Source organism: Anser anser (genome assembly GCF_964211835.1).
Source record: "Anser anser genome assembly, chromosome: 28".
Classification (NCBI taxonomy): domain Eukaryota; kingdom Metazoa; phylum Chordata; class Aves; order Anseriformes; family Anatidae; genus Anser; species Anser anser.
In genome coordinates this window covers 2,820,572-2,887,745 of record NC_139749.1, presented here as the reverse complement: position 1 = coordinate 2,887,745, position 67,174 = coordinate 2,820,572, and the positions used below count along the sequence as shown (strand labels likewise).

Here is a 67,174-nt window from a genome sequence, read left to right as displayed (position 1 = left end):
TGGGGGTCCCACGCTGCCACGAGGAAGGGGCGCGCGTTTGGGCACCCATCCCAGCTCCAAGGCTTCTCCACCTGGGCACCCACAGGTGGTCCCCAAAAGAGGCTGGTGGCCCGGCCACCCGGCCCACGGTCACGTCTGCCTGGGAGTAGCATCCCCCGGTGTGGCAGCCTGAGCCTTCAATCCCCGCTCTCCCGAGCCCTTGCTTATCTTCAAAGCTCTCCAGCAGGCGAGCAGGTCTGCGGCGGAGCAGATAAGCGCGTGGCTGGGAGGTGATGCTCTGCTCCAGCCTCTGCTCGCGGGGAGAGGGCTGGGGGGAGGCACAGGGCTGGGGGCTCGGCTCCTTGGGGTGCCGCACTGTCCCTCCAGGGAGGGCTTGCGCTCATCTGTCCCCTTGCAAGGAGCAAACTGGGGCTCGGTTTCAGCCACTGGGTGGCTGAATCGGGGGTCCCTGCGGCCAGGGACGTGGCTGGGTCCCAAAAGACGGGGGCGAAGGACGAGAGGGAGCACCCGAGCAGGGGCAGGGCAGGGCGAGAGATGCAACACGGCCGTTCAGAGAGCAAAATTAATTCCTCGGGCAGAAGGAGCTGGGGGGCAGCGCCGCTGGGCCGGGCACCCTGCGAGCCCTCGGCAAGCCCTTCGGGAACGGGGCGCTGGGATCCCTGGCGAGAGCGAGCAGGGAAAGGGAGCAGGAAGGGACGCAGCACCAGGGCAGGATGAGGGCTCCTGTGCGGGGTACCCCGGGACCGTGGCCTCGAGGATCTCCCCGGCATCCTGTGGCCGTGAGCGGCTTGGCGCCCCGTTGCATAACTGGGAGAAGCGCCGGGTGGCCGCCAGCCAGCCCTCGGCATTAGCGCGGAGCCCAGGGCACCGGGAGGCGAGTGCGGATTACGCGGGGAGGAGGCGATGGGATCAAGTGAGCAGCGGCGAGGGCAGCCGGGCTGGGGGGGGCTCGTGCTGATTCTGGCCTCTTGCCCCCCCTCCGTTTGTGTGAAATGGGGGCAAAGCGGGGCGGTGCAGGGCCCCCGGGTCCCTCTGTGCCCCCCAGTGCGGCGCAGGAGCGGGGCCGGGAGGCTGCTTCGAGCTGAGGCTGATAAGGACCTCGCCCAGGAGAGCTCGCGCAGGTTGGACTGGCTGGGTGATGGGAAGGAGCCGGGCCCTGTCATTAGGGCCGGGCGTGCAGGCAGGAATTGCAGGCTCCGGGGAGGGTCTGGGTCTCGTTGTAGGGGGTGTGGAGACCGCCGCGTGCGGCGACGGTGTCCTGGGTGCGGAAAGCCAGAGGCCCGACTCTGAGCCCGGCTTTCTGCAGGCTGCAGAGCTGCTCTGCGTCTCCAACTCTGATTCAGCAAGACATTAACGCATGCAACTTTGGGGAGTTCCTTGAAATTGGGCTGCTCCCGATCAGCAGCTACTCCCACACACCAAGGCTGCGCGCTCGCTCGGGGAGCCTGCTGGGGCCGTACGCTGCCGGCTGCTTCCCTCGCTCCGTGCGCCAGAAAAGGGAGAGCAGAGCTGCGATTTCGTGCCTGGGAAGGGAAAGGAGAGATCCAGCTAACGTGAATTTGCAAAGACGCCCCGTGGTTTTGGTTCCGAGATAGCCGTTTTCACAGCCGTGTTCAGCCGATAAGCTGCGTGCTGGGCTTAACCCTCGGGGGTGCTAAAAGAGGCCTCTTGCCAAGAAATCCCGCAGCAGCGGGCACTGGATCTCGCTGCGCCTGCAGGATCTGCCCCCGGCACCGCTCTCGTCCTGGGTGGAAACCTCTGGAGCAGCCCCGCCGGGGCTGAGCTCGCCCCAGGGGGAGTTTGGTGCCTGCAGCAGCCCTTGGGTGCCACGAACGGGGGGCTGGCGTGGGGAGCACCCCACGTGTACCCTCTGCGTGCCCTGGAAGGGGGCCTGGGGACGTGGCTGGGGCCAGCCCTGGGACGGGGGTGGCCTCGCTTCTGTCCCCTCTGGAGGTGTCCCCTGGGGGCCACTTGTGGGCAGAGCGCTGGGGGCCCTGACTCAGCTCCTCTGCCGGCCGCAGACGGTCTGCGGGAGCGGGCAGGACGCTGAGGGTGGCTGCCTTCAGCAGCCCGCTGGTTTTGTCGCTTTTTCTCTGCTGGTGGCTCCCGTTTGAGGGCTCGCCGCGGTGGTTCCCGCTCCCCCATCCGTCTGCGCATGAAACCAAAGCACTGGGCAGCTCCGGCTGCAAGCTGGGGCTCGGGTCCTCGCGGGGGGCGATGCATTGGGGGTGAGTTTGTGCCCTGGGAAAGTGCCTGGGGAGCCAAAAGCAGCCGGAGCTGCGGGGAGGGCAGCGCACGGGGGCAGCTTTGCACCAAAAGCTGGGGCTGAGCCAAGGATCTCTGTCCCAACGCCGGTGGCACGCGGCCGCCGTGCCGGGAGAGGGCAGCTGGGCACGCAGCGCCCGCTCCAGCTCCCGTGGGCTGAGGAGCCGGGCGAATCCCGTTTGAAGGCAAAAGGTTACGGCTGGGAAGGAAGCAATCATAAAGCAAACACCGCGGCGTTCTCCAACCGCACGCGGATTTGGTGCAATAAATAGAAGGGAAGAGCCAAAAATAGACGCGGGGTTGTAGGGCTGACACGGAGAGGAAGCGGAGCTGGGACGGGCTGGGGGGCTGCTCTCCCACCCACCCCGAAGCCCTGAGTCACGGGTGAGCCGACGTCCTTCGGCGTAAGACAATATCCCAGGGCAGAAACGGTGAGTGGGCCTTGGGGCGAGCACACGAGACCTTGCAAAGCTTCTTGCAACCCGTGGCCGAGTCCCCGCACGGCACCCCGCGTCCCAGCCCTTGCAAAGCTCCCCGCTCGTGACCCCCCCCCCCCGCCCCAGTCCCCAGGGGTGCGCAACCCTTGGGACCCAGCCGAGCCGCACCTTGGGTTCAGCACATGCGAAGCGCAGATGTAAAGGCAAAAGGACTGGCCGGGGGCCAAGTGGGGAGGGAAAAAAAAAAAAAAGAAAAAAAAAAAAAAAAAAAAAAAAAACACCATGAATCTGGCTCTGGGTTTTGGAGCCAGGGCTGTGAGCTTGCACTTCGAGCGCAAACCGGCCTCCTGCGCTCCTGGCCCCCGCTTGGGGCTCGGTTTGGAGAGCGGCGGGGAGGAGAGAGGATGCGGGCGCAGACCTGGAAGCAAAATGTTTACACGCTCCCATGCAAGCCTTGCTACGGGGGAGAGCAGCCTCCTCGCGCCCCGTCCCGTGCGCTTTGCCCTGGGGAACCCCCTCCCAGCAGGGCTGCGGGGTACTGGGAGGGGAGGGGGGAGATGTGGGGCGCAGAGGGGTTTTGGGGGGGTGACCCCCCCTGCGGGGCACCCCGCTGCCGGGGCGCGCAGCTGGAGCCGTGGCGTGGCCCTGCCGCTTTAAACCTGCCTCTCCCACGTGCTGTCTGGTTGTGCTGGAGACGGTGACGCAGGCAGGACGTCAATGGAGGCTGTGGGAGAATTTAGCCTGGGAGAGGAAAGGGGGGGGGGGGCAGGGAGGGAGGGAGCGGGGCGGGCTGGGGGCCTGGGCAGGAGGCCCCTGGCACCAGCCAAGCGGGGCCCCCCAGCTCCCCCGAGCATCCCTTTGTGCGCCATCCCCCCCTCCCCGGACCCCCCTCTCCGGCAAACGCGGCCGCCCTCGGCTGCGGGGGGCAAATAATCCGCTCGGGCGCACCCCTGCTGTGGGGGGGGCCACGTGAAGGTGAAGGTGACGCTTCCTCCCTGCCCGCACGTCCCCGACCCGTTGTCACCGCACGTGTGCCACCCTCACCCTGCCGATCTGCGGGGCGGGCGCTGGCCGGGCACCGGGAGAGAGGGCGCTGCAAGGAGCGGGGCTGGATGTGCCCCCCGGGGATGGCGTTTGTGCCCCCCGGGGATGGCGTTTGTGTCCCCCAGGGATGGTGTTTGTGTCTCCAAAATGGGCTGCGCCACCTGCGCCTCTCTGTCCTGAGCTGTGGGGCTGGTGGGATGCCAGCGTCCCCTTCCCTTCTTTTAGGGTCTGTAGCATCCCGAGGGCTCCGGTGTTAATGGGGTCGAGCTGGCGGTGGCACGTCTGCGCAGCCGCAGATTTGGGTTTCCCACCGCGTCCACCCGCTCTTTGTAATCGCCAAAGCAGTGTCCCCAAAACCGGCATGGGAGCTCTGCTCCTGCTTGGTCTAGAGGAGGCTGAAATGGAGGCAAGGAGATATCGAGAGCTGCAGCCAGGGGAGCAGAGATCCCACAGCTCCTCCAAGCACGGGACCGGTGGCGTTGGCCTCTTGGCCCACTGGGTGGGTGCTGGATTTGCCCCGGGCTGGTGCGGTCCTGGTGCAAGTGAACGTCCCCCATGCGCTGTGTCCCGGTGCCAGCGGGGTTTTTCCGGCCCCAAAACAGCACCGGTCCCACGGGGGACAAGAAGGATCCTGGTTTCCTCGTCTCCATCCCAGCAGCAACCCCTGGAGCGATACCGGGGCGAGCGAGCGGGGTGCTGGGGGCAAGCGCACGGGGACGGGTCCCCTGTGCAGCCCTGGCGGAGCCACCCGCGGGTGCCAGCGCTGGGAAGCCGTGTGTCCGCTGGTCCCGCTGGCTTTCCGTGCCATGCAGCCACCAGCAGAAGCTGCTTGTGGTGCGTGAAAGGAGCAAATGTTTTTCACGCTTCAGGATTTTGGGGTGTTTTTTCCTTTTTTTTTTTTTTAATAGCCTGACTTGCAGAGGGTGTAGGTGGCTGCGTATCTTTGCAGACCCAGGAGTCCTCCTCCCTCCTACCCGCTGGCATAGGGCAAGGGAAAGCAATTTCCACTGTCAAGAGGCTGCGTACCAGCTGTACGAAACGATCAGCCTGGTGTGGGAAGGGAGTTACTCAGCATTCGGTTCCCAAGAGAAAAAAAAACGCAGCCCGAACCGACTTTCCAAAATACTTTGAGGTTCATAGTACTGTTCTCGTCTTCGCCTCATAAATATCCTGGGCTGGATGCTTCCCGCATTTCCACCAGCATCTCATGGAGTGGCACTGGAGCTCGGCTGGTGCACATTATTATGACTATTTTTATTTTTTATTCCTTTGGATACGCGATCTCAGTTGATTGGAAAACAAACCCCAGAGAATCCTTGAGGAAAGGCTGCAAACAGCTCTTGGTGGGATGACTAATCCCATCTCTATCTAATCCAACAGGGCGCTAAAAATAGCGCTATTTCTAACAATAAATATAATAAAATAACTCACTGACAACAAACAGCCCCAAAAAGCCAAACACAGAGAAAAGTCCACTGGAAATGTGTATGGCGATGTGGGAAGGAGCCAGCAGGGAACTGTGTCACTGAGCCGGATGGGTGGGGACGGCACGGGTGCTCGTACCCGTCACCTTGATGGAGATTTCTGAGTCTTTGATTAGTTTGTCCCAAATTAAGGCAGCGTAAAGCTTCTTGTTGGCCATGGGGATGGCACGGAGCAGGGCCCCGATGTGCTGCTCGGTGCCTGAGCAAAGATTAGAGGTCGGCAGCTTCCTCGGGCTATTAACTCGCTAATTAATGGCTGGGTTTGCCCGGTGTAGGGCCACGCGCTGGCACAGGGGGCACGCACTGGTGCCGGTCCCGTCCCGCTGCAGCCCTGCCACCAGCCTGGTGTGCCCGATATCCCCAAGGGCCCCCCAGCCTGAGCCCCTTTTCCTGGCCGCGTTCACCCCTCGGTTCCTCGTCAGCCTCTCTCCCTGCCCGCCAGCCTCCCCGAGCAGCTCTCGCCACGTGCGTTGTATAATTCAACGCCTACTTTCCATGTCACCGGGAGCCTCCTCCCGTGCCCAGCGCGTTGCAAAACGTCCCCGCACCGCACGCTCGTCCCCCTTGTCTGAGTCACCGGGGGCCTTTCCCTGCCTGGAACGGGATGGGGTGCGAGGAAGAGCCGGCTGGCAGGTGCTGGTCAATGGGTACAGGTGGGAGGCCAAGCGCACTCGTTTTTTGTGGTGTTCCAGCTGGGTGCAACCCGATGGGGCTGGGACGTCCCCGTCACTGGTCCCTCGTGCAGGGAGAGCAGCCTCGCGGACCCTTCACGGTGTGGGTGACGGAGACGCAGCCACCACTGCTTCTGCATCCCCGTCCTCGGGGGCTTTGGGCTCCCATGGGACCCGTGCCAGCTCCATGCCTCCCGTTACAGGCGGGTGGGCTGCGAGCCTGCTGGTCGGGGGGCCATAAAACATTTCCCGTGGCGCTGCCGACCCCCAGCGCAAGCCTGCTTCCTCTGGGCACTCGATGAGCGGAGAGAAGTCCCATGCCAGCTCGATTTATATTTTCACAGAATCCTAGAGTCATTAGGGTTGGAAAAGACCTCCAACCACCCCCCCTACCACCAATGTCACCCACTAAACCATGTCCCCAAGCACCACGTCCAACCTTTCCTCGAACACCCCCAGGGACGGTGACTCCACCACCTCCCTGGGCAATGCCTGACCGCTCTTTCTGAGAAATGTCTCCTCATTTCCAACCCGAACCTCCCCTGGATTTTTGCGCGATCTCCATTCAAATCCTTCCGCTTCCAACAGGCGTTTCATTTTTGGACCAATTCTGACGACATAACGCTTCAGCAATTTAAAAACGTGTTCAGAAATGTTCCTTGTCCTTTAGGGCAGGGATATTACGATGGGGCTGGGCGCTGAACCGAGGCCTTCTGAGTGCCCACCCCAGCACGCACGGTGCCGTGGGTCGTGCTACGAGGGGTCTGGGCACTGAACCGAGCCCCTCCGAGCGACCACCCCAGTACATACGGGGCTGCGGGTCATGCCTACGAGGGGTCTGGGCACCGAACCGAGCCCAAGTGGCCACCCCAGCCAACACGGGGCTGCGGGTTGTACCTCGGTGGGGCTGAGCACCAAACCTTGCCCCTCCGAGTGCCCACCCCAGCACACACACGGGGCCGTGGGTCATACCCACGACGGTGCCGGACCCCAAACCGAGCCCCTCCGAGTGCCCGCTCCCCCACCCCACATCCCCATTTTCGTGCAGCTTTAGCAACCCCCCCCCACAACCCTCCCCCCCCGGCAGCCACCCCATCCCCACAACCCCAAACACCCCGCTGGAAACCAGGCCGTGGGGCAACAGAAACCCCCGGGAAGGGCCCAGAACCCCCCCCCCCCCCGGGAAGGGGCCGGGGCTGCGGCGGGGACCCCCCCCGTGAGGGGAGAAGCGGAGCCGGGCCCAGGCCGGGGCCTGCGGCTCCCTCCCGGCCGCGGCCATTTGCTCCCGCCCCGCCCCGCCGCCGGGGCTGGGCCGGGCCCGGCCATGGTCGCTCCCCGCCGGCAGCGCCGCAGCCCCGGGAGGCGGCTCCGCCAGGCCCCGCTCCGCTCGGCGCTCGAGGTAGGGTCCCGCCGCCGCTCCGTTTACTTTTCAGACGTGTTTTTTCTTTTTTTTTTTTTTAGGCGTTTTGTACGTCTTTTTTTTTTTTTTTTTTTTGCAACGGCTCCGCCGGGTTTTGGCGTTACTTCCGAGAAAGGCGGCCCCGTGCCGAGCAGCTGGAGAGTGGGGGGGGAGTTGGCAGCACCCTCCCAGTCCCCCTAAAACCCCCCTATCCCCCTAAACCCCCCCTAATACCCCTAAACTCCCCCCATGCCCCTACCCCCCCATCCCCCTACCCCCCCAGTCTCCCTAAACCCTCCCTAACCCCCCCAAATTTCCCTAATCCCCCCATCCCCCTGACACCCCCTCAACCCCCATAAACCCACCCCAACCCCCGTAACCCCCCCAGTCCCCCTAAAACCCCCCAAAGTCCCCTAAACCCCCCCACCCCGATAAAACCCCTCCAATCCCCTAGACCCCTACCAATTCCCCCTAACCCCCCAGTCTCCTTAACCCCCCCAGTCCCCCTAACCCCCCCAGTCCCCCTAACCCCCCCATCCCCCTAAACCCTCCCAATCTCCTTAACCCCCCCCAATCCCCTAACCCCCCCCAGTCCCCCTAACCCCCCCCAGTCCCCCTAACCACCCCCCACCCCCCCGATCTCCCTAACCCCCCCCATCCCCCTAACTCCTCCCTCCCCCCCCAACCCCCGTTTCCCCCCCCAACCCCCCTATACCCCCCCCAAATCCTCCCCCTTCCCCCCCCCCCCAGCTCCCCCCCCCAGCCCCTCGGTGCCGCCCCGAGGCGGCGGGGATGGGCGGCGGAGCCGAGCCGAGCCGAGCCGTGCCGGCGGGGGCGGAGAAGCAGCACATCCTTCCCCCCCCCCCCTTCTCTCCCCCCCCAACACGCCGCCCCGTTCCCCCCCCCCCCCCCCTCCGCCGCTTCAAAACAAACCAAAATGGTGCAGAGGTGAAGGAGGGAGCGAGAGGGAGGAAGGGGAAGAGGTGGCGCTGAGCGGCGGGGGGCCAGGTGAGAGGCGCCGGGGGGGGGCTCGCCCCGCTATTTAGGGAGGGGGGGGGGACTGCATGGCTTGGGGGGGGGGGGGGGCGAGCTGGCAGCCCCCCCCAAAACCCTACCGCGACCCTACAGCCGCCCCCCCCCCGCTCCGTATGCGGGGCCGCAACGTTTGGGGGTGCTTCGGGGTAGGGGGGGGGGGGATCGGGGAAACGGGGGCGATGCTGAGGGTGTTGGGGGGGGGGGGGGGGGGTCCGGGGGGGGGCCCGCTGCGGGGTTGTGAGTGGCAAGGGCAGCTTTTCGGAGGAGCCGGCGGTAAATGGAGCCGCGGAGCTTCCATTGCCTTGGCCGCTTGCCGGCCCGGAGCTGACAGCTGGGATTGTTTGTTCCTGCGGGGGGCCCGGGGGGGCTCAGCACCGCCGCCGCTGCCATTTGCGGGGCCGCGGCTGGGGGGGGGGGCACGAAGACCCCCCCCCCCCCCCAACCCTCTCCGCTCGCCTCTCGCCGCTGCCGGCTCCGCGGGTCCGGGGGGGGGCGGCGAGCAGAGGACGGGGCCTCCATCGGCCCTTCGGCCTCCCCTCGCCCTCCGCCGGGCTCCTTCGCAGCAGCTTGACCCCCCCCCCAGCTTTGTCATCGCCTTTTTTTTATTTTCATTTTTATATTTTTTAATATTTATTATTCCTCCCCCCCCCCCCCCCCCCCCCCGGCACACACCCGCAGCCTCCTTCCCCGTCCCGGAGCCCCCGGCCACGAATTGGGGTGTCCCCTCCTGCCCCCCCCCCACCATGACACCCCAGCAGCCCCCCAGGCCGGGCTGCCGCAAATCCCCCGGGCGAGCCGCCTGCCCCCTTCTCCCCCCCCCCGTTTCCCGGGGGGGGGCCTGATCCTGCCCCTCCGAAACCTCTGAGGTTTTAGGGCACCCACGTGGGGTTTTAGGGCCGGCGGTGCTCCGCCGAGCTGGACCCGGGGTCGCCAGCCCCAAACCTCGCTGGGGACGGGGCCGTGCCTGCGGGCTGGGACCCCCGCGTGTCCCCCCCCACCCCCCAGGCGAGGAGCAGCGGTTTTTGGGTGCAGGTAAGGTCGATTCTCGCTATTTTCTTTCCTTCCCCGGGCCGGTTCGGTGCCGGCAGCCCCAGCCCGGGGAGCGCACGAGCTCCGGCGGCCCCGGGGCAGCGCCGGTTGAGGGCGGCGGGCGGTGGGGAGCGCTGCCGGCGGGCTCCTGAAGGTCACGGACCTCTGGAAGGGCCCTCGCGGCTTTTCCTTTTTCCTCCCTCCTCCCCGTGCCCTTCAAATTCTGCAGTTGTCATGGCTTTGCCAGGCTGAGGCATCCGCACTTGTGCCGGGCTGGGAGCAGGTGGTTGGCGGCCCCGCGGGGGCCGCTGCTCGGGGACGGCGCCGCGCTCGGCCCCGCCGGGGCAAAAGCGGGCAGGGGGCTGCGGGGTTCGGGTTTTGGTGGCACGGGGCGGGCGGGGGGGGTCCTGCCGGGGAGGGATAAAAGGGGATTTAACGGGGTCGAGGTGAGAGGCCTGGCCGCGAGAGGCTCGGCACCGCCGGGTGCTGCCTTTCGGCACGAGCCGCCCCGGGGCCACCCGCGCGTCCCCCTCGCTGCCCGCCCGCTCGGTCCGGCCGGGGGGCTTGGGGGGACCTCGGGGGAAGCGCCGGCTTTGTCACGGGGTGACCTTGGGCAAGTCCCTCGGCTTCCCCGCGGGGCCGTGCTGGGCCAGGCCGGGGTGGAGGGGGGGGCCGGTGCCCCCTCCCTGCTCGCACGGCGCTGGCCGCGGCGCTTGGTGGCGGGGTGGGGACGCGGCCGGTGCCGGGGTGGATTTTTTTCCCCCGGCTGCGCCGAGCGAAACGAGTGGGGCCTGATTCTCATTTCCCCCCCGGCCCTTTTAGCGCGACTCCGGCGACGTAAAGGAGCCTAAATATGGTCATAAACCGCATCCACTCCGAGGTCCCTCCGTGCTTCCAGGGCCGTGTAAAAGTGTCTTTGTGCACGGGGGAACAAAGCCCGAAGTGTCGAACGCGCGACCCGGTGGCCCCGGCCGCCCGGGAGGCCAGGTAGAGGCTGCGGCTCCTCGGCACGGCGAGGCCGACGCTCCCGGTCCTCGCTTGGGGCCCGCCAGGGTTTTGGCCGAAGGGGACGGCTCGGTGCCGGCTCCGCCGCAGGCATCCCCGCCTGGCCCTTTGCGTTTAGACCCCGAAACGTGTCAGGGGCAGCAATTTTCAAGTTTTTTTTTTTTTTTTTTCCCCAAGCAGCCTCCGCCGGGAGCCGTGCGGCCGTGGCCGAGTCGCCGTGGCTGCCCCCTGTTTTGGGAGAGGAGGGATGTGCGTCGCCGGCGTCGCCCCCGTCCCCCAAATCCCCGTCCCCCAAAATCCCACCGGTGCACGTAGGTGCCGCGCGGCGCGGCCGTGGCGCCCGGGGTTTGGGAATGGAGCTGGCAGCGCCCCGTTAAATCCCCGGGGGGAGCCCGGGGGGGTGCGCACCCAGCTCATCCCAGCAAGGGCAGGGGCGAGCGGCCGCGGGCAGCGGCGTGGGCTGCCGCGTGGATGCTGGCTGAGCCTCGCCGTGCCGGACTTCCCCATCTGCAACCAGAGCTAAAAATATCCCCGTGCCTCGCCCCGTAGCCGTCCCATCTGTTCGGAGGGCGAGCTCCTCGGGCCGGGGACTCTTTCTTATTTTTTTTCTGGCTATTTTAGCGCTTCCTAGAGGCTGAGCTGCCCCGGAGTTCGGAGGTGAGCGGATTGCAGATGACAGTCCTTCCCCCCAGGAAGGCCGCGGCTGTAGCGACGAGCCGGGGTGAGTCGGAGCAGGGGCAGGGAGGAGCGGGGAGGACGAGGCACAGGCACGATCCCGCGCCCTCGGCCGCGAGCCGGGCACCCCGAGCCGCTCGTCCCCCCCGCGGCAGCAGGGACGAGGAGCCGGATCGGTCCCTGGCGCCGCCGCTTTTCCATCTGACGCTCCTCTCAAGGGGTTTTATTTATTTATCCCCCCCTTCATCTTTTTTTTTTCTTTCTTTTTTTTTTCCTCTAATTAGAGAAGCTTTCAATAAAGAGCCGAAATTTGTTAATCATTTTGTTTGATCAGAGCTTAGGCAGTGCCGGAAGACCTCTAGCTTTTCCCTCTGCCTTGTTTGAGCAGCAGTTTGCTTTTGCTTTCAAGATGGATCTAGCCGTCTGCCTGCCAGCAGCTCTACCTTTGCCGAGCTGTCGCTTTTCATCTCGCACTCCACTTCTGTTTGCTTGCTTTTTTTTCTTTAATTTCTCCTTTCTCCTGCCCTCGCTCCTGGTGTCTCCCTGCTGTAGCTCCCCACCACTTGAGGAAAAAAAAAGGACGAGGGCTTGCATCGCTTAACCAAAAAAAGTGCCTGCGTGGAGCGAGGGCTTGTTAAATGCAGGGGAAATAGGTTCGGAGGGATTTATTCTGGGGGAGGGCCGGAGCTTTGCTTTCTCTTCAAAAAGCGGGGAGTGTCGGGAGAGTTTTCTGGGCAGCCCCGTCCCGTTTTTGCGCCCTTCCCGAGGGGGATGCGTGGCGGGGAGAGGCGCGCGTGGTGCCGGCCGTGGTGCAGAGGCAGCGGCGAGGCTGCTCCTTAACGCAGGAGGCACAGGGTGGCCCCGGAGCAGGTGAGTGCCTGAGCCCTTCGCCACCTGGGATGATTTTTTTGCAAGGGGGGGCTGCGTCCTGGCCCCCGGAGCTTGCAGGGAAACGTGACCCCCCCCCTCCAGCAAGGGGGTGTCCCCCGGCGCCTCCAGCTCTGCTCCGACAGAAACGCTGCGGCCGCATCCTGCCCCCGCGTGCCCCAGCCTCGTCCCCTGCCTACCAGCGGGGATCCAAGCCCTGCGGCGTGGTCCTGGGGGTGCGAGAGGAGGGGTCCCGTCCCCAAAACGCCCTGCGGCACGAGAGGTGCCTCGGCGCGAGCCGGTCGGGCCGGCCGGTGCTGCGTGGGGATGCGTCAGGCGGCGGCCACCACCCCGCGGGCACCGGGGCGCTGCGCGGTGAACTCGTGGCGGCGTGACGAGGACGAGCAGGGCACGGATCCGTTTGCGCAACGCCCGCTGAAACGCCGCTTCCCCCCCTCCTTTTTCCTCCGGCTCCTCCGTGCCTGCGCTCGGAGCATCGCCGCTCCGCGGGCTCGGCCGGCGCCGTGCGCTGGGCACCTGCCTTCCCAGCCCTCCTCGGTTTAATTAAACGGGGCTAATTGAAAGCCAGAGGTCCTCGCCGGCTGTGCCCCCGTGCCAGGGGGGCCTGTGGGGGGCTCGGGGGGACCCCGACGCCGAGGAAAGCCTGGCAGCGTGCCCCGGGCTGCTCTTGGGCATTGTATGGCGAGGAATTGCAGCGCTCCCACCTCGCGCCTTGAGTCAGCGTTGTTTTGGGTTTGGGAAGGCGGTAATTAAATGACCTATTTAGGAGCAGGGAGGAAGAGAAGAGTCGGTTCTCTTTCCAGAACTTCAGTCAGCTCCCAGCCGGCGTCCTGGGCAAGGATCTTTTCCAGCAGGAGCAGCTGCCCGGCTGCCCCCTTCCAACGGGGCTGCTCGGGGAGCAGGGCGAGGGACGGCGTCCCACGCGGTGCCGGTGCCACGTCGGCACCTTTTGGAGGCACACGTGGCAAAGCCGCAGCTCCCGAACCTCCCCGCGTGCCAGCAGCAGTTGGTTTTGACACGGGTTTGAACCCGAGGGCAGGGGGCTGCCTCGTTCCCCGCTGGATGTAACGGGGGCAAACGTACGGCAGGAAATAGGGTGAGGGTACAACAAGCTCCCCATCCCCTTGTGGGATTTTTTATTTCCTTTTTTTTTTTTTATTTTTTTTTTCCAGCGGTTTTTGCCATATTGGCTGCCCCTTCCCGAGCGGCACGGGGTCCCATGGCACGGTTTGGCACGGTTTGGCACGGCACGGTGCCGGGGTTGTCGCGGGATCGCGGGGCATTACCTGCCCGGGGCACACGGTACGGCTCAAAAGTGCCGCCGCTGGGGATAAGCAGGGGTTATAAATAGCCCTGGTTGAAACTTTTCATCTTCCTTTTTAAACGCGAGTGCCTTTTGGAACAGCGTGCCTCTTCTCCATCCTTTTGGAAGGTGTCCATTTTTATTTTTTATTTTTTTTTTTTATTTTTAAGATGAAACGTTTTCGAAAGCGAGTTTTTCCTTTCCAATTATCGGAAGGCTTCAGGGGAAAAATTGCTAGGCGCCGTAGAAACAAATGCCCAGGAACTCGTCCCGTGTCGTGCAGGTGGGGAAGGGGTCGGGGCTTAAATTTGTTTTGATCGGTTTTCCTCCCAGCAGGAATCGATAATGCCGAGTGTTCCGCGGTCACTGAGGGTATCCCACCAAAGCCGTCAAAATCTGGGAGGGTGAAAAAGCAGGGCTTGCCGCAAACCTGCTGCGCTGAACTTGAGAAACGATGAAAAACGGGATGAATGGCTTCTGTTTGGTTAAAAAAAAAAAAAAAAGAAACATTTCTGTGTTTCTCTCTGGAATTTTTCAGTTGTAAAACCTGAAATCCTCCCCCACCCTGAGCAGTAACCTTGAGACACGGGGCCGTGGCAGAAGTTTCCACTGACAGGGAGGGGAAAAAAAAAAAAAAAAAAAAGAAAAAGAAAAATGTGGACGAGTTATTTTGACCAGCTTGACTTTTTCTTTTTACGCTGCAGCCACCGAGAACATCCTGTCCTGTAACGGCGCTGGTCCGGTGGTCTGCACCGAGCGCGGCGTCTTGGGACGGGGGATGAAACAAAACCCATTTGGGGCTGGGGCGAGGGGCTGCGGCGACAAATAACGAGGACCCGAGTCTGGTGTTTGGGGGCCTGGAGCTCAGGACCGAACCCTGGGGCTCAGGACCACTGCTCCTAGCAAGGGTCCCAGCGCAGGGCTCCGATTGCCGTGCCGCGGCACGGAGCCGGGCACGGATCCTGCCCCGGGAGCGTTTTGCGGGGCAGAGGAGGAGCGTGTGTCTGCGTAACCCTGGGGGAATCGGCGATGCTCTGCCCGCTGCCGTGCGTCGTGCCCGTCCTGCCTGCTGGTGGCTGCGAACTTTTTGACACCCGGGGCACCCTTTGGGTCCGCGTCGCCGCGTGAGCTGTGATCCCGGTGCCGGACAGCGGGTTCGAGCGGCTGAAATGGGGCGGGTTGTTAAAAATCCATCACTTGCACCTTCTTCCTTCCCAGGAGCGCGCCGAGGGCTCCCCGGGGAAGGTCCCTGCCCTTGAGAAAAGTCCGTGCTGGAGGCGAGCGTGCGCAGGTAGCGAGGAGACAAAGGCGAGGGGGCAGAGCCCAGGCACCTCGCGCTCCGCTCCGGTGTGCCGGCGAGGGGCACGGCGCCGTGCCGGGCTCCCCTCCGGTCACCTCCAGCTCGCGGGGTGCTCCTCGCCGACCCCAACCTCTGCTTTTGGGCACCAACTCAGCTAGCAGCGAGCTGGAGGAGCCCCAGCTCCTGGGTTTGAGGCACCGATCAATCACGGAGCGGTCCCCAACCTTCCCTGCCTCAGCGCGGCCGCCCTTCCCACGCGCCCGCGACACGCCGCGGGGAAAACTAGCACCTCTCCGCTCGCTCGCTCCAAAATATCCCCGGCCCCGCGCGGAGCCGCTGCCAAGATCGCTCGCGGAGCCGTCGCTGCCTCTTGGCTTCGCAGAAATCCGCCGCCTCCCTCGGCGGTGGGGAGGCTGGGAGACGCGGAGCGCCGAGCCCCTGCGCTTTTTAAAATAGAAGCAGAACAAATGGTTGGAGCAGGATGCCGGTGGCGAAGGCAGCCAAGCCTCTTCCCGCGGCAGCTGGTGGCTGGTATGCTGCTTCTTGCTCCCTTCATCAATCCTCTCGATATAGCTGGCATTTTACTGCAGGGGGGAGAGAGGCATCTGTCTTCTGGGGCGGTGCCGGTGCCTCGGGGGCTTGGCGCGCTCCCCGCACGCTCGCCTTGCGCCCGGGTTTGCGCGGCCGGGTTTTCGGCGGACCGTGGGGACGGCGAGGTCCCCGCGCCGCCAGGGAGAAGGGCGTTGGGAGCAGCACGTGCGGTGCGGGCTCGCCGAGGGACTTGGTCCCGAAACAGCGACGTGCTGGGGCCCGGCCGCCAGCCCGTGTGGCCGCGGGTGAGCGCTGGGATGGGCGGCACCGTCCTCATCCTCATGCGGGAGCTGCCTTCGCCTCCACCGGCTCGCCCTCGTGCCTCGGAGAGGTGCTCGGGGCGAGCAGCCCTGCGCCGTGCCCTGCGGGGACCGGGTTTGGTGCCTCAAGGACGAGGCTGGCTCCGGGAGCAAGGAGGAGAGGTCGAAGGGGCGAGGAGCGTTGACAGCCCCTCTGGTCCTTGCCGTCCCCGAGGCCAGGAGCGGCCGTGTATTTATCGAGCAGCATTTTGTGCGTCGCTGGCCGGCAAAGAGCTCTGCTCCGGCTGCGCTTGTGACTGGGAAGGTCGGGAGAGGCTCCCCGCGAGGGAGGACGTTCTTGCCTCGTCCTTTCCAGCAGCGAGGAGCAGGCCCGGCGAGCTCGGCATCCGCTCGCGTGACCTTCAGCGCCTTCTGCTTGGCAAGGGAGGAAGGCTGCTTTGCATGCGTTCTCGAGGCGATGCTACACATGTACAGAGCAAATGGGGGTCTTTTTGTGATGCAAATGCAGATTTGTTTTTAGCCTGGCTGAGATGAATACCTCCGGGGCTAAATACGGAGCTCGGGTCACTGCTCAAAGCAACCCCGGTGGCTCAGGGGCTGCCGGGTCAGCCGCGAGGGCTGGCGGCTTTGGGGTTTGGTTCCCGTTTGGGGACTGGAACAAAGCGGTTCCTCCCGGAGGCCGTACGCCCCTTTCGGGGGCTCTGCCCCCATCCTGAGGCTGCTCACCAAGAGCAGGATTTTTGCAGAGCGTCCCGTCACTGCTGCGCGCCACCAGCTGCCCTGCGCCCTGGCCACATTTCTGCCCCAACAGGCCGTGATTTTTTATCCAGGGGTGATTTTTTATCAACGTGTGGGACCCCCGGGTCTCCGTGCCCAGGACCTCGAGCCCCTCGCTGGGCGGCACCCGGCCACCCCGGCTCTGGCACGGGACCGGGGCCGGCTCCTGGGTGCCAGCACAGTGCCGGGTGCTGCGCACCAGAGCAGGGCGCCTCGTCCTCGCCTCCCCGCGTGGGCGAGCGCGGCGTGGGGCGCGCGGGGCGCGGCGTCCCCGGGGCTTTCGGGCTTCCTCTGGGACCCGCGAGCCCTCGCAGCGCAGGCAGCCCACGGGTCATGGGCCGTTGGGCGGCGTTCGCGCGGAGCTGTTTGTGTGTCACCGTATTTTTATTTGTGAGCCTTTTCGGAAAGTTTGCATCACCGCCGGTGCCGCTTCAGTGCCCGGCGCTGGGGTTGGAAGGGGCGCGGGAGGGGAGATGGAAACGTGGTTTAAATCGGTTTGATTTTCCCATCCCTGCGTGGCAGCGGGGGCTTCAGGCTCCTGGCGTTTGGGTGCTGAAGCCCTCCTGGCACCGGCTCGGTTCCCGGCTGGTTGCAGGTCACCTCCCACCCTACAGCTCGCCGGCACCTGCCCAAGGGGTTGTTTGGGGCCCAAATCCCCAAGCTTGGAGCCGAGAGCACCCAGAGGTGTCTCCCGACCCCACAGAAGTGGGGAGCTGGGTTTGCCCTTGGGCGAGCTGGCGTCTCGAGTCCTGATGGGGATGGGGTGGGATGGGGATGGGATGGGATGGGATGGGATGGGATGGGATGGGATGCCACCCGTGACCCTGCTGCAAGGAGGAGAGGCGGTGGTAAACGGAACCAGAAAGGCCCGGCCTCTCTTCCTGGCAAAACCCAGCTGCTTTTGGCACCCACTGGGTGCTGCAGCGCTGGACGGAGGTGGGGCTGCCCCAAAACAGGGCGTTGGGGCCTCGGGACCCCGCAGCCTGCCCTGCTCTGGGGAGCCTCCGCCACCCTCCTGAGCCCTACGGGGTCGTCAGCTCCCCCGCTGCTGCCCCAACGGCACCCAAGGGTGGGCACCCTCCCGCCCGCGCCTGGACCTCTCCGCCTGCCCCTGCGGCGGGCTGCTTGCTTTTTTCCCCTAAAAGCATCCCCGGCGCAGCTCGTCCATATTTCAGCCTTCTTCTCCCCGCCGTTCTCGCGCTGAAGTCTATAATGCTGAAATTATAGCATCACCGCCGTTTCCCTGGCAACTCTCAGGGATGTATTTAAAAAAAAAAAAAGGACCAGAAGCCCTCCGAGGATTATGACTTCACCGAGGGATCAGGCTGGAGGGGAATCTGGGTCAGGCTTTTCTGCCAGCCTGTCCCCGGTAATTCCCGCCGCCGCCGCGGGGCAGAGCCGCCCTCGGCACCTTTGGGTGCCCCCGAGCACCGCGGGGTGGCCGTGACCTGGTCGGGGTGCCCTTGGCCGAGCTCCGTGGCCGTGCCGGAGCTGGAAAAAGGGGGACGTGGCGGCGACCCCATAGGGGGGACCCTCACGGAGGGAGCACAAACCTTCCCGTCCCGAAGCGCGCCGCGGCTGCAGGAACAGAGCCGCGCTCCCCGCCTCCCCACGGCTTGCGCATTGCAAGTTTTCTCTCTCATCCCCCAAAATAAACAGGACTTTTTTTTTTTTTTTTCCCCCGTTTTTTTTTTTTTTCCTCCCTTTTTCCACACCCCCAGAGCCGCTGTTGCTGGTGGCAGGAAGCCCAGACTCCGTAGGAACTCAGCAATGCTGCAGATCCAAGCCCCGGCTGCCCTCTCGGTTTCGCAATCCTGGGGAAGGGTGGGGGGTGGGGGGGGGAGGAATAAAATGGGAGGGGATTTTATTTTTTTTTTTTCTTTCTTTCTTTCTTTTTTTTTTTCTTTATTAGAGATTTATAGACTTTCCCACCAGTAGGACAAGCAGCCTGGTGGAGCTGGGCGCCCAATTTCCTCAGTAAGTTTCCAACGCTGGGTTCGGTTCTCCGGCCGCGCGGCGGGCGGCGGCTTTGGGGCATCCTCGGGGGGCCGGGGTGGGGCGGGGGCATCGGGGCAGGGGGCTGCCGGCTTCTCCCCACCCCTTGAACCCCGCCGAGGCCCGGAGGGGATCGGCTCGGGTCAGCCCGAGCTGTCAAAATCGCCAAAATCGGATTGCCGGGCGCCTTCCCGCAGCGCGGGTGCCGTCGCCGCGTGGTGCCGAAGCCGCGGCGGGTGGGTTGCTTTTGGGGAGCGGCGGCGTCCGAGCGCCTCCTCGCCCTCCACGGTGGCCGGGCGCAGGAGCGGGGTGCTGGCGGGGGTGTTCGGAGCGCTGTCACCGTCCCCGGGCCCCGTTTCGCCCAAGCGGGGCTGGCACGGGCAGGGCGCGAGGGCTGCGGGGCCGGATGCGGCCCGCGGGCAGGGCTCCCGCTGGGGAAAAATCCTCCCTCTTACTCAGAGGGTGGGATTGGAGCCCCGGCCGCTCGGGGCCGAGCATCCAGCGTGTAATGGGATCACTGGTTTTAACCGGTGGTCGCCGTGCTGGTTTTTTTTTTTTTTTTTTTACTGCGTTTCGCATCTGGTTTTCTCGAACCGTTTCGGGCAGGGAGGGGACGGGGCCGCGTCGCCGCGAGATGCGATTAGATAAGGGCGAGGAGCCTGCGAGCAGAATCCCGGCCGGCTAATTATTTATACCTCCGCCTGCGTCACCAGTAAACAGCTGGAGCCGCTCCAAACATCTTCGTTTGATTTGTTTTGGTAGGCCCCGACGGGGATGTTTGTCCGATCCCCTGCCGGCCCTCCCCAGATCCCTCCTGGGCGCCTCGGTTCGGCGGCTCGCCCGCAATTTCGGGCTGGCTTCGAGAGGTGGCCCCGGCTGCCGGGACGCGGCCCCCTTTTTTTTTTTTTTTTTTTTTTTTATTTCCACCCTTTTCCATTTCGGGGCATCGCCGCCGTTCGGGCACGTGCCCCAAAGCCCCGGCTCCTGGCTTCGTTGGCGTGCGCGCGCGCACGAGGCCGTCGGGCGGCCGCTTCTTGGGAGCCGAAAGTTTCTGGTGTTTGTGGTCGTAGGAGAAATGCGCCGGGCAAAACAAACAAAGAGCAACCCCCAGCGCGCTGCTGCTTTCTATTTTGGAAGCGCGGTGCCTTGCTTTCGGACGAGGCGGACTCCTGACCTTTGCGAGCGCGCGGTGCTGGCAGTCGCGCCGAGCTCTTTGAGGCGAGGGCTGACTCCTCGCTCCGTTTGCGCAGAGCCAAGAAATTAATATTAATAACTTTCCCTGAATGAGGGCTGAGTACCTGCTTCCCTGGGGCTCCTTGGAAGGCTCGGGCGGATAACATCAGCAGTCATTACGGCCGGGGCCGGAGCATCGCGGCGCGCAGCTGGGATGCAGATGGAAGGGCTGGGTGTGGGAGGGGAGAGATCAAGGGAGCCACCGGCTCCGTTTTAGGGCGCCTTGGGCAGGGCTTTGCGACGCCACTCGTGATTTCGGTGCGCCGCCGTCCTTCTGCAGCCCCCCGTCCCCCTCTCGCGAGCCTCAGCCCCTAAAAGCCACCCCGAATCCGCAGCCCCTGGTGGAGGCCGCCTTTTGCAGGGGCTGAAATTTGGGGCTTGGAAGAACCCTCACCCATAAAACCCCCCAGCCGTCTCGCTGCTGCGCCCAGCCTTAATCTCTTTAAACTGCCTTTTGCTAATCCTTCATTAGGCTCTCGTGTGGAGCTCGTTATCCAGTTAGGGCTTCGAGCTGCTCGGGGCGTTATTTGGTGGAGCCGGGGCGGCACGGCCGGGGCCGAAAGCGCCCCTCTGGGGTTTGGGGGGGGGCAAGGAGGGATGCGAGCGGCACGGGGGCACCCCCTGTCCCCGTGTTCTCGCTGCGGGGCGTCATCGTGGCTGTCTCAATTCTTTGTCACCCCCTCCGTCGCTCCCCGTGCCGTCGCGGTGCCGTGATGTGAAACGCGCCTGGAGTTTGGTTTGGTCGAGGCTGGGTGCTCCCGGGGGGTGTTTTTGGGGGGCTGCAGCGGACCTGGGCTCAAAGGGAGAGGTGTGAGCGAGCTCGCCAGCGGTGCCACGGACGGCTCGCTGCTTCGGATGTGCCCCCAAGCCCTTCCCCTTGCTCCGAGCCTTAAATAGGGCATCGGGCAAGCGTGTGCCACAGGGCGGATTCCTTCCCCGGGGGGAGCAGCCGCCTTCCCGCGGGGAGTCTGGGGCCGGTGCCTGCTGCTCCGTCCCTGCTCCGTCCCTCCTCCCCGTGTCCCGTCCCCGAAATGCTCCGAGCTGGGGTCCGGGAGCTGCGCCGGGAGGGAGAAGAGCAGAGGGAGAAGAGCAGAGGGAGAAGAGCAGAGGGAGAAGAGCAGAGGTCCGCAGGCAGAGGGGCGGAAAGCGCGCCCGGGCGGATGATGGAGCGGGGCTGAGGGAGCTGCGATCTGCAAGGCACCGGGAGATGGTCTGCAGAGCGATTGCAGAAAGCAAAACAAAAACCACACACCCACACATTCCCACATGCGCATGCAAACAAGGAAGCGAGCATAAAAGGGATAAGCGAGCAGTCAGAGTTTAGGCTCAGTTTTATCTGGTTGAAAATGAAAAACCATTGCGGCGAGGGAGAGGGCTCCTGGCTTAATTTATTTATTTTTTTATTTCCCCCCCCGCCCCCCCAAAAAAAAACAACAAACATTTGGTGGGATTTCTTTCTCTCCCTGCTTCTCGTTTTGGCCTGGAGTTTGAGGAACGTGGCCCTGGAGAGGAGCTTCGGTGGCTGAAACGTCGCCGCCTCTGCCACCGCCTTCCTGCCCGACCTCTGCTGCTGGTGGATCCCGAGGGCACCGTGTCCGCGCGTCCTCGTCCCCACCAGCCAAGCCGAGGTCCCTTGTCTCACCTCGACGGAAAGCAAAAAGCCCTAAAAATCACGAGAATAAGCCGGTGGTTCGGGCACGACGCCCGCCGTGGCGTTCCTTCGCCCGTTTTGCAGCTCGTGCTTGCGGGGCGCCGCGGGAGCGGCGAGAGGGGTCCGGCACCGCCCGGCTTAACGGGGTCTCCGCGGGGAACCCCAAACGCTGAAATTCCCGGCGTGCGGGTGATGGGATGGGCTTCGTGCGCCCGTGTGGCCGCCCGTGCCGCTGCGGTGCCCCTCGCCAGCTGATTTCCGCGGGGTCCCACGGGCGCCTCGCTCCCCCTTTTCCTGCGCTCTGCGTCGCGCTGGCTCCCTGCCACCGCGTGCTGCACGGTCCTGGAAAGAGGTCGCGGCTTTTCGGCGGTTCTTGGGAACGGAGCTGCCTCTGCAGCTGGGAAAGCAGCGCGGTTTCCAGGCCGATAAAGAAATAGGGCAAATGCAACCCGGCTGGGATTCGCGGGCAGCTTTGCCCCACCGCCGTGCTGGGGGCAGCGGATGGATGCCTCCGGGCGTCCGGGGTGAGATGCTGCCGGGTCCGGGGCTGGAAAAAGAAGGCAAATCCCATTCCTGGGTGTTTCTGATCCTTCGCACTCCTAAAACTTTCCATTTTCGTGCAGTCCCCGGGTGTTTCTGGGCCTTTGCACTCCTAAAACTTTCCATTTTCCTGCAGTTCCTGGGAGCTGCCTTTGCGGCGCGGTTTGCAGCCGGGTTAGGAGCAGGATCGCGTTTTTCTCCCACGAAGGAGGGAGCGGAGAGGGCCGGGGAGGGGGGGGGGTTCCTCCTCCCTCTGAGCCTTCCCGTGCCGAGCAGGGAAAACTCAAAGCGAGAAGAGTATTTTTAAAGTACAAAACTCCCTTCTTCATAAAACGGAGAGGCGGCAAGAGAGCAAAATCCCCTGCTGAAAAGTTTCCAGCCGCCCTGGTGTTGTGCCTCTAGCCTCACACAGTAATTCTGAGAAAAAACTCGGGATAATTGCGAGCAGAGAGGGCCGGAGGGGAAGAGCGAGGGCTCAAGCCACGGGCCTGGCCGGGGCGGCGTGGCGCGTGCTGCAGCAGACGAACCCGCCTGCCCGTTCCAACGGGGAGATTAGCTACAAAAAAAAAAAAACACCCCGAGATTACAAAGCAAACCGCTTTCCACTTGTTTTAATTGGCTCCTGGGCCGGGGAGCTTTTTCTCTCCCTCCCTTTTAAATCGGAAAGCTGTGATTTTCGCTTTAAATTACAGGACTTCGGAGCTGGGGCTTTAAGGGGGGGAAAAAGCAGCGAGGGTGCCGTGCTGTGAAGCCGAGCTTTGTGCCAGAGACCTTCCAGCTGTGACCAGAGGCCACAGAGGACGATTTTTGGGTGCCCAGTGCTGCCGTGGCCGAGCTCCCGCGGCTCTGGGGGCTGTGTTTGGGTGCCTGGAGGGGCCGAGGGGGGCAGCCGAGCCCCGTTTCCTATGGATCCGTGCTGCTGGGTTGGCTGGTTAACCAAATTACCCAGTGAGATCTTCTCTTTGCTCCGTAGGTGCCCACAAAAATCCCCCTTCTGCTTTCCCCTCGTGGCGGGGGCGGTGTGGGAGCCGGCGACAACGGCGCCGAGCGCGCCAGCGTTGCGCCGCACCTCGACGGCGAGCGGCGTCGTGATCCTGCCTTCAAAGAGAGGATTTCCAGCCCGGGGAAGAAGCAGGTGGAGGCCGGGAGCTGCCGTTGGGGTGGGCGTGGGATGGAGGTGCTGAAACCCCGGTGGGAATTCGTCCTCAGCCCGTAGAGCGGACGCGGAGGCTCGCCGGCCCCGCCGTGCCCTGGGGAACCCGAGAGCCATTTGGGGGTTTGGACCCGCGGCGCGGGTACCCCTGGGGCTGGTTTCCTTCTCCGCTTGGGGGCAGCTGCTTGGCCCCCAGTTTTTCCTGGCTGGTTTTTGGATGCTCCCGCTATGTTTTGGGGGGACGAGCAGGGTCCGGAGCGCGAGCCAGCGTTAGGTGCGCCCCTCCGAGGCATCCCGCGCCCGACCGCAGGCTCAACGAAGAATTTTTCCCTCCCGTGTGCGAGCAGGTTTAAAAACCCCTCTCGGCTCCCAGCGTGGAGCTGAGCTGGGATTTTCCAGCCCCGGGGAGCGTGCGGGGGGTCCCCGCGCACGGCTCGTGCCCACCCTGCCTCCGTCCTCCCCCCGGTTTGCGAGGTGTCGGGGGACCACCGCAGGCGTTGGCCCCCTCCCAGCTCCCCCGCTGCGGCCGGAGGGTGCCGTACGCCCTGCCGTGTTTGTCGGGGCTCGGGCGAGCGTGTTTGTTTGGTTTCCATAGGGAGAGCAGGGCTGAGCCGCCCGGGGAGGCTGCGGCCGTGCAAAACCTCCCGGGGGGGCCGGCGGCTGCTGCTGCTGACTCAGGCGACAGCCGAATGCGGGTGGCGAGGGGTCCGGGCTCCTAATTATCCTCCTTTTTTCCCCATCCTCCCTCCCGCCGCCGTCTCCGGTACGTGCCGGCACGCCGCCCCGGCCGGCCGCTCGCCCCGCCTCACCCGGTGGCCCTGGAGTTTGGACCCGATGAGCCGGGGCCGTGCCGAGCGGTGCTGGCGGGCGCGGGGTCACCCGGGGCTCGGCCCATGCGTGGGGAAGGGCTGAGAGCTGGAAGGAGCCCGGCCCCAGTAGCCTGTGCCCCGCGGGTGCGTGCCGCGGTGCGGGGACGGTGCCTGGTGCAGGGATCCGTGCCCCGCGGGTGCGTGCCGTGGTGCACGGCTGGGGCCCGGTGCCTGGATCCGTGCCCAGTGGATGCGTCCCCTGGTGCGTGGATGGTGCCCGGTGCGTGGATCCATGCCCTGGTACGTGGATCCGTGCCCTGTGGATGGTGCCTGGTGCATGGATGGTGCCCGGTGCGTGAATCCGTGCCCCGTGGATGCGTCCCCCGGTGCGTGGATGCGTTTCCTGGCACCCTGGCTCACTTGGGGGCATTTTGGACAGGGTCCTTTGCGCTGCCACCCGCCCGTCCCCGCGGTGCTGGCGCGGGCGCAGGACCACGCGGCACCTCCAGCACCACCGTGGCTCGTGGTGCAGCGAGCTCCTGGCCGGCCGGCGCCGTGCGAGCGGTCCCGGCACCTCTTCCCCCTCCCTCCCTCCCTCTTCCCGCAGAAAAAAAGCTCGGAGGCGATTTTCTCGCGGCCGTACCCGCGGTGGGCTCGCGTCCCCGGCATCGGGTGCGGGGTTTTAGGCCGGAGGGGAGCGGTCGCAGAGGGGCTGCGCAGGGGCAGGATGGCCAAGGGTGCCCCCGCTGCTGGGGACGTGCCTCAGAGCCGCCCGCGGGAGCTGGAGTTGGAAATGCGGAGGGGGCAGAGCGGTGCCGGGACTTTGCTGAGCCCCGTGGGCTCCTCAGCCAGCCCGGGTTGCCGGTACCTGGGTGAAAAAATCAGTAAAAAAAAAAATCAGTAAAAAATCAAAAACTGAAGCAGTGGCTGCTGCGATGGGACCTGGGCACCTGGCGCCCTTTTGCCTGTGCCGGTGTCTGGTGGAGCAGGTGCTGAGCTGTGGGTTTTTTTTTTTGGGGGGGGGGGGGGGGCAGCCGCTTTTGGGGGGAGCGGCGTGCTTTCAGCTGCCGAAATCTGGAGGCTCTGATTTGTGGGGAGCCTTTCCGAGGCTTTTCGCCGGTCTTGCGGGTTAAACCCTGCAGGTGGAAGCCGCGTTTCCCCACATCCCTCCCTCGGGCAGCCGAGGTCCTGGCGTGGGAGATGGGAAAACCCCAATCCCGACCCCCGAAACCTCTGCGGGGCGGCCTTCCCGGGGAGCTGCTCGGTGCTTTGGGAGCGAAGGGTGCGGGAAGGGGAAGGTGCCGCCCGTGACGGGGTGCGTGGGTGCCCGGGGGCCCCCCGGGATGGTGCCAGCAGGTGGCATCGTGGCCCGAGGCGGCGCGGGGCGAGGGCAGAGGCTGAGCACGTGGGGTACGGGGCGCCCCTGTTTGGGTTTGTGCGCAGGAGCCCCCTCTCCCCTCCTCACCCTGGATGTCCTGATGTGGTTCGGGGCTGTTTCAGGGGCTGGGGTGGTGCTGTGGGGTGGGACAGAGAGGCTGCAGAGGGGGGGGGAGGTCGCGTTTCCAGCCCTGCTGTTCGCCTGTGGCCCGCCCCGTGCCTCAGTTTCCCTGCTCTGGGAGGACCGAGGCCGCGGGACCACCCCGTGCGGGTCCCTGCCTGCAGCCTCGGCGGGTGCCCGGGGATGCCCTGGGGCGGTGTCGCCACCAGGAGGGCTTTCGGGGAGGGCTGGGCTAACGGGGCCACCCCAGGTGCAGCCCCCCCCCGGGTACCGAGGGGCGTTCCTGCCCCCGCCAGCTGTGCGGGGCGCAGCCCAGCTGTGCCGGGGGGAGCAGGAGCAGGGTGAGCGCAGCGAGCCGCCGGGGAGCCCACCTCTCGTCCCACATGTGTCGTCCCCCCCCCCCCCACCACCACCCCGGCATCCCCGTCCCGGCCACGGCACCCCGGGGTGCTCCGGGACCCACGCCGCTGCCTCTCGCCCCGCCGCCCCCGCCCGCCCGCGTCCATCCAGCTGCAGGTTTCGCTTCTGCATCTCCGCCGCCCAAGGGGGAACTCAGCTGGCGAGAGCGAAACTCGGCGGCTGCAACGGTCGCACGGGCGCACCGCCCCCCCCCGCCACCACCACCACCCCCCCCGGGCACCCCCTCCGCGTCCCCCGGCCGTGCCACGCGCTCGGCGACCTCTCCGGGAGCCCGGAGACGGCTCCGGGGTTCGGTGATCGCTTCCCGGAGCTGGAAGCTGCCCTGCTCCGTCCCTGAGCTGGGGGAGCACCGGGGGGGGGGGGGGGCGCCTTCGGCACCGCGTGGAGGTGCCCTGGGCGCACCTGGGCCGTGGTTTGTCCCCGTGCTGTCCCCGTCCCACCCAGCTGACGTCCTCGTGGCCCCGCAGGCCGTGTCCCTCGCGCCTTCTCCCCGCCGCTCTCCCATCCCCGTTTCCCTGCGGGCTCCTCGGGTTTAATTTCTTTTTTAATTTTTTTTTTTTTTTAATTTCTTTTCTGCTGCGGGCTGGAGGCAGGGCGACGGCGCCCGAGGGGCTGGAGCAGTTTCGTGGGCCTGGAGAAATGGCAGAAGGTTCGGGGACGGCTCCGCGAGCCCCCGATGTGGGGAGGGGGGGGACGGCGAGTGGGATCGGCCGGCGGCCCAGGGGGAAGTTTGGGTTTGGAGCCCAAATGTTTGCGGCCCCGGCCCGTTGCTAGAGGAAACGTGAAAAAAGGGAAGGAGAGATTGCGGTCGGGCCGCTCTTCCTCTCCGCAATCTGCGCCTCCGTCTTGGCCCCTTGGCATGGAGAAGCCCCAAGGGGGGGGGCAAAAATGCCCCACGCCCCCCCCCCCTTCCCACTGCCCCCCTGCCTTTCCCCCCCCCAGTTCTCTGCCATCCCCGCGGTGGCACCGGGTGGCCCCAGGGACGCGGGCGCCCCGCGAGGAGCCGGCCGTGGCGGGGCTTTCCTGCGGCGGCGTGCGGCGGCGGCAGCTTAATTAGCTCGGGATTGATCTAACGACGGGGCTGGGGCCTCGTTTGTGGGATTTAGCGCCTTCCAGCCCCCTCCCTGCGCCGGGCGAGGAAGGTTGTCCCGGCCACCCTCCTCCAGCAGGCCCTCGGGGATAAGAGCTACGGCGCGAGGCTGCCGGGGCGGCGAGGCTCGTTTTGCCCCATTTCGCCTCGTTTTGCCCCATTTCGCCTCGTTTTGCCCCATTTCGCCTCGTTTCGCCCCATTTCGCCTCGTTTCGCCTCGGGCTGCCTTCCAGCGGCGGCGCGGGACCGATCCTGCCGGGAGGCCGGGGCGGCAGCGCCGTGCCGCAGCCCTGTGCTCCTGCTGCCCGCGCCACGCGGGGCGAAACCGAAGCTCGGGCTTCCGAACAGGAACGTGGTTTTTTTTTTTTGTTTTGTTTTGTTTTTTGCCCGGTCAGCACTTCTGCACGGCCGCACCAAAAGATCGCCTTCCCTTTCCCCCTTTTCCTCCCCTCGTTTCACTTCGAAAAGGGAATTCGCTGCCCTGTGCTGCCTCCGTCGCTCCCGTATGTTTGTTTTTGTGTTTTTTTTTTTTTTTCCAGCTTGACACACAATTCGGAACACCCAATACCTTTTTCCCCCAGGGGGGAAAAAAAAAACTTTTTGCCACCATTTGGGGACAGTGGCCAAGCGCCGGTGCTGCCGCCTGTGCTAGTGACACAGGTGCTGGCACACGGGCACGGCTCCAGGCTCCGGTGGGCGCACGCGGGGTCCCCGCGGGGGCTCGATGCGCTCTCCTCCTCGGTTCTTTTTGCAGGCAGGGGCCGGCCGGCAGCCGAAAGCGGCAGCGCAGAGCCCGATCCCCGCGTTCGCACGTCCTCCACCCAGCTCGCCGCCCGGAGCACGGGGCTCTGCAAGGCGGCGGCGCCTCGAGCCTCGCCGGGGGGCCGGGGGAAGGAGAAAACCCCTGGGAAGGGGGGGCTCGGTGCGCACGCCCGGGGCGGGATGGGGACGGGGACGCCTCGCAGCCCGGTGTCGGGGCTTGGGCGCAGCCCCCGGGGCGAGGGTGGTGCCGTGGTCCCGCTGGTGCCCCCCACCCACACCCTCCCGGTCTGTGGGTGACGCCTGGCTCTGCTGCGGTGACACCCGGCCGGGCGGCGAGCTTCGAGGGCGGCAGCGGCCCCGGGGCCCCCCCGGGGACGGCAGCTGAAATGAGGCGGAAAGGAGATGCGCGGGTCGAAAGGGCAGGGCGAAGCTCCCGCTGGTCGTCTGTCTGTCCGTCCTGCCGCCCGGCGTGGCAGGACACGGCTCTTTTTGGTAACAGAAAGCGAGGGGTGGCCCCCGGGGGTCGTGCTCGGCCCCCAGGTTGGTCGGGCCGGTAGCTCTTTCGATACAGCAGGTGCAGCAGGGGGAGAGGCTGAACTCGGCACCCCCGTCCCCGGTGCTCTCCCGTTGCAGAGGTGAAGGATCCAGACTCGTCCGTCTGTCCTGCGGCTGGCAATCCTGCGGCCGATCTGTCCGCAGGGCCCCGTCCTGCGTGGCGTGGGGACAAAGACGTGGCCGGGAGCTGCTGCGGGGTCTCCCCAGGACCCCTCCGTCCACATCCTTCTGTCCACAGCTCCCCCTTTATTTCTGGGGGGGGGGGGCCGGGGCGGGCGCAGCCCCGGTGCGAGCCACGCGCTCCTGGGTCCCTCTTTGTTGGGGCTGAATTTTGTAATGCCAGGAAATGAGCTGGCCGTGGGAGGGGGGAGGCGGCCGGGGAGAGGAAGGCTGGTTTTGTGGTCGAAGCGGAGGACGCGGACGCCGGAAAGCCGAGCACAATTCCTTGCTTGGTTCGCAGGCGCCGGGGGGGAGAGGCTGCAGCTCGGCCTGGGAGCGCAGGCGCGCGCGCTGCGCCACCGCGGCCCCACGCGCGTGCCCTCGCCGTGCCTCAGTTTCCCCTTGCGGCGCTACCCCTCGCCCGCCGCGGGCAGAGCTGCCGTCACCTGGAGGACGGCGGCGGCCGCACCGGGAAGCGAGCTGGTAAATGAGTGACCAGCAGCGGGCTGCGAGCCCTTTTCTGCCCCGCGTGGGTCGGCTCCGCGGCCGGCCTCTGAGTCACGAGTGGGATGAGCTTCGCCGCCGCGCTTCCTCCCGGGCCGCTTCGTTCGGTTCCCCGCCGGGGCCGCCTTTGGCCCAGCTCGCGCGCTTGCGTTCCCCGGGGTGGGGGGGGAAGCGTCCCGGGGCTGCAGGTCGGTGCCGTTCCTCGGCGGGCGCGCGCGAGGCTTTGCAGGGAAATGGGGAAGTCGGTGCCGGAGCCCCGGCGCCGTGCCGCAGCGCCCTGCTCGCGCGGAGCGGCCGCTTGCCCCTGCCCTGGGTTAATGATCACTTGGATTTTATGGTTGCTTTCATTCCCGGGCTCTTCTCAGTTTCTTTTTTCCCCCCGCTGTCCTTATACTCATCTCTCTCACCTTGCTCATGTCCCCCTTTTCCTTAGCCCGTGCCCCTTCCCACCTCCCGGCACCGACGCCTCCTCGGCTCAGGGCTTTCGGCTGCTTCCCCGGGGCTCCGCGCGGGCTGCCCCCGGTCCGGCTGCGGGGTCACCGCGGGAGGGGACCCCCGTGCCGTGCCGTGCCCTGCTCGCTGCCTCCCTCCCCTCAGCCTCACGGCCGTTCCCTTTTTTCTCTTGCAGCTTGACTGACGAGCGGTGGCCGCAGCTCCTTGGCTGGCAGGAGCCGAAGATGCAGGAGTCCGCGTAGCAGGTACGGGGGAGGGCGAAAAAACCTTTTCCTCCCAGATTTGCTTTCCACGGGACGAGCATCTTCCCCCCCCCCCGGCCCCGCGTTCGCCGGGAGCTCACGTCCCAGTTTTTTGCAGCGGGCACCCGAGGGGCTGAGCGCCGCGGCCGCGCTCCTTGGAGCAGCCGCTTGGGCACGCGGCGGCGTGGGTCGGGGCTGGCAGCGCCTCCGGCCCCCGTGGCAGGGAATTTTGTGGGCAAGGCTGTCCCAGGGCAGTCGGCTGGACGAGAGCTGCGGGCAGAAGCCGCTGTTATTTTGTCCCCTCGCCTTCCCCAGAAATAAGGGCGGAGGGAGGGCGTTGCGGTGCGGCTCAGAAAGGGCTCGGTGTCTGCGCGCTCTCCCTTCCTGACCTTCTTTGCCTCTTTATTGCTGTTACGGTAAATGTTTGCATCTCCGCTGGCTGTAACGAGCTTGTGGCAGAGCCGAAGCCGCGTCCCTCGCTTGTGCGGAATCTTTGGTTTCGTGTAATGCATGTTCCCTATCTGCTCTTCCAATCAATAAAAGGAAAGATTTTAAAAATAATCTGAGCCCAGCTCCTGGAAGGAGGGGACTCTCTTCCCCCTGCTTAGCAAGCACTTTTGCTGGCTTGAGATGGCTTTTTAGCGCCGGAGAGGGGGCAGGTGAGCTGTTTGGAGGCTTGGGGCTGGGAGATGGGAAGAGCTTTGGCCATTTCCCTGCAAGGTCGGGGCCAAGGACTTCTCTCCTGCTGCCGTAAATCCACGGGGTGAAGCGGTGGACGGGCCCCGCCGTATGGGGGCAGGCGAAGCGTCGGGCGATGCCCCCCCCGTCCTGCCGCGTGTGACAGCGACGTGGCGAGCCTGGGGACACGGCGCGGGGCTGGGTGAGGACAGGGCTGGCTCCTGAGCACCGCGGTCCTGAGGCACCCCCTGCCCCGCTCAGGATGCCGGCGGGCAGCAGCGGGTTCTCCCTCTAAAAGCCTTCATTCGTCCCCAAATGCTGCTGGAGGCAGCGCACGCGGCTGGGCCGGTGTCTCTGCGTGTTTTACGCCAGCACAAGCGCTCGGTTTTGGGGCTGGAGGTGCCGCCGGTGGTGCAGGCGCTGAGTTTGGAGCCGGGGAGGAGCAGCTCAGCAATCCCCGCGCCTCCACGGCCGGCGGCACGTCGAGCTCGCCTCTTGGCGAGGTGGCTTCCGAAAACACCTTTCGGGGGGCTGCTTTGAAACTCGTCCCCCCCCCGGCTCGCCGAGCGACAGGAGCGGAGCAATGGCACAGGCGCTATCGACCCAGCCTCGGAAGCGTGCGGCGACCAGCGCCGGGCGATTTTATCCCCTCGAAGCCACGTCCTCGCGTCCCGTAGCTCTCGGTGCCCGCGGTCGATAGGCATTTTGTGTGCCCGGCTCCGGCCCCATTTGCGGCGCACCAGGAAAGCCTCGCTCGGCCCGAGCACGGCTGATGCAGGAGCTCTTCTAGGGACCGTGACCTTAAAGGAATCGACTCCTCCGTGTCCTGAAGACAGTCGTATCGCCGCTCAGGAAATCACGTGCCCGGTACCGCGTGCACGAGCTGCAGGGACCGTGCCAGCCTGCCTCTCTCTCTCTCTCGATGGGATTTTGCAGCGAAAGGCTGATTTCCCTCTGACGGGGAAGAGACCTGAGGTTGCCGGGTCCGGCTCGGGCGTCGCGCCGCGTTCTTTTTATGAATTTCGGAGGTTTAGTTTTTGGTAGACGCCTGGGCTTGCGTCCGCTGGGATCCCACCGTGCCGTAGCCACGAGCGGCCCCTCGCCCGGCGCGCTTGGCACGGGGCAGGGGGCGCTGGGAAAGCCGTAGGGTCTCGCCACAATCCCCCCGGGTGCCCTTCTCGTCCCGCAGGAGAGGTGGAATTGGCAGGGCGATGCCTCCAGCCCCGCAGCCTGAGGTCTCCTTTCAGCTCCGGGGGCGCCGAGCGACGCCTCTCCGGGTGCCAGAACCCGCGGGCGTCCTGACGCCGGGGGGAGAAGGGGGGTGAAAAACATTTTTTGGGGGGGAAATCCTCGTCTTTGGGGGCAGAGCCAGCCCTGCCGCACAAAACCACTGCCCTGGCCGCGTGGCTCCGGCCGGGGGCTGCGTCCCCTGCCCCGGCCCCCCCTGCCCCGCACCCCGGCCCGCGCTTCCTCCCGGCCGCCAGCGCCCCGCGGACGTGGAAGGGCCGCAGCCAGGCTGTCTCCTGTAAGTACCGCTCACTCTTTCCACTGGAGAGTTAAAATTAGCAGCTGCTTTTTTTAAAACAGGCGTCGCTTTAAAAACCCTGCCAGCCCAACTGGGTTTCCTTTTATTGCCCCCCCCCACCTCCTCCCCGAGCTCCTTTTTCTCTGGAGTTCTGTTGTTGTTGTCGTGGAGCGTGTGCTGCACTTTCCTCCTTTTTTTTTTTTCTTTCCCTCCTCGCTTTTTTATTTTATTTTATTTTATTTTTTCCCCTTTTTGTCCCTCTCCGTTAAGTGCGGGCGCAGGGTTTGGAGCCAAACAAGCAGCTCGGGGCCCCCCCACCCCGATCACCTTACGGGATTTACAGCCCTTATCTCTCGTCAGCCTCCCCGCTGTGCCGGGGGGGGGGGCTGCTTCCCCTACACCCCCGTTTGCTCTGGCACACAGCTCCAGCGTCCCGTTAGCCCCATGTAGCCACGACTTGGGGTGCATGGGGCTGTGGGGGGGTCCCATGTCGGAGAGATCAGCTGCACGGGGAGGGGGAAACTGAGGCACGGGGGGAGGACGCGGCTCGCTTGTGGGATTGGGATGGGAGAGCCGGGAGTTCCCCAACAACTGCAGGAAAACGCGCTCAGAGCCCGGCTGCTTGGGTAACACGGGTAAAAACCCAGCCTGGGGGGGGCCACTTTTGCCCCCCACCCATCGTCACAGCGCCCCGGGGGGCCGCTGAGCGATGGCACAGGACGCATCCGTCCTTGTCCCCTCTCCACGGGGCTCGGGCAGGAGGTGCCGGGGGGGGGGGGGGGGGGGACCCCACTCACCCCAGGGGCTCGCAGGCGCCGTGGGGACCCCGGGGCCGGTGCTCGGCGGTGGCCGTGGCAGCCCGGATCTGCGAAAGCAAACAGGAAGCCGAGCGGGGAGCAGCCCACCCTATTTACTCGCCCGCGGCGCGCTTGTTTACCGGGGGTTCCCCCTGAGGTCGGTGCTGGGGTTTTTTAACACCTTCCTGCTCGGCGCTGCCCCGGGTCGGGGCCCCCCGGGGCGGGGAGGGGGCCTTTTTTTTTGGGGGGGGGACCCAAAATTTCCTTTCCTTCCAGCGGATGCGGAGGCGCTGGGGGTAGGGGCTTGGCCCTGCGGGATGCAGGGATGCTTGAGGCCGGCCGGCGTGGCTTCTCCAGGGTTGTTTTTTTTTGGGGGGGGGGCAGAAGGGAGGTGAATTGGGGTCCAAAAGGGGCCGGTGCTGGCGGTGCTGCGCCCAAATTTCCCCAGCTGCTGGGCGTGCAGGAGGAGCGGGGTGGGCTCGCCAGGGGTTTCGGCTGATGGTGCCGTCCGAGGGGGCTGAGGGTGACCAGCGGAGGTGGAGGGGTCTCAGCTGTGGGCTTGCCCCCCCCCAAAATAAGAAGTCTCGGAGGTGTCCGAGCCTGGGGATTTCCCGTGACCATCTCCTGGTGTGGGGACGCAGGGACCCCAGGGGTTTGGGGACGGACGCCTCTGCCCCTGCGCTTCTTCGGGGTTCCTCACGGCTTTGGGGCCGGGACTGCTCTGATCCTGGGTGGGCCTGGGTTAGAGCGAATCACCCCAGTAATACTTCTGCCAATACCAGTAGGAATTTTAAGATCCATTTCCGTGAAAACTTAGGTGCACAGCCTGTAGGAGGGAGGATTTTTTTAGGACGAGTTTTAGTTGTTTAGTTCTTTGAGTTCTTTAGCGCGCCGCCCTTGGAAGAGGATCTGGGGAAGGACCAAAACCAGCTCAGAGGCTTCTCTGTGGCCACTGAGAGCTTGGTGGCGACAGCCGTGGGGTGGGTGAGAAACGCCACGATTTGGGCTAAAAACCAACGTTTAGCCCGTGCTGGGGGGGCTCTGCGGGGTCTTCGCTCTGGGCTTGGCACCGTTTGGGGATGGGGTTTGTGGCCGCGGGTCCCATCCCTGATCTTATCCTCTGGAAACCAAACCTGGGTCCCGCTACCTGCTCCAGGCCTGCTGGGAGAGTGCTTTCCTCCTCCTGCTCTACCCCTTTTTTTAATTATTTTTTTTTTAATTTTATTTTTAAATCCCCTTTCCTAAGCCAAAATTTCGGCTGAAACGCTTTAACTTCAACCCGCCAACTTGTTCCTCCTGAAAACCACGCGTTTTCTCCCCCCCCCCCCAATTTGGAAGCCTGCAGAGAAAAAAAAAAAACGCCTTGTGGCCGCATTTTCTTTTTTTTTTTTCCCCTATTTTCCCTTTTCCGAGGACTTTCCCCCACTGGGACTGTCCTTCACCCACAACACTTGTGCAACCCCGAGGGCTCCCGGCTGCCTTCGGGTCCCGCGGGTGCCCCCGCCGGGTGCGGGAGCATCTCCGCGGCTTCCCCGCGTTTGGGGGACTTCGGGGGCGAGCTGGGCACGGGCACGGGGCCGGGCGGTGACTCAGGCTCCTGCTTTCTATTCCTGGCAGGGCCAGGAAACGCGTCGGGAGCGCGGGCGGCGTCGGGCTCGCGGGGCCGTGACTGCGGCCCGCGTCCCCAGCGCCGCCGGGCCGGGCATCTCCTCGCGCTCGCCCCCGCGGCTCGCTGGGGTGGCCGAAACTGCAGGCCCCGCGGCGTGCTGAGGCTTTTCGTAGCCCGGCCGCCCATCCCTCGCGGAGTTTTGGGGTTATTTGCATTGTTTTGGGGGTTATTTGCATTTCCCGAACGCCCTCGGGGAGAGGCGTGATGTGACGTGGGCGTGCGCGTGAGCAAGTCACGGGGACACCCCAGCGAGGGATGGGGACGGGCGTTTTCGGGGCGCAAGCAGCCATGTAAACGTGCCAAAAACAAACCCAAAAGCTTTTCAAAACCCAAGGATTAGCTCCAGGGCCATGGGACGCGGATGGGGTTAAAGCAGCTCCACGTTTGCCTTCCCCACTAATAGGAAACACACCGCAGCGGGGCCGGCTGGCGCAGCCGGCGGCGGCCCTCGGCGCGGGGACCCTGCACGGCTCGGTTTGGTTTTGGCTTTCCAGTTTGGCCCGGCTCGGCCCCGGTCACCGCCTGCAGCAGGGCCAGCTGCGTGGGGCGGGGAGGACAGGTTCTGCGTCGGGAACGGGAACAGGAATGGGAATGGGAACGGGGCACTTGAGAGCGAGCGGCAGCAGCTGACGGCCAGCTGTCTCCGCGAGCCGGGGCCGGATCCTCACCCCCAGGCCAGCCTGTGCCGCCGTCTGCACCCCGAGGGGCGAGGGCCGCGCGTGGACCTTTTTTCCCTTTACTCCCCAGATAGCTCTGTCTGGGGGAAGGCTTCCACCGAGGAGCTGGGGAGCAGAGTTTGGGGCTGGAACCGGTCGGGGAGGCGAGCGGACGTGCCTCGGGCTGACTTGTGCCGTGAGAATGGGGTCTGGTGGCTGGGATGGAGGCACAAACCCGGCCCTGGATGTTCCCAGTGCTGCTGCCCGAGTTCCCACATCCCTTTTGGGGATGCTCCGGCGCGCTCTGCCCCACGGGCATCCAGCGCGGCAGCAAGCTCTGCGTTCCCATTGCGTTCCTGGATGGCACGGCGCAGCAACAGTAGCCGGGCCTCGTGGAGTTTCCCCTGGGTAAAACCCACCCTGGGGAGAGATTTGTCCTCGCTGCCGCCGGGGGAAAACCCGGCCCCACTCCTGGAGAGCCCCAGACTTTCCTTCTGGGCAGGTTTCGCCCTCCTCCCCCTGCAGAATCACGGTGCGGAGCCGCGCTCCCGTGTCCTGGTCGAGGCGGGGGTCCGGAGGCAGGGGTGGTGCCCGTCAGGCGTGTTGTATTTTGGGATTTTCGAGCCATCAGCATCCTTCCGATGGCCGTCGGAGCTCGCTGGGCTGCACCCAGGGGTGCACCCTCAGGAGCAGAGGTTTGGGTCCCTGCTGCACCCTTCTCGCGGCGGATGCCCGGCGCTTACCGTAACAGGCACTGGCGCCGCGCGGCGCCGCTCCGCCTCAGCTCCCCCACCCCTCGTTTATGCGGCGCTGCATCGTTTCCCATTCGAGAGAGAAAACCTCAAAGCGAAACACCGAAGCGTCGCCACCGCCGGGTGCAGGGCCTGAGCTGCCCCGGGGGGAGCAGGGCTGGGTGACCCCAAAACTGCAGCCGCTTCGTCCCCATCCATCCCCTTTCCTCCCTATCCATTCCTCCCCTTTCCTCCCCATTTCTCCCCTTTCCTCCCCATCCATCCCCTTTCCTCCCCATTCCTCCCCTTTCCTCCCCACGTCCTCAACCCAAACTCCCCACTCTTGCTCTGCTTTGGGATCCAGCCCTGCTTTTGCTCCCCCCCCCGGCACGGGGACGATTTGACAGCCTCCCGCTTTCCATCCGGGCTCGGAGCGCAGGATCCATCCCCTAACTCAGCTCCCTCTCCTTCTCTGCCTTTTTTTAATGAGTCAACCTCTCATCTGTCATATTAAACCTCCTCATTACCAGGTATCTAAATTTTGCTCTGACAATAGTGACAGGGGAAGCTGCGATATCATTGCCGCGGCACATGGCTACGGGGAGCTGGCAGGTGGTTATTTCGTGCCCTGCAGGGAGCCGTGGGGGTGGGCGACGGAGCCGGATAATGGGCTCTCGCTTCCCTTCATTTAGAAAACTGTACTTAGTGCCGAGGGAAAATTACCCCGCTCCCCAGCGCCGGAGCTGGTGACGGATGGAGGACAGGAGGGAGGCGAAGCGGCCTCGCGATGGGACTCCGGCATCGCAGGTGACGGCAGGCGCGCGGGGTGGGCGCGGGACCCTCCCCGGCACCATCCGCGGCCCCGACTGCGCCCGGGAGGGCTGGGTGCCACCTCCGGGGGTGCCACCGTGTGGGTGCCACCGCGGGGATGCCACCTCCGGGGGTGCCATCGTGTGGGTGCCACCACGGGGATGCCACCACCGCAGGGATGCCACCGCCAAGGTCGTGCCGCTCAAGGTGACGGCTGTGGCGGCGGCGAAACCCGTCCCGTGCCCAAGGGCGCTTCGGAGGTCGCTTGGCAAAGCTCTGCCTGGCGCGACGCCTCCGCCCCGTGGTCCCCTGCCCTGTCCCCGTGGGGTGGCTCCTCGGGGGGCGTCCCGGTCCTGCGGGTGCTTCCTCCCAGCGGCTGCCTTCTCGCCTTTGCACAGCGCGAGCGTCCCTGGGTGGCTTCTGGCTTTTGGCCAGCGCTGAGCAGGACCGCGGGCGTACCGCTGACCTTGTCCGGGGGGCCCCCTCCCCGCTTCCTTCCCCCGTGTCCTTTCCATTTAAGCGGCGTGGGCAGCCGCGAGCCTCCGTCGGCTCCGGCCGTGCTGGTGGCATGGGGAGGGTGAGAAGGGGACCCCGGGGACGTGGTCGGCCACGGGCCGTGAGGGCACCCCCAGCTCGCCGCGGCCCCTTCGCCTCGCGCCCGGTGTGACGCTGGCGCAGACGAGCGCAGGAGCTGCAGGGGAAGAGAAAGCGTGCCCCTGGTTAATGCTCTCCCCAAATCCTCTAAAGCCGCTCCCCCCGTGAACGCTGCTTCTCCAGCCTCGTTTAAGGGCTGTGCTTTTTTTTCCCCGGGCTCGGCCGCTGTTGGCACGGCCCGCGGTTTTGTTACAGCTCGGCGGAGCCGGCGGCGCGGTTGGCATCTGCTTTTCTCCAGAGAACGCCTGAATCTGGGTCAGGAATATATGTATCTTTTCAAATTCCTCGGGGGCCTGATTGAATCCAGCCTCGATTCCGCTCTCTGGAGCCTCCCGAGGTCTGTACCTGCAGCTGGTGGGACGGATCCTGCACCGGCAGCGGGGCCGTTTTTTGCCGAGCACCCCCCCCCCGGGAACCCGCCTGAGCTGGGCGCTCGCTGCTCCGGCTGCGCGCACCGGGCGCCGGGTGCGCGGGGGGGACCTGCCCGCCCGCTTGCTGCCAGGCTCCTCGCCGCATCGCGTCGGCTCTGCACCTGCTCCAAGAGCAGGATTCGGCCCCTGGGAGGGCTCGGGCGAGCCTGCAGCTGTGCTTCCGAGCCAGGTTTGCTCCGGAGCCGCGTTTCGGCCGCCTTCCTCTCCCCTCCCCCTGCCTGCATCTGGAGGCTCGGCACAGGAACCCAGATAGCATCATCCTGAAACCAGAATAGAAGCTTTGGAGGAGACTCGAGCGTGTTTGTGCGGTTTTGATCTCGGTTTGGAGATAAAGAGGTGCTAAACAATGCTGAGCTGGTGAGTTAGCCCTTCGCACGGCGCGCGGCGGGGCCGGGGGCGCGCGGACACACGGTGCCCGATGGAGCTGTGGCTGTGTCCTGCCCAGTGCCACCGTCCTGGGCGAACCCGCGCGGGGCGATGGCTCGCTGGGGAGGTGATGGCGAGCACGAAGCGGCGACGTTGCAGGAGGAGGAGGAGGAGGAGGAGCGGTGCCAGCTGAGCGCCAGCGCCGTGCGTTAGCGCTGGGGGCTTCTCGTCCCCCCTTCCCCGCGGGAGAAGGAAGCGTGGTCCCGCGGATCCCGAAGCTGGCAAGGAGGAAATGAAAAGTCCTTGGTGTCAGCGTAGAGGATATGTAAAAAACAACAATTAAGGCACAAAAGGCCGGCCCAGCCGTCAGCGAGAAAAGGAAACAGGAAGGCAAGAACTGCAGCTAAACAGTCAGGTTCAAGAGGTGACCCGAGCGCAATCCGTAGCCTTGGGAGGTGGAAGTGCAGCCCCGCGCCGCCGCCGCCGGTTTGTGCCGTGGTGAGACCGAGACGTGCGATGCTGGGGGCTCGGACACCTCGGCTGCGCTTTGCTGCTTCGTTTGCAGGTGCTTTTAGGGCTCTTCTGCCACGGGAGAGAGCCCGGGGGGTGCCGCCAGGCTGCTCTCAGGGCACTGCGTCGCGTCTCCCGGACTTTTCCCGGGGGAAGCTGCGGGTTTGGCACCGGGGGGGCCCCGCGCTGGTCCCCGCACAGCGCCGGCGCCTCCCTGCCCCGACCGGGGACGGATGCCCCGGCTCGAAGGATGCCAAGCAGGGATAAGCCCATCTTGGGGATAATTCCCCCAAATCCTCGTTAAAGGGTGGTTTTGTGCTGCGGGAGCGGGTGGTGCTGGGGTGGAAAAGGCGCTGGCTTTTGGCCGTTGTGGTTTTATTTCAGGGCGTGCTTCCCCGTGCCTGGCCCCTGCCACCGGCCACGGCCACTGGTGCCTCCACGTTGCGGCTTGCAGCGACTCTCCTTTCCTCGTGCCTCGCAGGAGGTGGGAAACAGCCTTTCTCCCTTTAATTTGGGAATCAATTTTGGATTTAATTTGGGGATTTTCTGCACCGCTGGCAGGCGTTCTCCCTCCCGTTCACCTCCTCCACCAGCTGAGCAGCGCAGGGCCCTCCAGCCTCTTCCCAGGGGGGCGCTTTTCTTCTTTTCCTTCCTCTCCAAATTTCCTTCCAGATTTTGCTGTCACTTTTCACCCTGCTTCCACCACGGATTTCTGCCCTGGCGCCCCGGGGAGCGTGGATCCGTGAGCGCGCCGGGAAGGGCAAGGCCACGCAGAAGTACAGAGCGGGCAGCACTTGAAAGGAAAATAAGTTGTTGGTTTTTTTTTTTTTGGAAAGGATACGATTATTTGCCTTTGCCTTCCTATTCCGAGGGCTTTGGGTTTCGCCGTTTTGATCTTGCCTTTACAGCTGCGTGGCCGGCGCTTGGTTTATTGGAGCTGACATTGTGCTGAGCTCACAGTGCGGCTGACTTCGGCGAGGAGGCAACGAAAAGGGGATGCGATAAAAGCGCATCAAAAATAGCAAAACGGCCCCAAAAAGTGGGTGTGAGACCCTGAGCGCCCCCCCTCGCTCCTAGGGAAACGCGGGGCTCTTTGGTGGGGATGGAAAGGGGACGGCGCGAAGGACCCCGCTGCTCGTGCAGCGCCAAGGGAAAATCATTTAAAAATCGGTAAAATAGGCTGTAAATATGTATAAAGGGTCAGGACTGCAGGAATAAAGACTCGGGGGAGATGGCAGCTCTCGCGCCTCCCCGGCTCCTGGGCTCAGCACCCCCAAACTCCTTGTTTTGTGCAAACACCTCCCAGCTGGGAGGCTTCTGCTCCTCTCCTTTCTTCCCCCATTTGCAAAATGCTAACTCTGCTCCCTCGCCCGTCTCTCCAATTTGAAGCAATTTGCTTGGAGCCGGGTATGAATTACTCAGCACAGAGTTAACCAGCACCTGCTCGCAGTTAATTGGCATGTGTGTTAATTGCCGTGACAGTCATGCTGGTGCGAGCGCGCGAGGGGGTGCCGGGTGGGAGGGATGCGGCCCCGTCCCAGCGCGGCTCACGGGGGCAACGCCAAATTTCCCCCTGGGGTTTTTGGGTCCCTCCGATCCTCGCAGCAATTCCCGGGTGCCCGTGATTTGCCGGGCTGAATTTTAGGGCTGTGGGGATTCTCCGGTGTCTTTTAAAGGCTGGGCTTTCCGCCCGGAGTGCCGTGGCTTGGGGACGGCGACGTCCCCTGGGCTTGGTGGGCACACGGGGTCGGTGCCTCCTCGTCCCGCGATGGAGCGAGCCTCGTTTCCTTAGAAAACCAGGCTGAGGAGCGAGGAGCTGCTGTCTCAGAAGGCCAAAAAGATGGTAGGGTCATCGGGGATATTACTCGGAATTAAAACGCCCGAGGCCCCGCGCGTTACAAGTTATCGAGGAGTTTGAAGTCTCTTTAAAAGTCCCGAGCCCTGGGTGCTCGGGAACGTGTGTCCCGGTGTTTGAGCCCCCCCTGAGCGTGCCGGAGGGTGGTGGGAGACCCCGGTGCTTTGGGGTGGCCGACTGGGGGCTGAAAGGATTTGCAGGGAAGGAGGGGGACCCGCCGGCGAGGTGTGCGGTGGGTGGGACCCGGCGCTCGCTCCGCGTTCCTTGTGCCTGCAGATGCTGCTCAGAAAGCGGAGCCTGTGGTCGGGCTTTCTGAAACAGCCACCTGGCCAGGAAGCTTGAAAGAATACCTGGGTTTAAAAATACCTCGGGGGGAAAAAGAAACCCCGCAACGCCCTAAAACCCCACCAGGAACATGGAGAGAAAAGGGGTGAGTTTAAAAACCTCCCCGTGGGTGAGCTTGGAGAGCAGCGAGCGCCGCTGTGCTGCTCTCAATCCCTTCCCTTCGCCCATTGGAGCCCCGAATTTGGCATTTTCCTCCTCGGTGCCGGCTCCGGATCCTCTCCCCTGGGGACGAGCAGGAGGAGCAGCGTCCTCGGGGCGGCGTGGGCGAGCACGGGGCCGGGACGCGCCGTCCCCATCCGGCCGGGGCAGGCTCCAAGGAATGCGGTCTGGTGGTTGAGAAAGGTGATTTGCGTCGGGACACCTGGGTTTTATTTGCGGCTCGGGGAGGGGAGCGTGGTTTTGGTGAGAGAAGCACGAGCAAGGCTCGGGGCAGGGCTGGGCTTCGCTCCTCTCGGCCCCGGCTTCGTGAGCGCCGCGGAGCTCTTGGCTGCGACAGCATCCTGTGAAGGAGTCCCGCAGACGAGTAACGTTAAAATATGTTTCCTTTCACTCGCTTTAAATTTACGGCCCGTTGTTCTGCAGTGTTTATTGTTGCTGCTGGAGAGTTCCTCTCTGGTTTGGATAGCAAACCCGCCGTCGTTTTGGAGGGTTTCTCTGTCCAAGCGCTGCGGCAGAAGGAAAGAATTAGCGGCCTGCCCCGGGTCCGGATGCGGAGCTGTTGCTGCTTCGTCCTGCCGCTGGCGGTGCCGAGGCTGGGGAAGGTGCCTGTTCTCAGCCAGCTGAAGGAAACGGCTCCGAAGGGAGAAGCTGCAAAGAAAACTTTGCAGAAAGCTCCTCCTGCTCTTCCCCAGGTCCTCGCGCCGGCCCCTCGCCTCTCCACGGTGCTGGGTGCGCGGTGCGCAGCCCGGGTACCGTGCGCGCGCTCGGAGAGGCGATGGCACCCCTGGCACCGGGCCTTTCTCAGCCTCTGGCGTCCAGAGAAACCGGTGCCCGAAGTGGGAAAGATTCAAGCAGCAAACGGGCGATTTGTCCTCATCCCGCTGGGGTTTGGAGGAAAAGGGGCTTTGGTCGTCCTCTGCCTCCCCGAGCAGTCGGGCTCCTGAGCGCTCGCCTGCTCCAGGCAGCGAACGGTGGGGAAAATCTTCTCCCTCCCCTGCCTGGTGCTCAGATCCGTGCCGACACCGCTCAGCGCGAGGCACGATGAATAATTGCACCAAAAAAAAAAAAAAGGCGAGTGACTCACAGGCCTCCACGAACCCCGAAAAACAAGCGCGGGAGCGTCGGGGCTGCTTTGGGGTCGCGGCAATGCCCGGCGAGGAGGCAAAGGATGGGGCAAAAATCCCCGTGGGGCCCGGGGCGGGGGCCGCGGGGTGGGACGGGGGCAGGGAGGAGGCTTTGGGATCGTGCCTCCCGGAGCCAAACCGAGAGCGTTTGGGGCTGCCAAGCGGAGGCAGATACGGGGCTATTTTGGGACTGGCTTTTCCCTCCGTCCGGGCCTTGGCACGGGGCACCGTGGCGTCAAAGCGCGACGTTAGCGCTGCCCCTTGGCTTTGCCAAGTCCACCCGTGCCGCCCCTCCGCGTCCCGGTGTTTCACCAAAGGGGTCGGGCTCGGGGCCGCCTCGGCTCCCCCCCCTCCACCTTCCTTCCCCCCTGCCCCCGGGAAGGAGGTTCCCGTGCCCCGGTTACGCGTTATTTTGTTTAAAGTAATCGAATAAAAACAGCTGAAAATGCCAAATTGAAGCTTAACGCGGGAATCGGAGCCGTATGGAAATGGCCCGAGCTAATCACCAGCCGCTCCGCCGCTTACGGCTTTATTAAGAGGGAAAAAAAAGATCCCAGAGGATCGCAGAGGGACGGCACTGTGCCCCCCCAGTGCCTCCGTGCCCCCCCCGGTTCCCTGCCTTCCCTTGGTGCTCCGGCTCCGTCCCTGGGGGTTTCCAAGACCAGATGGGACAAACGCGACGCCCCCGACCCCGTGCGATGGATCAGAGACCTGCCGAGGTCCCTCGTCCCCAAACTGGGCCCTGGTGCTTGGGGGGGGGGGGGTCCTGGGGGGCCACAGCCTGGGCGCAGACGGGTTTGGGTCTCACTCCCTTCTCTCTCCCTCCCCGCAGGTTTCTGACGGCTCAGCCCCGCTGGACCCGGCCGCGCAGGAGGGTGCCATGAACTGAGAGCGCAGCGCCCCGCGGCTCGTCGCTCTTTGATTCGAGTTGATTTCTTTTTTCCCGTCCGTTTTTCATCGCCTCCCCCCCCCCCAACGCTTTTTCATGAAAGCCTTTTAAAAAGGGGGCTCCTCTTCGCCTCCCCTGAGCCGAGTCGCCCCGCTGCGGTGAGGATTTCCCGAGAAGATGGGGAGAAAAAAGATCCAGATCCAGCGGATCACGGACGAGCGCAACCGGCAGGTGGGTGCCCCCCTCCCCAAAACCCTTTTTTCACATATTTCCAGGGTCCCATTTCTAGAATCGCCATTTCCACCCCCTTGGGGCCAACCTGTGCTTTTCTCTCCTAACCCATAAGGCAAAGAGACGGGCGGAGCTCGGCACCTGGGGCTGGATTCAGGCCGTTTGCGACAGTTGCCCAAAAACGGGGCAAATAACCCCATTTTCTTGCGCCGGCCGCAGCCGCGTCCTGGAGCCGCTCGTGCCATTTCCATCTAAGTGCTTTTCCAGAAAAGCGTCTTCTCCGCTTAGCTGCTGCTTTTCTATTTTTTTTTTCTCCTTGCAGAAAATATATTTCGTTTGACATTTTCCGTGAGGTTTTTCCAACAAAAAACAGCCACAACAAGTCTCCATTTTTCTGAACGCTAACAACCCAAACAATTTTTATTTTTATTTTTTTTTCGCTTGAAAACTTCTAGCTGCCCGGGGATCTTTTTTTTTTTTTTCTTGTTGTGCCAGACTTGTGCTGGGCTGAAGCCAAGCCGCTGCCACGCGTGCTTGCGTGTGCATGCGTGAAAAACACGGGCGTGTATCTCAGAGTGAAAAAAACCCACAGTTTTTCCCTCGTTTTTTTCTCTTTGCTGAGCCTGACGGGTGGAGTGGCAGCGCTTTCCTGGAGCAGCTTTGCCCTGGGATGGATCCATCGGTGTTTTTCCCCGTAGCTGTGAGACTTCCAGCTGCAGGTGCCGCAGCGTGTCCCGCTCCGCTTCTTTCCTGCTGCTTTTTATTTTTTTTTTTCGAAGGAAAACCCCAAAATCGTGGGCCCGGTGTGCGTTCCTAGCGCGTGAAAGGTGGCAAGCGGCAAAATCCGCGGAGCCGTTTTGTTGCTCCGCAGCTAAACGAGAGAAAACCGCGGGGTCGCTTCCTCCCGGCTTGACGTGGTGGTGCTGGGGGGGCAGGACGGGGGTGAAATGGTTTCGGTAAGGTCCCAAACGCTCGCGGCGCTGCTCGGTTCCGCACCGCGCAGGGGCACGAGGGGCTGCTGCAGGGATGCGCCGGCGCTGCCCGGCGTTGGGTGCGCGCAGCCGCTTACCGGCGCCCCGTGGGAGGCCGAAACGAAGGGCGAACGTTTGGTCACCCCGGGGCTTGGTGGCACAGCCCGGCGCTGCTGTAGAAGCCGTCGGGAAGGGGAAGAGGCGGCTCTGTGCCAGCAGCCGAGGCGGTGGCGGGCGTTTGCGGGGCGGCGCGGAGCCTCCGGCGGTGCCGCGGCATTGGCCCCGCGGGGAAGCGGCTTTGCGGGCTCAGGTCGCCGGGCTCACCAACGCCCCCGTCTCGCCTCATCTCGTTTGTTCCCCTCCTTCTCCTGCTGCTGCAGGTGGGGGATGTCCGTGCCGGCGCTTTGTGCGCGGCTGCTCGGCGAAGCCGGCTTAAAACCAGGGTGAGGGCAGGCACGGGGAAGGGCTCGCTCTCGGTGCTGCGCTCCGGGGTTCGCGGAGCCCGAGGCTGCTGGATTACGCACGGGGTTTCGTGCTGCTGCCCTGCAGCCAGCTCAAATGGAGGCCCCGTGGTCACAGCCTGCATCGCCCGGCTGGATCCTGCAAGGAGAGGGCTGCAGAGGGGGAATATTGCGGCGGCACCCACGTCCCCGCTGGGGCTGCTGCTCCCTTGGGTCCACCAGCAGCCATCCACGAGCCCGTGCGGAGGAGACCGGGATTACAGCAGAAGCCAAAGCCCGGGGAGGAAAGCGAGTAAGAGTCACTAATGTCATTAGGGGAATTACTGGAGAGGATTTGCCACGACAGATCAGACCATCAGCCCTTCAGGGCCGGGCTGCTGACTCTGGCAGCGGCCAATATGGTTTGCATCAGGGGAAAGGCAAAAAGCCGCTGGTGGCGCGGGGCTGTGCGGGGCAGTAATTCCTTCCTGACCCCTTCGGTGATCGGCTTACTCCCCGAAGCATGAGATTTGATTACCCTCTTAGCCTTAGAAGGTTAATTCTTGGAGATGAGGCTCGCACCCGTGTGCGCCCCGGCCCCCGGCTCGGCTCGGCCGGGTTTGGGGTTTCTCTCCCCGGTTCCTGGTGGATGTGCGGGGCGGTGGTGCCGGGGACGGTGGTGCGATGGGGCTGGTTAAAGGGCAAATCTGAGCTTTCCTCTGCGGGGCACCGAGACAGGGGGGTGCTCCTGAGCCCTGTCCCCTACCTGTAGGGGAAACATCCCCTCTTCTGCAGAGCCACGGGGGTTTATTCGGTGCTTTGGGTCCTGCTGGTGGCTGCTCATTATGCGGGTTCATTCTGACCCCCAGAGCAGGAGGGGGGGTCCCCACGGGTGTTCGGAGCCCCTTGGCCCTCGAGCGTCTCACTGCGCGGCGAGGCCGGGCTCGCGCGGACGCCGGCCACGTGAGCGCACGCGCGGAGCCACTGGAGCACCGGGGCGAGCGGGCGCACGTGGCGGGGAGCAGCGGGTGAGGCGATTAGAGCTGAATCTCGTTAATGCTTAATCATCCCCGGGAGATGGCAGGGGGGTGGTGGGCAGCTCCCCGCGCCGGGGCTCCCCGGGCTGTGCCGTCGCCGGCTGGGCGAGACGCGCTCCATCCATCTGCGCCGGGGTGGACGGGGAGGCTCAGGCGGCCTCGGGCTCAGCTCTTTTACTCCCCCAAGCAGAGGCTGGTGGAAGCAAAATCCTCATCCACGCTCGTCCACCCGTGCTTCGAGCTGAAGCTGTTGGGCTCTGAGGCTGTAACGGGGTCGAGCCCTCCCGTGCCCGCGGGCGGCGATCCCCGGCCGTGCCCCGGCTGCTGCCTCACCCGCAAGGGCAGCGCTCGGAGCGGCGCGGGAGCCTCCCTGCCTCTTTGCTCCTTTTTGTTCCTGCTTTCTTCTTCTTGCTCAGGGAGCTTTGGCCAAGCATCGCGCCTTTCTCCAGCAGTTTGTCGCTGGAGGGTTCACGGGGGGGGGTTCAGCGTTTGCTTGAGGGCACCCGGAGCATCTACGTGTGAACCAGCCCCAACCCGGCCAGCGGGGTCCTGCTGGGGCTGGGTTTGGGCTGTGAATTGCTTGGGTTTGGAGCTTGTGCCCAGCTCCCCGCAGCTGTGGCCACCTCGTTCCTGGCCCCCCGCCTTCTCCTGACCCCTGCACGAGGTGCTGGGGTTTGGGGGCTGTCGAGGTGTTAGGGGGCACCTCGTTGGAAGCAGGGGCAGGATAGGGCCGTGGTGACCCTGCTGGCCGGGCAGGCGGTGCGGGAGATGCCCCGGCAATGTCACCAGCAGGGCAGGGAGGTGGCAGCAGGAGCCAAGCTGCAGAGTGGGACACGCAGAGGGGCCAACCCCAAGGCCCAAAGCTTTGTTCCCGGCGCTCCTTTTCTGTGCCGGGGGGCACTTGGCCCAAGCTCCGCTGCTCCCGGGGTCCGGTGCCATCCGAGCGGCCGCGGCGAGCGAGGAAGAGCTCTGTGCTGCATGAACGTTGGGCTGGAAAAAAAAAAAAAAAAAAGAAAAAAACCCAACAACCCTCAGCCCCCGGACAGATGGTAGCTCTGCTGGGGATTTTGCTGAAATTTCTTTTCTCTTGATTTGGCAATATGCGATTTCCAATGCTGATAATCATCTCTGTGCTTGTGAAGTGTCTGCCTCGCGCCGAGCCCAAAATAGGCATCGGCACGAATCCGTTGGGCCGCGTGAGCGTGCGGAAGAGGGAGGTGAGAGGGGAGAGCTTGGGGCTGTGGTCCCCGTGGGGGGCCGAGGACAGGAGGTGTCCCTCTGCCCTTCCCTTTGGTTTCGCCCCCGGTGCTCATCCCGAATCCTCTCCGCTTGCTTCCAGGTGACCTTCACCAAGCGCAAATTCGGCTTGATGAAGAAAGCCTACGAGCTGAGCGTCCTGTGCGACTGCGAGATCGCCTTGATCATCTTCAACCACTCCAACAAGCTGTTCCAGTACGCCAGCACCGACATGGACAAGGTGCTGCTCAAGTACACTGAGTACAACGAGCCCCACGAGAGCCGGACCAACGCGGACATCATCGAGGTGAGGCCGGGGCCGGGGCCGGGAGGAGGCTGGGGCTGGGAGGGGGACGCGCAGACGCCCGGTGCCGGGCTGATTTTGGGCCTTCTTGGTTGAGCGTGCGCAAATCCTCACTTCTGGGTGGCGGAGTTGGAAGCCACCTGGAGCTGGGGGCTGTTTTAGGGCTGCGAAAGCGAGGTGTGCTTTTGGGATTTGCTTTGTGGGATCTGCCCATGGCGCAGGCGAACCCGGGGTGGTTTTGGAGGCACCTCCCAGGGCTGCGGCACTGGGCGCGTGGCTGCAGCCGGCGCTGTTCCCCCGAAGCTGCTCCAGGTGCTCACGGTGGGGTTGCAGGACACCAGGACCTGCCTCACCGAATGATTCGGGCTGGGAGGGACCTTTGGGTGCCTCTGGTCCCACCCCCGCTCAGGGGTGTTCACCGGGCGCCCCGCAGAGCGGCGATGGCACGAGGGCGCCGCGCGCTCCTCGCTCCTCGGCGGCGAGCCGCGTGTGGGCAGCTCCCGTTTACGCCTGGGCAAATTCAGACAAACGCAAGGGGCCGGCCGGGTAATTATTGACATTACAGGCGGGCAGGAATCAACACCCGCCGAGCCGTCAGGCACTCGGGGCAGGCGAGCAGCAGCAGATCAGAGCGGTGCCGCGGGGGGCACGGGCGCTCCCCGGCACGGAGCCGCTCGGACCTCGCGCGGCGAGGCCCCGAAGCGCTGCGGGGATCGTCCTCCCCCGCCGCTCGGACCTGTCACTGCTGCCTTTGAATCTCTCCGGTGCAATTCAGCAGCCTCAGGCTTTGATTTCGTGAGGGGAAAAAAAAAAAAAAAAAAAAAAGCCCACAGCCTAGCTCACGAATCGGAATTTTTATTATTTTTTTTCTCGCACCTCCCCGAAACGTCTCATTTCTGAGCCGTCCTCTGCGCCAGCAGCAGCACCTGCCCGCCCCGTGGTCCTTCGCTCGCTTGAGCCTTAAATTGTTCAAAATGCCTTTTCTGGACCCTTTTTGAGGCGCACAGCCCCGTCCCCAGGCAGGGAAGCGCCCTGAGCACCACGCGGTGGTTTTACAGCCGCGGTTCCTCGCCCAGCCTCTCCAGGATGCTCATACTGGAGCTCGCAGCGTCGAACAGATTTGTCTTGGCCTAAAAATACCGTAAACATTTTGGGCAGCATTCTCTGTTCCCTTATGGTCCAAGATGCAAACACTCCCAAGCCGACAAGTTACACGCAGTCCTTGGCACCCAAAGAAATTCTGTGTTTGCACCACATGAAACGATGAATCTGCATCCAAAGCTGGAGAGAGGAGCGTCGGGAGGGGAAGGATCCGGGTGGATGGCGGGGAGGAGAGCCCCAGCTCGGCACGCAGAGCTGCTGTCACCCGCTCCCGAGCGCGGGGAGATCCTGCTCGGGCAGGTTTGAAGCTGCTCGAGCATCCGTCCTCGTCCCTTGGAGCAGGGCTGGGGCCGCTCCAGGGTTTTCCTGCTCCGAAGCTGACTGCGAGGGGCTGAGCAGCAGAGATTCGGCTGGGCGGAGGTGGCCGTGACACCCGTGCCCCGTCCCCCCAGGAGGGCCGCAGCCCCCAGCAGCATCTCGGGTGTTTGGGGGTGGCCGTGGGGCCGTTGGCAGCCCGGGGAGAAGCCCCTCGAGTTGGTTTTCCCGGTGCAAGGGGAGCGAGCGCGGGCTCGTGACGGAGGGGATCTGGGCTTTTCCTTCGCACCAGCGCTTGGAACAAGGCGAGGATTTCACCTTGCTCCCCTTGAAAGAGAAAGAAGGAGAGCGAGCAGCTGAGCACCCTCGGAGCAAAAAGCCTCCGGGTGGGAAGGTCCCGAAATTAAAGAGCTCGGCGAGGGGCGGCGCTCCCTGGGGACGCGTTTACCCCCTGCGTCGGGAGGGCTTTCAGCCCCTCCGCTCTGCGCCCGGCCAAGTCCTGGCTGCGGCAAGCTTTTAAGTCTGAGAAAATCTCCCTGCCTGCACGGGGGGGGGGCTCCTTAATCGGTTGGGGGACAGCTGAGGCCCCTGGGCAGGCACGCTGGGTGCCACGTGCGCGCCCGGCCGGGGATCGCGCCGGCTTTGCTCTCGCTGTCGCTCCTCGTTTCCCGCAGCCCCGCTGACGTGCCAGCTCCCGACGGACGGGGCAGAGCTGCGGGGGGACCGGGGCTCTCCAGCTCTTAAAGTCAGGCTGCAAATCCCCTGCTTTCCCCGAGCGTCCCAGGGGAGCTGCATCTTCCCTAATTCCCCTTCCCAGGGCTGTGCTCGCGTGGGTTCAGAGCCGCGGCCCCGTCCCGGTCCCCCTCCAGCCTTCCCCGAAGCCGGGGACAGTCTGGATCCCGGTCGCCCTCCTTTAGGGGAAGGATCCTGCATCCTGGTCGAGCATCGTTTCCTCTCCATGCTCCGGGTTTCCTGCTGCTCTCTCACCCTCCTTAGGTTTAAACCCGCTGCTGGATGAGGCAGGAAACCTAGGAAAGGGCTTTTTTTGGGGGGGATGTGACCTCGCCCTGGTTTCATCCTTCGAAAAATTCCCGATGCGAAGGTGTTCGTCTTCGATGGGCTTGAAATGAGAAGTGGGCGTTTTCCACTGGATGCGGCCCGGTGAAATAAAGGTTTCCTTTCTCTTCACGCCTTCTGCTTTTCCCCCTAGCAGCGGACCGAACCCGGTGGGGCTCGCAGGTTAATTACAGCAGGACTAATTGCATGAAGTGGCCGGGGAGAGGGAAGGGGCCGTGGCACCGCTCCGGCGAGGCGACAGCAGCCGTAATTCTGCACTTTCTGCTCCGATTGGGCAATAAATCCTGGGAGTTTGGGGCAGATTCGGTGCAGCTGGGCATCGCCTAAAGCCTCCTGCCCCGCTTCTGGGCTGCGGGGTTTAGAAAGGAGGAGAGGGGGGGTCCCGCTCGGCTGCGACCTCCTGCAGGGTAGCAGGAGCTGACCCCGATGGGGGCTTCGACCGCGGTTGGAGGGGATCTCCAGGGGGGCGAGGGGGTTTCCCTGCTGTTTTGTGAACAGAGAGGAGAGAGGTGGGAGAGCCGCGAGGGGGGCACAGCCCTTATTAGACACCGGAGAGTCTCCCCAGCACGGCTCCCGCCGCACACATCTGGAGGAAACCCGGCTTCATCGCTTCCACGGCTCACGGAACGGCGTTTTCCACTTTGCCTCTGGAAGAGAGAGAAGGAGGAAAAACTCTTTGCAGAGCAAGGAGAGGGGCTCAACTTTCCGTCTCCCAGCCGCAGCAGCGAAACAAAAGGTTTTGGAAAAGAAACGCGCAAAAAAAAAAAAAAGCACTTTCCAAAAAAAAAAAAAGGCGAACCCGTCCCTTCCTTGCTGCGGGAGCGCGGGGCTGTTTCTGGCCCGTTCTGAAAACAAACAAGGGCACGCACAAAAATAGCAAAATAACTGGGAAAAATCCTCGGGAACCTACAAGAAAAAAAAAAAAAAAAACCAAAAAAAAGCCTCGGGAACCTCCCCTTCGGTGCAGCCCTCGGGGTCAAGCCCCAGCTCCGTGGGTGACGCCGATGAAATTCGCTCCCAGCCGTGCCGGTAAAGGGCATTTCCACCACGTCTGCCCCTGCCTGCCCTTCCCTGGGGAAAGGGCAACAAATGGCACGATTCTGTAGGATTTCGGGGTACGACAGCGCCGAACGGGGCTTCGGATGCCGCCGCGGCGCTTGGGCGAGGACGCGGCCAAGTCCCGGCTGTGAAAACGCCGGGCACGAGGGAGGCACGAAGAAATGGGGCCGCTTTTTCGAGATATCGTGTCCAAATCCGCTCGTTTTCGTTGCTGTTGGGGCTGAATTCCCCGCGCCGTCGGGCGAGCGGGCCGGTCGGGGAAGTGCCTCGGGTGGGTGATGGAGAAAGCGTCGAGGCACGGCTGCAACGCGGGGGGTTCGGCTGGAGATTCGCAGAGTTTTCAGGGGCTGCAGCGAAAAAAAAGCGACTTTTGGGCAAACCACGCTGCCCCTACGGCCCCCAGGTAGACGGAGAGCCGCTCCAGGATGTTTTGGCCCCGAAACAGAGCTGTTTATTGCTGTTTAGGAAGACAAGAGGAGAATTGTCAAGGCCTTTTTTTTTTTTCTTTTTTTTTCTTTTTTTTTCCCCTGCTGGATTTGGCATGAAAAGGGACCAAGACTTCCAGGAAATTCTGTAGCTTTGACTTTCAAAAAAAAAAATAATAAAAAAAAAAAAATTGGCAAGCGGCGGTTCCATAATAACGCCTAATTGCCTTTGGTATTTTGAAAATAAAATGATTAAATGTGCCTGCGTAACGCAATCTGCAGATCGGCTCCTGAGCACGACGGAGGGGTTTTTGGTCCAAAGCCTGCCCGGGGTCTTCGTGCCCACCCCGCGTGAAATGGACGGACCCCGAAGCCGCTGCACGGTGCTGGGGTGATCGGGGCCTGGGCCTGCTTTTTACCTTTTTTTTTTTTGGTTTTGGTTTCGGTTTCCTACGTGTAATAACGGTTTTTGTGTTTCTAGCAGGAGAGCGCGTCCCGTCCTTTAGGGTTTATTTCCCCTCCTTGTCGCTGCGGTGACCCCGGGTGACAAAAACGCATCCGAGCTGGTGCGGGGCCGAACTCAGCACCAGCGCAGTCAGGAAAAATAGGGAAAAAAAAAAAAAAAACATGAAATCCGGGAAGTTTCTCTCCATCCATCCACCAAAACCCCCTTAGGACCGACCCGGCGCTGACCCTTTTTAATGCCACCGCGCGCCGGGGGGGCGTTTTGGGGGGGGGACGCCACCCGTCCCCGAGGGCTGCCCGTTGCCCCCAGCAGTCCCGGATCTCAAAGTGTCCCGGTTGTGTTTGCAGACGTTAAGAAAGAAAGGTTTTAACGGCTGTGACAGCCCGGAGCCCGACGGAGATGACTCGATAGACCAGAGCCCCTTGATGGAGGATAAATACCGTAAAGGCAGCGAGGATCTGGATATCCTGTTCAAGCGATACGGTGTAAGTACCTGCCCCGTGGCCGGAAAGCCTTCATTATCTGTTCTTTTTGTTTTGTTTTTCTTCTGTTCGATTCCCCCCCCCCGCCCCCCGACCTCGTCCCCGCTCCCTCCCCGACACCCCCGTGTCCCCCCACCCCACCCCGCACGTCACAGGCGCTGAACAAGAAGCACAGGGAGTGCGAGAGCCCGGAAGGGGACGAAGTGTTTGCGTTGACCCCGCAGACGGAGGAGAAATATAAAAAGATTGATGAGGAGTTTGATAAAATGATGCAGAGTTACCGGCTCGCAGTGAGTAGCTGGTGGCCTGCAGCCCCCCCCCCCGACCCCTTCCCCGGCCGCCTCCAGGTGACGGGGGACTTGCATGGCTTTGCTTCGGAGCCGTGCTGTGCCGTGGGAGCCGATGCACCAGGGCCCCAAATGCACCCGAAAGGGCAGGAAATAGGGGAGAAAAAGGGGGAAAGTGGCTCCTAGGGGTGGCGGCACCGGGGACCCTCGGGGTCCCTCCGGTTTCCCAGCTGGAGGAGTGGGAGCAGCCCCTGGGGGCCCTGTCCCAGCCAGCTCCAGCACCCCCAGGGTGACTCAAATACCCCAAATGGCCCCAAATACCAGCCTCCTTTTGCCCCCGAAAAGGGGTTTTCCCTGCCTCCTGCCCCCCGAGATCCCCCCGAGCCGGCAGGGAGCAGACGGGGTCAGCCCGGTTTGGGCGATTCCGCCTTAATTCCCCCCAAATCCATCAAGCCCTCGGGGCAGCTGGCGGCCGTGGCAGGAATCCAGGCAGGTTTTAGCCCCGTGATCCCAGGCCCGTCAGCGGGGTGGCATCGGGACAGCGCTGGAAGGGATTTGTGTCAGGAGGCAGGGGTGGGAGGGGGCGAGCGTGTCAAATTAGTCGTTAGGGCAAGGCAGCGAGGGCTTGGAGCAGGGGGGATTAGCCCCGAGCCGCTGCAGCCGTAATCAGCGCCGCCGAGAGCACGACGGAGGCGAATTTTCAAGGGCTTGGCTGCAGCGTTCGAAAACTTCACGCCCCCTCCCCAGAAAAAAAAAAAGGAAAAAAAAAAAAAAGAAACACGAGAACCCGATATCTGCCCTTCTGCGCTTCTCGCAAGCCCACGCAAGTGAAAATTCGGGCTTTTCTCGAGATTCGGGGCTTGTGAAATCCACCTCCCTTGCTTTTGCTGACTCAGCTGCCAAAGCGCGAGGCGTTTTCGCCCCGGTGCCGCTCGCCCGGCGGCGACGACGGCGACGAGGTTCCCAGCCCTTGCTGGGGCTTGAGCGGGGTGGGGGGGCGCAGCCCCGGCCCCCCGGCTCCCTGCGGACCCCAGGGGAGCTCCCCGTGCCCGCCGCGGTTCGGCGGGTGGCATTCGGGCGCCGGGGATCGACGGCAGGGCATCGGGCTCCCCGACTAAACCCCCTCGCGCGGCAGGGACGGAGCGGTGCCGGCGGTTGAAGCCGACGCTTCTCCTTTTTAACCGGCTGCGGTGGTTTTGTGTGCGTGTGTGTGACGAGAACTAACCGGGGGCGCTAACAGCAGCCTTGCTCGCTCAAGAAGCCTCTGCGTTTCCGCAGCGCGTTTGCGAAGGCTTTCGGTGAGAGCAGAACCGGTCGAGGCTTGGCTCACGTGTGCATCTTCTCCCCCAGATTTCGGCCAGAGACGCGCGCCGCGCGCCCCCGGGTCCCGGCTGCGCCCCCCGCCCCGGGGTGCTGGCACCTTGGGGACCTGGCACCGGGTGCGGAGGTGCCGGGGGCCGGAGGCGGGTTAAGGCCAGGCGCCGCTCTCCGGCCCCAGCCCTCCCGGCTCTGCCCACGGCATCGCCGAGGCCGCGCCGCGTTAGCTCGTCCTTCCCCTTCCCGGGGACACGCCGCGCGCCCCCGCGCTCGCGGTGATTTCTTACACAACGCCGCCGCTTCAGCGTTCACACGCCCAACAAAACCTGCTTCCCCTGCCTCTCTCCACTCCCCCCCCCCTTTTTTTTTTTTTTTTTTTTCCTTTTTCTCGTCTGCGCTGAGCACGAGGAGGGCTCGGCGTCAGGGCTGGGAGGGGATGAGCCCGGTGCCCCGGAGCCTCCCGGAGCCGTGGGGCAGCGCGGGCTGGCAGCAGCCGCAGGATCTGTGAAGGGCAGGATGCCCTTGAGCGGGCGGGAGGGTTTCCAGCAGCCAGCTGGGCGAGCACCTTCCCTTCTCCCCTCCTCTCCTCTCCCCCTAAAGGAATTCACCCGCTCGGGGCACAGCAATGGGGGATGCTCCGCTCCCCCTGCCCTTCCCCGCAGCCGGGGGCCCCGCGGCGATGCCCGGCGGCACCGGGGTGCTGTGCCGCGCCAGCCCCCGGCAAATTGAAGTGGGACTTTAGCAAAGCCTCTGCTAAAGCCTCTAAGCAGGTGCCTGCTCCTGTTAATGAAGAGCAAATCAGTGACATAAGAGAGGCTGATGGGATAAGCACGGCGAGCCTGGCTCCCGCGGGGACGCTGGTAGGTGAAACTGGGCCTCGACCCGCGGCCGAGGATAGGGCTTGAGCCGTGCTCCTGCTGCCCCGGGTCGCCTCCTCCTCCTGCCCTGCAGCTCCTGGTGGTGGCAGGACAGACCCCCGGTGTCACCCGGAGGGGACGAGGAGACGCCAGCCTGCACCGGGGGCTCGGCGCCGAGCGGAGCCTGCCCGGGCTGCGGGGTGTCCGTGGGGCAGCGGTGCCGGCTTAGGGGGCTCGTCCCAAACCTACGGATGGGGAACGGCCTCGTGAGGTCCCCCCGTCCTCTGCGGTGGGACAAAAGGAGGTGCCGGCACCCCTCGGGGCACCCCAGGGCGCTGCTCCCCCCTGTGATGCTTTGAGTCACGTCCTGCTGGGGCTGCTCTGGAAACACATGGCCAGGCACCAGGGGTAAATAAATAAATAGATGTGGCCTCAAAGAGAGGCAAAGCGGCTGGTGGCGAAGCTCGGCTGTGTCCGAGCGGACCCCCGGCTGCTTTCCCTGGGGGGTCCAGGCTCCTGTGCCGGGGTCCCCAAGTCGCCGGGACGGACGGCAGCAGCATGCGGCAGCAGCGAGGGGGCTCGGGGTGACCAAAGCGGCCCCCGCTTCAGCCGCAGGACGTCGCCGCCTCTCCCGAGGCAGGATCCGGCCCCTTTCTCGGCCGCCGCCTGCCCGACGGCCCCCCCTTTACCTCCCGCTCTCTCTTCAGTCCGCAGTGCCCGCGCCGAACTTCGCCATGCCGGTGACGGTTCCCGTGACCAACCAGAGCACGCTGCAGTTCAGCAACCCGGGGAGCTCGCTGGTCACCCAGTCCCTCGTCACCTCGTCGCTCACCGACCCCCGGCTCCTCTCGCCGCAGCAGCCGGCGCTGCAGAGGAACACCGTGTCCCCGGGGCTGCCGCAGCGGCCGGCCAGCGCAGGTGAGCGGCACGGCGGGCACCCCGCGATATGGGACACCCTAAAATCCTCCTCCTGGGGGTCCCGGTGACCGTCCCCCCCCCCCCCCTCGCCCGGGTGTGCTTTTCCAGAGCAGGATGTTTCGGAGCCAGGCGGAGCCGAATCACCCTGTGCCAGTCCCAGCTCAGAGGTGGCAGCCGGCGTCCCCTGTGCCGGCGGTGCTGGGGGACACGGGACCGCTGCGTAAAAAGGGTTTTTCTGGCTGCAGTCGGTCCCTGAGCTGTCACTGACACCGATCTGCTGAGGAGGGCAGGCTGGGGAGAGGCTCGTGTCACCCATGTCCCCTTCAGCAGGGGGGGGGACACGGGGCTGGGGACGTGTGACCGCAGCCTGGCTCTCCCGCGGTGCGGTCATAAATAATAATAGCGTGCAGAAAGCCCCCGCCTGCTATTTTGGATGTGGCAGACGGTCCGAGCCGGTCGCACGGGCTGCAAGCGGCAGAGGCGAGGGCGTGGGAAGGGGGCCAGGGGGTGCCCCCAGAAACCTCTGGAGGGGGCGGGGGGTGGGATTTCAGCTGGACACGATAGGAGCCGCGGTTCGGAGGTGGCTCGTTCGCTTTCTGCTCCTTCTGCGCAGTCCCAGGGACGGCTGAAAGCTCTTGGAGCTGAGGAGCAGCCCCCGGATTTGGGGGAAGGCTCTTGGTGCTCCGGGGCTGCTCCCAAAGGGCAGCAGCTCCCCCCCGGACGGGGCAGAGCCTGAGCCCTGTGCCCAGGCCACCTGCAGGCATCGCCCCTGCCCTGCTGCCGGCCTCCGCAGGAAAAAAAGAGGCTTCGTTGCGAGGCAGAGCCCGCTCGACGCTCGCAGTTTCCATCCAGCTCACGAAGCGTTGGTTTCGGGGGGGGGATAATTTGGTGGTTGGGAGCACAGAGGTGTTCCAAGTCCAACCATCTGCGTTTCATTCACTCGCTGCCTGGGACACGGAAGAAATCCTGTTTATAGGAGCCAGGCCTTCGCATGTTAGAAGAGCTATTTCTTTTCTCTCTCTTTCTTTTTTTTTTTTTTTTTTTTAGCAATGCGCTCGAGAGGGGCGCAGAGCGCTGCGGTATTGTTTCCAAAGCGAAGGCAGCGCTGGCTCCGTGTCCCTGCGCTCACTGCTGCCGCCTGCACGGAGATGTCACGGGCACAGGGCGACGGCCAGGGGAGGTTTTGGGGGCTGAGATGGGGTCAGCATCGCTGGGCCTGCTCTCGACCCCCGGGGCTCCGCTGTGCCGGTGAGGGTCGGGGGCGCACGGGGTCCTGCCTCTCCGAGCCGGGCTTCGGAGCTGCAGGGCACGGTTTGCGCCCCCATCCCCTAAGGCAGCGCCGTGCTTGCCGTGCCTCTGGGCTCACCGTGCCCTTCACCACGCCGTAATTTATTTTGGGGACCACCACAGCCCACGGTCCCACTTTCACGCAGAGCGCGAAGGCGCTTCGCGGCACGGCGGCCCCCCCCCAGCACTTCTGCTTTCGGGGGCTCGCTGCAAGCCTCAGCCCCCGCTCTGGCAGCAGGTTCCCGGCTCCTCTTTCCCCATGTAGGGGCGAGGAGCGAGGTGGGTCTGGTGTTTTGGGGAAGGAAAAGGGCCCCGGCCTGCTTTTCCCAGCGCTTTCCAAGCGCTCGCCTTCGTGCAGCGGGGCCGCGGGGCCGGTTTCCGTGCGGTGCGAGCATTACGGGGCAGGTTGTGTTTCACGCCGTGCTGCCAGGGCTCGCTTCCCCGCAGCACGGGCCCCGCGTCCCTCAGGAGGGCTCGGAACAAAATAGCTGCAGTGTTTTCCGAGCCGCGCGCGCTTCGGACCGGGCCCCCCGTGCCGCCTGGCTGCTGCCCAAAGGAAACGGATCCGCCTGGATATTGTTTCCAAACCCGATCACCAAGAATGCTGCTCGCTTTCGCCGGCGACTTTTCTCCCCGGGAATGCGCCGCCGCTGATTTCCATCTGCCTTCCTCCCTCGCGTTCCCCCTCTTCCTCCTCCCTGCTCCCCGCGTTCCCGAGCTGCCGCTGACCCCCCCCCCTTTCCGATGCCTTTGCAGGGGCGATGCTCGGCGGAGACCTGAACACCACGAACGGAGCCTGCCCGAGCCCCGTGGGTAAGTGCGGGGCAGCGCCCCAGGCTCTGTTTGCGGCCCCGTGCCTCAGTTTCCCCACAAATCCTACAGGGACAAGGGTTTCCCTAGTGCCATTCAGAGCAGCTGGGGGAGGATGGAGAGGCGCCGGGGAGGATTTGGTGGCTCTTGGTCCCACCGGCAGGGGGGTTTTGCCCGCGATGCCCCGAGCCGGCACGTTTCCTGGAGGCGTTTCGGCACGGATCCAGGGGGTTCGGCATGTTCGGGGGCTCCTTGGTTTTGGGATTGCCGCAAAGCACGGGGCTGGCCGTGGGCAGCCACATGGCGGGGATTTGGGCAGCTTGGCATTTAGCTCCCCGAGCCAAAACCCGCTCCTCCCCTGACCCCGGGTGAGTCACTTAACACCTGATTCCTCCTCGCGCCTGGGCCCTGTAAAGGAACTTTACAGCAAGGAAAAAAGCTCATTAAGGCCCCTTTCCACTGCGAGAGCCCCGGCGCTAACGAGGCTCAGACCTTGTGGCTTAGCTCCCCGGCTATAAAATGAGCTAATAATGCCTCCTGCCTCCGCTGGCTGAGCAGCGAGGGCTTCGGGGCCGGCACCGGGACCGGCGCTTGCGTGGGCGCAGCCGGCACCCGGCGATGGCTCCTGCAGCTCCACGGGACGGGTGCTGACCCCCCCGGGGGGAGCAGGGAAGGTGACCCCACACCCAGCACCCCAACCGTCCCGTTTTGCCGTGGCGTTGCCAGCCGCCAGCACGCCTCAGGAGCACGGGGTTCGCCGTTCCCCCGGTTAAAACCCAACTGGAACCTGGATCCCGCTGCTCCGGCGGCGCCCCCAGCCCTGCAACCGCCCTGCGCCGGGGATGGCAGGGGGCGGGGAGGGGGCCTCTGCGGCTCCGTCGCGCCCCCCCGGCCCCCCGAGGCCGCCCGCCACCCCCACGTCAGCTGTCGCGAGCAGCCGCGGCGGCGCGGAGCTTGGCAGGGCCGGTGAATGTCAGCATTGACGTCAGCGCAGCATTCCCCGCGTGCCGACGGGCGCGAGGAGAGGGCTCGGTGGCCCCGGGGGCTCCCCGAGCCAGCCGACGGAGCCCGGGTGGGTTTTGGGGTACCCAAGGCATCTCCTCCTCCCTTCCTCCTCCTCCTCCTCCTCCTCCTCCTCTTCCTCCTCCTCCTCCTCCTCGGCTCTGCACCACCATCACCTGCTGCCTCTGAGTCATCGGCCGCCGTGCCTCTGGCCCCGATCCCGCAGCGATGCGGGCGGCATCCCCGGATCCAGCGCCCCCGGTGCCTCGGGGAGGGGGGGCGAGCACCCTGCCCACCCCCGGCCTCGCCGCAACGGGGACGCGGGGGCAGCAGCAAGGGGCCTCGCCACGATTTTGACTGTTTTTTTTTTTTCTCTTTTCCATTTTTGCATTTTTGACCTGTTCTTTTCCATTTTTGCATATATATATATTTTTTTTACTCCTTTTTCTTTTCCGCTTTGGTGTTTTTGACTTTTCTTTCTTTTCCATTTCTGCATTCCCCCCCCCCCCCCCCGGCGGTCACACCGGCGGGGCAGGGGGCTCTCTCCCAGGCAGACCACCCCGAGCGCTGCACGCAGGGGGGGTGGCAGCGTCCCCCCAAGCTGCAGTCGCCGTGGGAGCTGCGCACGCAGCGGTGGCAGCGCCACCTTAGCAAGGAGAATTTTGCTTTTTAACGCTTCTGGGTTGGAGGGGGGGCTCTGCCTCCACCTCCGGGCTTTGGCACGGCTCCGGGCCGCTGCCACCGGCGGTGAGGATGCGCCGCGGGTGGTGAAGGTCACCCGGGAAATGTCACCGGCATCAGAGCCGGGGGCTTTGCACGCTGGTGGTGAGCAGCTCCCGGTGCACCGAGGCGATGCTCGGGACCCCATGTGCTGCTTTGGGGCCGGGGGCCGGTCCCCTCCCTCGGGCAGGGATGCTGCTGCAGGCGTTGCCAGCGTGCCGGGGCAACGCCGCTGCCACCAGGCGCCTGCTGAAACGCAGATGTAGCAGTGCCATGGTGGATGTGATTAATAATGCAATCAGCGACCTATTTTTCCCGGTCTAACGTGCAATGAATATGAGGGCTGAATCCTGGTGATTGCTAAACGCCTTTCTATCTTTGGGGCCTATTCATAAAAAAAAAAAAAAAAACCCTCATCAGAACAGTAATCTGATCCAATTTATTCCTTTCCTGATGTTCATCAAATCTTTTCCTTTTTAAATTTTTTTCTTCCTTTCCTTTCTTCTTTTTTTTTTTTTTTTCCCCTCTCCTCTTTGCACATAAAATCCTTAAGTGGAGCAGCGGGAGGAGGAGGAGGAGGAGGGATGCTCAGATCTTCAAAGGGGCAGCAGGATCAGGGAACCGGCTCCTCTGCTCCGCCACAGCCCCTTTTCGTTGCTCCGGTCCCAAAAAGGGGCCTGAAAAGTGAACGTAAGAGTAATTACGCCCCCCCCGCCAGGGCCCTGGTGCCCTGCTGGAGCAGTGCGAGGAGTCATCGCCCCGAGAGTTACCGCTGGTTATTGTGGCGATGTCCTGCAGGCCAGGAGCTGCCCGGCCACGGGGGGCTCGTGGCCACTTCGCTGTGCGCACACGGGGGGGACCTTGGGGCATCGCCGCGGCCGCGCTCTCACCTCCTTCTCGTGCCCGCTTTCCCCGCAGGCAACGGCTACGTGAGCGCCCGCGCCTCGCCGGGTCTCCTCCCCGTCTCCAACGGCAGCACCTTGGGCAAAATCATCCCGGCCAAGTCCCCGCCGCCGCCGCCGCCCGCGCACGGCGCCCAGCTGGCCGCCAACAGCCGCAAGCCGGACCTGCGCGTGATCACCTCGCAGAGCGGCAAGGGGCTCATGCACCATTTGGTGAGCCTGGGGGGGGGTGGGCTCCGTGGGGCTGGGGGTCCCGTGCCGGGCACCGGGGGTTGGGCTTTGCCGCGGGGGGCGCGCGGTGGCGGGCACGGGCAGCGGGGTTAACGGTGCCTCTCGGTTTTCTCCCCATTCCTGCGCGGGCAGACGGAGGACCACTTGGCTCTGGTGAGTTGCCTGCTGAGTGCGCATCGTGGCGGGGCGGGACGTGGGCTGCTCGTCCCCGTTGTCCCCGCATCCTGCCCCGGCTCTCCGCTGGGAAAGCCACCGGCATGGGCACCGCTGCCCCCCCCCCGTCCCGAGAAAAAAGTCCCTTTTTTAGGGAAAGCAGAAGGGAGATCTGAATCGCAGGCTAGGACGTGAGCGCAAACCCTGCTGGCCTCCCCCAGGGGCTCAGCCAGGTCCCCGTGTGCCACCCCTGACCTTCACTGGGACCACTGCAGCTCGTGGCATGGGGAGACCTGGCCCGATGTCCCCCCCAGGAGAGACGGGGGGCATCCTCCCGTGGGGAGGGTGTTATTTAAAGCCCGAGCGAATCCTCCAACCCCCCTTTGTGCGCAGGGGCCGTTCTCCCTGTTATTTTTGTGGCAGTTTTCCCTTTTTTTTTTTTTCCTGCCAGCAAAGTGAACGCCACCTTGCTGGTGGCCGTGATTCACTCGGCTCCGTTGCTATTCCGGTGCAGGGCAGATGGGCGGCAGGGCAGCGCAGCGAGGAGAGGGCGAGAGCCGCAGCGGGACGCAGCTCCCGCGGCCAGGGAAAAGCTCTCCAAAAGCCCGGCAGCGAGCCGGTGCCTCTGCAGCCTGCGAGGAGACGCTCCTGGCCAGGGCGAGGACCGAGCGGGGCTTTGGCGGATGAATTCTGCTGCTCCCCGTGCCCTCAGACCTCCTGCCTTCCCCTCCCTGGCAGCACCGTGCCTCAGTTTCCCCAGAAAACACGTCCTAAACCTCCTGCCCCTGCATGGGATCTGCCCCGCTGTCCCCACCGGGGTGCTGCGGGTGACCTCTGGCTCCTCGGGAGGCTTTTTGGGGGGGGCTTTGGAGAGGCGCCTCCCGTGCCCCTGCAGGGTCTGCTCCCCACGAGCACGGCGGTCGCACCTTTGGGGCATGCCTGCATGGTTTGGGGGAAGCTTTGGGGGGGCTCGCAGCGCTTTGCAACCTGCCTGGCACCTGGGGTGTGGAGCTTGCACGCCTCGGCACCTCTTCCCTGCATGCGTCGGGATCAAAGCTCGGGGGGGGCGCTCCCCGCAGCGCAGCCGGGGCTGGCACCCCCGGGTGGAGGGCCTGGGGGCTGGGGGTCGCATCCTGCTCGCTCTTGCCATGCACGGGACGGGGCTGAGCCCACCGCCACGGCGTTTCCCTGCAGCATCCCTGCCCCACGGGTCAGCGGGCGCCGGCGGGCGCGCGTGCCAGCGGGATGCACGCCAGGACAAACCTTCCCCCGACGGCCCCGGGGCTTTAGCAATTAGCACCCTGCTAATCGCCTTCCCTGCGTGGCTGCAGCACCCAGCACCCTGCGAGGGCAGCGTTCAGCCCAGGAGGGCCCTGGGAGGCTGCAGACCATTGCCCGGCCCCGTGCCCAGCCCCAAAACGCCGCGGGAGCCCCGGGGTCCCCGCGCCGGTGCCCGCCGTGCCGCGGGGGACGCGGTGGCCTCGTGCCGGGCGCGGTGGGAGCCGGGCACCGCCCCGGTCTTGCCAGGGTGACGTGCGCCGGGGTGCTGCAGCTTAGAGGCAAGCCTCTTGAGTCCGGTTTAAATCAGATCAAGCAGAGGCAGCGCAGATTATCTGCCTTGTAAACAGGGCTGAATCCGACCCGCCGAGCCGCCCACGTAGCTGCCTCTCGAACCCCGGGGGGAGGCCAGCGCGCGGCCCTCCAAGGGCAGGATTTTTCCGCAGCGGCCCCGCTGACGCCCGAGCCCCCCCAAACCCCACGAGGGCACCAGCCCCACGATGCCGCCGAGCGCGGGGTTTTTTGGGTGCGAGGAGGCCGGATCGCCTTCCGAACCCGGTGCCGCAGCTCGCGTCGGAGGCCAGGGAGGAGGAGGAGGAGGAGGAGGAGGTGTCAGCCCCACGCGACGTCAGCCAGCGCTGATTTTGTTCCGCGCCTTTCTCCCAGCACAGCCATCACATGCATCCTCTGGAAAATAGTGCCTGTTCCTTTTCCTTTTTTTTTTTTTTATCACATCGGAAGGGAGCTGGGAGGACGGGTGCCTTACGGAGGCCGTTGCGGCGGCGGAGGCTGCGCCCTCCCAGCCCTGAGCAGAGAAGTGCCCCGATGCCCACCCAAACACCCCCAAACCTCCCAAGGCTCCTAAAAGTCCCTACCCGGTGGGCTTCGTGCTGCGGGGAGGAACCCCCAGAGCGTTTGCTTAGCCCCGGGACCTGCCTGGGGGGCAGCTTGGGGGGGGGGGGGTATGTGGATTTTTTGGGGTGGGACAGCGGGGTGCAGCGCAACGCCTTGTGACAACCTCTCCCTTCGCTTCCCCAGCAGAACACGCAGCGGTTAGGTGTCTCCCAGGCGACCCACTCTTTAACCACGCCGGTGGTTTCGGTGGCCACCCCGAGCCTGCTGACGCAGGGGCTGCCTTTCTCGGCCATGCCCACCGCCTACAACACAGGTAAGGAGGGGGGGGGGCTCCGTGACCGCTCGCCCAGCTCCCTGCTGCCAGGCGTGGTGAGCTCCGGGAGCTTCACGGGATTAAAAGCGAGGGGAAGCTCGTTATATAAATACAGTGGGACCTGGCTGTTATAGCCAGAAGCGCTGTAAGGGCACGCTTCTGGTGCTGCAGCCCATTGCAGGGTGCTGGCAGCGCGCGGAGGTGCTGTTAAGCGGCTGCTAATTGCAGCTACGCCCTGCTCAAGGCGAGCTGGGGGCGATGTTGTAACAGGGGCTTAACGAAAATGAGCGTCGGGGACCCAAAAGTTGGGGAAGAATGCAAACCGTCCTGCTCGCAGGCGGAGATGGGGCTGGTGGGGCACGAGCCCAAGCGGAGGGCTTGTCAAACCTCCCGGAGGCTTCAGGGCTTTCCTGCCCGACTCCTTCTGGCGTTTGCGCCGAGAAAAGTTTGCAAAAAAATGTCGAAAGCTGCTGGGCTGGAAGAACCCGGGCTAGGCGTGCTGGGAACTCCCTGCCGTAATTAGTAGGTGTTGCTCAGGAGATGTTTGTGCGTGGCGGGGAGGCTCCTCTCCTCCCGTGGAAGTCGCCCTCGGCCCCCAGCAAGCCTGCCTATTGCCAAAATCCCCAAAATAGGCTTTAATTGGGCCCCGCGCTGCCGCCAGCCCACGTGGCTTGGGGCCGAAGGTCAGCTCCTGGGATTCCTTTTCCTCCTGAGATGAGCCACGGGTGGAGAAGCGATTCCCACCCGGGCGCCTGGGGTGTCCGTGGCCGGGGTGTTTGGTGGAGGCGCTGCGGGGGCTTGGATCGCCGCGGGGTCCTCGCCAGAGCCCCAACCCCGTGCCCCGGCTGTTGCCCCTCGTTTCTCCCAACCTGCCGACTCGCCGGGAAGTCTCCGTTTGGGGCCGCGGAGATGACCTGGACCTTCCCGGGGCTCCTCCTGGCACCGGCACCGCAGCGGGCTGGTGCCGAACCCAGCGGCTCGGGGCTGCTGGAGGGACCGGGGGGGTGCCGGGAGCTCCCCAACCTGACAGGCTGGTGCCGGGGTGAGAAAAAACCCCGTGTGGGGCAAGAACATGGTACGGGGAGGGTGCGCAGGGCGTGCCGCCCACCAGCCCGCCGGCCCTGGCAGCGGTTCAGCGCCTTCGCAGCCACCTCTCCGTGCGCCACCGCTGCCGCCGGCGGGTTCGGGCGGGGGCGGCTGAAACCACAGGCACCCGAAATGACAGAGGGGAGAGGGAGGAGCGGGGTCGGGGTCGGGCTCGCTCGGCGGCCGAGCATCTGCGGGTGGCCGTATCAGATGCAGACGTGGCTCCGAGGACGGAGCCGGTCGCGGCTTTGGACGGCTCCTGGATAAGCAGCTCCCTCCCCGGCGCTGCAGCAGCGGGAGAGTTGCCACCACTCCCTGCAGCCCCATTTTCTGCCTTGCAGCCCGGTGGCCTCCCTCCATCCCAACGTCCTCCCTGCATCCCAGCGGCCTCCCTTCATCCCAGCATCCTCCCTGCATCCCAGCAGCCTCCCTGCATCCCAATTTTCTCCCCTGAATCCCGGTGGCCTCCCTGCATCCCAGCGTCCTCCCTGCATCCCAGTTTTCTTCCCTGCATCCCCGTGCCCTCCTTACATCCCAGCAGCCTCCCTTCATCCCAGTGTCCTCCCCACAATCTGGCAGCCTCCCTGCATCCCAGTTTTCTTCCCTGCATCCCAGCAGCCTCCCTGCATCCCCATTTTCTTCCTTGCATCCCGGTGTCCTCCCTGCACCCCAGAGTCCTCCCTTCCATCCCAGCGCCCTCCCTGCACCCCGATTTGCCTCCCCCCACCCCAGCAGCCTCCCCCGGCCTCAGCTCGTGCCTCCCTACCGGCGGCCGGGCAGCGCCATCTGCTGATGCGCAGCGAGGGGCCGGGGGCGCGCAGAGCCGAGGGGTGCCCCCCACCCCCCCCCACCCCCTCCTTTTGGCTCCTGCTGCCCATGCCCGGTGCTGCCTGGGCCTGGGGGGGGGGCACAGGGGGGTGCCCTCGGGCCCTCCAGCCCCGTGTGCCGGCGAAGCTGCCGATTCCTTGGGCCGGCCGCCGCGCTTTCGGGGGGCTGCAGCGGGCGGTGGGGGCTGCATGGGGGGCTCCGGGGGGGGGGGCTCGTGCCTCGGAGCTGGGAGGGAGGTGCCCCGTGGCCAGCGCTGCTGCGAAACTTGGTGACGGCCGTGCTGCTGCTCACGTCGGCGTTGCTGCTCCTTCCCTTGCAGATTATCAGCTGACGAGCGCTGAGTTGTCCTCGCTGCCCGCGTTCAGCTCACCCGGGGGCTTGTCCCTTGGCAACATCTCTGCCTGGCAGCAGCAGCAGCAACAGCAGCAGCAGCAGCAGCAGCAGCAGCAGCAGCAGCAGCAGCAACAACAACAGCAGCAGCAGCAACAGCAGCAGCAGCAGCAGCAGCAGCAGCAGCAGCAGCAGCAGCACCTCGTTCCCGTCTCGCTAGGGAACTTAATGTAAGTGACACGGGTACCGTGGGCGGCTCACTTCGTGCTGCAAAGGGGGAAAAAAAAAAAACAAAACCACATCCAAAGGGAAATGGGAGCCTGTGGCAGGATGAGGTGACTGCGAAGAGCGGTCCCGCTAGTGCAGGAGGAGTAACTCCTAGTGCTGGCGGTGAATCGCTCGAATTCCTAAGTCCCGTGCGGTTCCCTCGTGGAGCAGGTGTGCAGAAATGGATGTGCTCACAGCCAGGAGCAAAGCAGTCACCCGCCTGGAGCTTTTTCAGGGTGTTTCAGTCAAAACCAAGGTCTAAGCAGCTCGCCCTCGGTCGCACAAAGGCTGTGAGGCAGGGATTGAAGAGAGAGGGGCTCAGCGGCGGCCCCAAAGCCCGCTCAGGAGGAAGAAGCCGGCACTTGGCTCTCCCCCCGGGGTGCCCGAGTCCCACGCGGGCACGGCAGCACCTCTCTCCTCTGCGTGTCCAGGGTCTGGAGGTGGGATCGGGGCTGGAACGCGGGGTGCTGGTGGTGAAGGGCTTGGGCAGGGTCTAATCCTGGCTCGGCAGCGTCACGGCCCGTTCCTCCGCGATGCGCGGGTTAGGAGCTCAGTGGATTGGAGGGCGAAGTGCCAGCGACGAGATGAATAACGAGAGCCTTCCCGTTATCTCCTCCTCACCTCTTTCTCCACCTCCTCCCTCCCTCGTCCTCCTCCTCCTCGTCCTCCTCCTCCTCCTCCTCCTCCTCCTCCTCCTCCTCCTCCTCCTCCTCGCACGCCCCCCGCCCTCGGACGCCCAGACAAGGGAGCCACTTGTCCCACACCACCACTTTGACTGTCAACACCAACCCCAACATCAGCATCAAGTCGGAGCCCGTCTCGCCCAACCGGGAACGAAACACTGCCACCCCGCTCAGCACCTTCCCCCACCAGCCCCGGCACGAGCCCACCGGCCGCTCGCCCGTCGACAGCCTCAGCAGCAACACCAGCTCCTACGAGGGCAGCGAGCGGGACGATCCCGCCCGCGCCGATTTCGGCTCCTCCCTGGGGCTCCTGCGCCCCAGCAGCGAGCCCGAGGGGGAGAGCCCCTCGGTGAAGCGCATGCGGTTGGATACCTGGGTCACATAACGGGGTCCCCGCCGTCCCTCTTTTTTTTGGGGGGGGGGGGGAGAGGGGGGGGAGGCTCCGCCGGCTCGCAGCGGGGAAGGGGAGGGCGTGGGGGGGACTGGGGGGAGGGCTACGGGGTGAAGCGGGTTAGGGGTTGGGGTGGGGTTGGGGGGATTATCATAAACTGCCTGAGAAATAGCTTTAGGATTTTGTAGGCATTCATTCTAGCACAGCGGGCGGCGCGCGCGGCGAGGCCGGCTGCGGGCGGCGAGGATGGGGATGGGGATGGGGATGGGGGGGGGGGGAGGGTGCGGCAAAAATCGGATGGCTGCGTCCGTGCCGGAAGGAGAGGTCCCCAGCGGGGCTCATCCCTGCGGGGACAGCGGGGACGAGGGGTCCCGGGGTTGGGACATCCCCGGAGCAGAGCTTTTTCGGGGGGCGAGGGGCGATGGGGCGCGTGCTGGCAGGCGCTGAGCATCCCCGGAACGCCTCGTGCTGCCCCGAGAGCCCGGGGCAGGGAGAGGAGGCTCGGCCGTGCGAAATCGGGCTGAAATCCTCCCCAAAAAGAGGCTGCCCGAGGGCCGCGTCCTCCGCCAGTCCCCAGGTAGCGGCGGGCAGGAGCGGGGTTCCTGCCGGGATGGAGCGCAGCGCGCGCGTCCTTCGCCACGGGAAGGCGTCGGGGGCACGAGAGGCAGATTTTTTTTTTAAGGCTTAATCCTGACTTTTGGGTTGAAACTTAGCGACAGAGAGCATCTTTTCCTGCAGATAAGGGAACTGTGTCCGGCCGCAGTCACGTTAAACCTGCCCTGACCTCTCCTGGCCGCGTCCTGCAGGGTGCAGGCGGAGCCCGGCCGTGGTGGCGCGGGTTTTGAAGAAATTGCGGTTTTTACCAAACAGAAGGCGCAAATGCATTTCAAATGCGTTCCCATCCCACGTGGGTCAAAGCTTTAAATTAGAGGAATAGGAGCAGATAGCGTTTATTTAGGGGATGCAGCTGAAATAACGCCCTTGGGATTTCGCCCGAAGGCCTCGGAAGGCGGGGGTGAGCCACGCGGAAAATCTGCTGCAGCCTCAGCCGCGTGATCCAGGGGCAGGAAAAAGGGCACGAGGGAGACG

The 67,174-nt window shown here is 64.5% G+C and overlaps 1 protein-coding gene across 16 annotated transcripts; it reads left to right on the top strand.

Moving 5' to 3' along the window:
- The first annotated feature begins 7,165 nt into the window (after positions 1–7,165).
- MEF2D (myocyte enhancer factor 2D) lies at positions 7,166–66,256 on the top strand. Of its 16 annotated transcripts, none has more exons than XM_083813122.1 (13): positions 7,166–7,300; positions 10,991–11,090; positions 29,161–29,230; positions 42,370–42,657; positions 46,445–46,648; positions 51,436–51,573; positions 54,739–54,949; positions 56,993–57,049; positions 59,687–59,883; positions 60,034–60,054; positions 62,371–62,500; positions 64,734–64,974; positions 65,752–66,256. In XM_083813122.1, exons 4-13 carry the CDS (start codon positions 42,604–42,606, stop codon positions 66,077–66,079), a joined length of 1,581 nt encoding a protein of 526 aa, XP_083669248.1. In that variant the 5' UTR covers positions 7,166–7,300; positions 10,991–11,090; positions 29,161–29,230; positions 42,370–42,603; the 3' UTR covers positions 66,080–66,256. The 16 variants fall into 16 exon arrangements, with proteins under 16 accessions (XP_083669248.1, XP_083669250.1, XP_083669244.1 ...); XM_083813118.1 differs by lacking the exon at positions 7,166–7,300 and adding an exon at positions 8,212–8,308 and having other exon boundaries at positions 62,374–62,500; XM_083813114.1 differs by lacking the exon at positions 7,166–7,300 and adding an exon at positions 8,212–8,308.
- The last annotated feature ends 918 nt before the right edge of the window (positions 66,257–67,174 follow it).

Bases quoted from the DNA above. Each gene is read 5' to 3' on its own strand.
- MEF2D (XM_083813122.1), top strand. From the start codon at position 42,604: ATGGGGAGAAAAAAGATCCAGATCCAGCGGATCACGGACGAGCGCAAC. The intron at 42,658-46,444 runs GTGGGTGCCCCC...GCTTGCTTCCAG, and splicing joins CGGACGAGCGCAACCGGCAG to GTGACCTTCACCAAGCGCAA. The intron at 51,574-54,738 runs GTAAGTACCTGC...CTCTCTCTTCAG, and splicing joins TCCTGTTCAAGCGATACGGT to TCCGCAGTGCCCGCGCCGAA.